The sequence below is a fragment of the Cryptomeria japonica genome, chromosome 8, assembly GCF_030272615.1.
Source record: "Cryptomeria japonica chromosome 8, Sugi_1.0, whole genome shotgun sequence".
NCBI classification, from domain to species: domain Eukaryota; kingdom Viridiplantae; phylum Streptophyta; class Pinopsida; order Cupressales; family Cupressaceae; genus Cryptomeria; species Cryptomeria japonica.
The window spans coordinates 532,114,244-532,186,332 of record NC_081412.1 but is presented as its reverse complement, the minus strand read 5'-3'; the positions used below and the strand labels follow the sequence as shown (position 1 = coordinate 532,186,332).

General features: G+C 37.8%; 1 protein-coding gene across 4 annotated transcripts; it reads right to left on the bottom strand.

The window, feature by feature from the left end:
* Positions 1-40,156: 40,156 nt before the first annotated feature.
* On the bottom strand, positions 40,157-49,828 carry LOC131063719 (palmitoyl-acyl carrier protein thioesterase, chloroplastic). 4 transcript variants are annotated; one of them, XM_057997618.2, is made up of 8 exons: positions 49,634-49,828; positions 48,944-49,103; positions 48,107-48,666; positions 47,746-47,879; positions 41,777-41,890; positions 41,488-41,659; positions 41,295-41,363; positions 40,157-40,917 (listed from the first exon to the last, which is right to left on the bottom strand). In XM_057997618.2, exons 2-8 carry the CDS (start codon positions 48,954-48,956, stop codon positions 40,627-40,629), a joined length of 1,353 nt encoding a protein of 450 aa, XP_057853601.2. In that variant the 5' UTR covers positions 48,957-49,103; positions 49,634-49,828; the 3' UTR covers positions 40,157-40,626. The 4 variants fall into 4 exon arrangements, with proteins under 4 accessions (XP_057853601.2, XP_057853600.2, XP_057853603.2 ...); XM_057997617.2 differs by lacking the exon at positions 49,634-49,828 and adding an exon at positions 49,328-49,606; XM_057997620.2 differs by lacking the exon at positions 49,634-49,828 and adding an exon at positions 49,328-49,606 and having other exon boundaries at positions 49,026-49,103.
* Between the last annotated feature and the right edge of the window lie 22,261 nt (positions 49,829-72,089).

Genomic DNA, 72,089 nt, shown 5'->3' with positions numbered 1-72,089 from the left:
TTGGAAGTACAAGTTGACAATCTAGGTGATGCAAGTGTTCCGGCAGATCAGACTACCTCTGTTCTGAGTATGCAGACAGATCAATCAAAGGATAATGCTCCAAAAAAGGTTACAGTTGAGGATACTATAGGGAATAAGGGTGAAAAGGATGCAGGGGAAGAAGATGTGGACATGGATAAGACTAAAATCCTCTAGTTAATAAAGATAATCCTCTGGTATCTAAGAAAAAAGCATATACAAAGAAGGTGGAGGTTAAATTTGAAGAAAAATCCAAAGCAAGAGACACTGCATAGGCAAAAAAGGGGAAACAGGTAATAGATGACCCTGAATTCATTCAAGGACCAATCAATCTTGCATCCTTGTCTCCCATCCAAAAGCTTCAACTTGCATCATTCACTCAAGAAAAGTCCATGAGGATCTTTTAAAATCTCATACCAAGGATAGTTTGTTGTTAACTATGGCATCCAGCATTTTGGAGAATCTCGTGCCATCATTTCAGAAAGATCCATCTCATACCCTAACTGGCCAATTAAAAAGTTTAATTAATTTTATAAATAAACATTTTGAATCTTTTGAGAAATCTTTCGAGGAGAAATCTCAAAATGATTTTAATGTCAAAAGGCTCTGCACCTTGAAGAAAATGATCACAAAAGATAGAGCCACATTAGGTGATTGTGTAAAGAGCATGCAAGATGCAATGTCCAAAGGTGGAAACTTGTATAAATCATGCCTATGCATAATCAAGTTCACTACGGATATTGAGAAAAAGTCTTAGGAATACAAGGATCAATTGGAAAGCATATCTAAGTCGGTTGATCCTTTGTCAAATTCATTGAGCCATCACGAAAATCGGGTAATTTCATTCCTTGAGAAGATTCAAAATCTCAGCTATGATCGAGAAAGGTTAATTGGCGGAGTTGGAGAACTTAGGAGCCATATTGTCCCTAAGTTGGATATAATGCTAAATGCTCTTCAAGATGCTTAGAATACTCTCAAGGCAGATGATCCAAATGATCTCAAGATAGAAGAAGCACAATATTATCTTTTTAGTGGGTTTATAACAGTTTTTGATAATCTACAAAAGGGTTGGGATAGTCACTTGGACTCTTTGAAGAATCTATATGCATATATTTTCAAGTTTTTGTGAAGTCTATATGTACATGTATATAGCATTTTTGGCCTCAATTCTTGATTTCCAGGACCCTACCTTTATCATTGATGTCAAAGGGCAAGAGTAGAGAAGTGAAAAATGTTGATCGTAGGGGGATTTCTTTGATTCTTTGGGATCCGATGATTAGATTTTTGGGTTGCAGTGTATTGTACTTTGGTTTTGGTCTGACACTTAGTCATTTTTCACTAAGTGTTGCCATCAATGCCAAAGGGGGAGATTGTTGGCAAGAGACACTACATGTATGTTGAGATGTTTTCATTGATGGCAAGTCATATAAGATTTGGCATCCACAGTTCATTTTTTCATCATTCAGGTAGATTGATTGAAGATTGATCAAGTATCTGTGTGGTCCGGTGAGAATAGTGTATCCGGCAGAGTGTATAGTTTTTTGGTTAGCAGATTATTTTGGTTGAGTATCTTGCTTTGCGGATCTAGGAGATGTATTGTGGATATGCAATTTACCTTATTCCATGTTTGTGGTCTCCAGTGATAATTTTTGTGTTGGTGCTAAGATCCGGTAGATTGGTTTTTGGCTAGAATAGTGGCTATCAGCAGTAACGTGTGGAAATTCAGTATGCAGATCGATTTTTGTGGTTGTTTGCATGTTCGAGGTAGTTGATCCGACATATGGGAAGCATATGGACATTTTATTTTGGTCGGCCTAGTTGTTTTTGGATCAGTTTGAGCTGACTTGGTTAACACATTTCATGTTGCATGTTATGTGGTTTTTGGGCCAACATGGAATTGACCTAAAATTGGTAATGTGGATATATAAGATGGATTGATTTGATCACTTTCCATATTTATGGTTATGTGGGATGTGTGTATGATCTATTGTGCACAGTTTCACATGTGCAAGGTAAAGAGTTGTGCTCCAGTGTGTTGCAGAATATCTGAACAGAGTAGTATTGCAGAACACAATAAGAATATGTGTTTTGTGCTTAACCGGAACTATAATTAGGCATTTTTTGATGCCATTAAATATTTCAAACTCTCTTGTATCTATTATAATCATTTTATAAGGCATTGAGCCTTCCAAGTTGTAGCCCTTATTGTAAACATTGAGCAGTGAACTTTAGGCAGTGTGCTTGAATGCATGTGCATTCCCCTATGTAATATTTTGTACTTTTAACAAAGTATATTAATATTGTGGGTTTGAATCCCACCGTGGTTTTTTTCCCTTAACCGGGTTTCCATGTAAAAATCTTGGTGTTATGGTGTTGATGATCTTTGCTTTGTGTTTTTGCACTTTACTTTTCTTCATAAGCTTCAAGTGGTTAAATAATCGGGTTAATCAAGTTAAAAATTGCATAACACTAAGTTACCCCCCCCCCCTCTAAGTATTCCTTTATTCCAAGAGGTTGGTGACATGATAATAGGATATCCACTAATTATCATGTGTTTAACATATTTGGTCGTACTATTAGTTAGATGAGAAAGAAATTGGTTGTTATTTTTAATTTAAATATTGAATGTGTACATGGTATCTACTCACATTTGTAAAGAAGTTATATGAATTTAGAGATTTGTTCAAGTGATGGTCTAATACGAGATTCAAAGAGGATTGATGAAGAGAGTTGAGTACAATTAATTTGTCCAAATAGTACATTTCATGCATGGATAAATCACATTGATGTACAATATTATTTTTTTGACGCATTGTGGAGGATAAGGAGGTTTTGATTAAGAAGGTGGACAATTCATTAAAAATTATAATTTCATTGATGAAGCTAATGAGCATAAAAGAGTGTAAGTGGTGCATATTCGCTCTAATAATTTCTACCCCTAGATGTTAAATTAAATGCATTTATTTTTGTTGGCATTTCATGAAGATTGCATTAATGAAGTATAAGTGTTGTCATTGATGTCAATTGCAACCGGTAATGGAGTTGTATTGCAACCAGTAGTGATGCAGTAATGCAATTGGTAGTTGAGCAATGAAGGGAACCAGTATTACTATTGAAGCAGAGAGATCAACCGGTAACCCTAACCTGTTGATATGTCAAACCCTAACCGATGGAGCTTGGTGAATCGGTTGTGTTGATCTATGATTGAATGGTGATTATGCCATGTATGCATGATGCACGTGATGAGTTTCAAAGTGGTTTTGGCATGTAGAGATAATTGTTTTATCTTGGGAATGAGCAAGTGCATAGCATGAAGTGGAAACCACGTGATGAGTTACAGGATCCAATGTGTGTTGATCTAGGAGCGGTTGAGGTTGTCTAGGACAATGTGCAGATGATTACTATGTAATCCAACGGTCATGTTTGAACTGATATGTTTGTAATCTCTATGAGATCTTAGGTTTTGTGATATGTTACCAACCTATTGTATTTCTTATAAGGTTTATGAGTTGTTTTGTAATAGTGTTGGCAATTTTGGTTGTGTGGTAGTCTGATTGTTGACAAACCAGAAGGAGTATCTGCAGAATGTGTGAAGGCAAATAAGAGCATAAAAGGATTTGATCAAGCAGAGTAGTGCTATTACCAAATCAGTAAGGACCATGTTGTTCTCTAACAATTACAACAGTTAAATCCCTTAACCAGGTAAGCTTTAACATGCTTGGTGCTTTCTAAATCCTCTAACCAAGTGATCCATTAGCTTGGATTTTAAATCCTCTATCGCTCGGTTACTCCTAACAGGGTATTGTAGTCAATCCCTTAACCAGGTGGTCCTTAACCGAATCTGTTCCTAATAGGACATTTTTGTAAAGTTTCTAACAAGGCTTGACTCCTAATAGGGTGAACTTCAGAAGAGTTCATAATACTTGTGGGTATTCATCCCCACTGTGATTTTTCCCATTTGGGTTTCCACGTCAAAAGTAATTGTGTCAAGTGGTGAATGGTTTTGTGGTTATGTTTTGATATGGTTAATATGTTTAACTGGTAAAGCCACTTCAACATGTTTAGATGACCGAAAGTGATCTGAAATGTGCTATTACTAATGCTAGTAAAGTGGTTTGATGTTCTGGTTAAATGATATGAGAGTTTCAGATCTGTTACATTGTTGTATTGGTATTCTAGTTAACCGGTAAACTTGACAGTGTAGTCGCAGTTTATAGTACAGTTTTTAAACCGGTTAGTTCAGTGATTGATTTATGAGTTGGGTTTGAGTTTGGTGAAAGTTTAGTTTATTTTCTATCTACTGATTCACCCCCCCCCTCTCAGTAGCAGATCCTTATTGATTCATCATATCATAAATTTTGTCTCTGATGAAATGTATAGAAAAAGAGGGATATTGTTTTATTAGATAAAGTGAGAAGGGCCCAAACCCATAAAAAATAACCATAGAGGAAAGAGGGAGAAGTCTCATGCTCGCAATGAGAATGGGAAAACTAAACAAAAACAATCAATGATTTTGATCAAAGCTTAGAACTAGTAGGAAACAAGGGTCTTAACCCTATATTAATGATTGCTCTTTCATGACATGAGAAAGAGGGTGAGAAGAGGTAGAAGAACCTTTCCTCCTAAGAACAATAGTCCAAGTAATACTATAATCCAAGATTAAACAAGAAGGGGAATCAAGAGGAGAACCCTCCATGAGAGGACCAACATTAGACACAGGGGGAACAGTAGGATAACCAAGTGAGAGGCAATCATCATTTAAAAGAGAAGGTTGTAACTGAGTAGAAGCAACTAATGAAATAGAAAGTGGACACGTTGTAGGAGCAACCCCAGTAGGAACCTCAAGAGGCAACAAAGACACACCAGAAGTGAAGTTCTCATCAAAATATTCAGAGGAGCCATCCATGATAAGATCAATTGTCAAGTGATCATTAGTAGCATTCTTCCATCAAGTAGCAAGATCTTTTTGATGCAATAGAGAGAAATCTGAATCCAAGTGACCAGTAGTGAAGCAGCGACGCCAATGGAAAGGGAGGCTGTCATAATCCAACAATTGAGTCTAAGGCATGTCCCATGTTAGAACTTGCAAAATTTTACTGAAATGCAATATAATATCCCCCTCTTGATAAACCCTAAACCCTAAGTCGTCAAATTTTGGTCTATTTTTTCATTAATCTATGCTCCTTATTCTAAAGTTGAAAGCCAATTTGTTGTAATGTTCACATTAGTCAAGTTTTTCCTTTTGTGTTATATTTTCATATTACCATTGGCTAAATGTTTTGTGATTAAATTTCACTTTTATATTTTTTTGACCCCTTAAGTTCACCCATGTCCTAAGTAAATAACTTGCTATGTATTGGCCACCACATATATAAGTGTTTTTATAAGTATGTGTCCATTGGTGTGACTATGTTAATATCGATGGGAGCCATTCTCACATCCCAATGACTCAACAATATTTTGACTGATGATGAGAGAGTGTGTCCTTCATCGGTAAAGCTAATCAATATTGTTGAGAGGGCTTTGTTCCTCTCAACGACCCAACAATAAAAGGATGGAAAGCATTAATTGTGGCACCATTTGGGAAAAAATTAGACTACGGTGACATGGCTTGCGAGTGTACTTATGAGATTTCCTAAGCCAAGTAGCAGTAACATTTTGGTGCATCGTTGGGGATTAAATTCAACTTTAATAATATAAAGATCATGGGAATAATGTGACACAATGTACCTAGTAGGATTACACATGGATACAGCGTAGTGTCTTTGGAGTCTTTTAAGCGTCATTGGGATTTATATCGAGGCTCACTAACCCAATGACAACGGTGTGCCAGAGGATGAATGCACTAAATCATAGTCTGGCTTAATATAACACTGTCATTGGGAACCATTTTGAAACTCAACGAGTCAATGACAATGTGTGCATCAAGGGGAAAGGCTTTTCGTTGGGTTCTCCCCTAGGCCCCTGACGATTCAATGATCTACTAAGCCAAAAGTGGTCCTATCAATGACGATATTCAAAACCCACCGATAGATGTTGATTTATTTTTATCGATGGTGGAGATTCAAAATAGCTAGCTACTCTATTGATGGTGATAGCACTCACATGAACAAGCATTGATGAGTAGAATTGTATGAGTTCGATTAGATTGTGCATTTAATTTTAGTTCACTTATATGCATTCATAAAAGTGATAGTGAATTGTAAAAGCATTCAAAGCATAGGAGAACAAGCTTTCAAACAGTTACAGAGGTAATCAAAGTGCAATTGAGGTAAGTATCTGAGTTTATACATGTGTTCTGTTGAAATCCCTGTCGAAGGAAAGTGATGAATTACTTCTAGGGTTTGGAATTTTCTCTTTACTACAGTGATTAAATTTGAAATACGAGAATTTGTGTTTAGTATTGTTGAAATTTGGTTGTTCTGAGAAAAACTAATCAAAATGGCTAGTTTCTCTGAAACTTCTACTCCACCAAAACCTAAGAGATAGAAGAAAGAATCTAGGGTTGCAAATCAATACTTGATTGATCAATTACCTAGTTCTCTTGTGCATCCAAGGCAAACCCACGAAATGAACCCTAATGCAGAGAGGTTAGAGGATCGATAAAGGGGTTTAAAGGATGTTTGGACTTCGTGTTGGAGATATGATATTTTCATATACCACTACAGAAAGATGTATCGGGATAGGCCGATTTCTAACCCTTGGAGGATGAATTTGGAAAAATTGATAGTCTCCAATGTATTTGTGAATGTAGAATTGATGAGGGCCCTGGCCAAAAATTACAACCCTAGCGTAAGGCAATTTACTTTGTAGAAGGGTCTGAGTTTGTTCCAATAACCAAGGATCGTATCTGCAAGGTGTTTGGCTTGGACATAAGTATATATTTGAGGCTTGATCTAGGAGTTGTTAGAAATGAATATAAAATGTTAGAAAATGATTATAAAAGGTGGAAGTTACCTTAACACAGTCCTAAAGATGATGAAAATTTAAGACCATTTTCTAATAATGAACAATTTCATGAGTATTTCAAATACACCTATTACTATTTGTGTCAAGTATTAGGTTTTGATTCCCACATTGGTGGGGATGTGATTCCTATGATATTAATTGCTAGCATTCAAAGTCATGATGCAAGGCCATATTACTATGCATAATTTTTTGGCTGAAGAAATCAATGGAAGTTTGAATTCTATTAAGAGAAGTAATGATGTCATTGTTTTTAAACATTATTCGATGTTGATGCATCTTATTCTATATGAAGATTAGAAGAAAGGAATATGAAATCCTCCATTGAGAATAAAGGACCTAGATGAACATGGAAACTTGCGCAATGTCCAAATGTAGATTACCATTTCAGATAGCAGATGTGATAGGTCACACTATCTGTATTTTGAACAATTCTTTGTAAAACAAGTGTACATGGAACTTGGCCATCCTTGGGAGTATAAGTTGTCACCTACAATTCAAAAAAAATTGAAACCCCAAGACGAGGAGACAAGGGAAAACATATACCATAACCAGATATATTGTATACTTTGAGGATTGTACTAAAATCAAGGTTTATAGTTTTGAAGGAGCCCCTTACTTGCTACCCAAGACAGATCATAGGGTTACTTAATTAGAAATTGTTAGACAAATGTTTGTATCTGATCACATGCATAATAAGTCTTTCAACAAGCAATCCTTTTTGCCAACTACACTAAATTTTGGAGATTTCAAGATCACTTATTTTGAGGGATATGCCCTTATTGACAAAAAAATTGAATATTATCAAATATCATTTGGTGAGCCATGACCATGAGGGATTTATCAACAGAATAAAGGCTACACAAAGATTGGGTAGCTACCATCACAAGTGCTTTATGTATGATGATTTAGTTAGAAATCAGGAAGAAAGCCATGTTGCCTGAAGGATAGATATGTGCAATAGAATTTTGGCATTAGAGGCATGGAGAATGAAGAGGGATCCTACATACCAAGGGGCCTTTGTTGATATAAAAGATCCTATGGAGAGAGTTGATATGCTACTCCAACATGAGTTAGATTTGATTTGTGGTGTGCCACCATATGTGTTCAAAGAGTAGGGGAATTTCCCTAAGGACATGATTTGAGACAAACGAAAGTGAAGTTCATTCCTCCTATAGGCCATATTTGCCCTCATCCCACTCTTAAAACTATTTTTTTAATTGGAATCTTAGAAGAGGAAGTAGAAAATGATGATGTGAGGTATGTTGAAATACCTATCATTCAAAGATATAATCCACCAGAAGATAAGGATATGATTGAAATATAATCATTAGATCAATTAACTAATGATGTGAGACATCTTTCTACCCGAAAGTTCATTTCTAATGATTCTTTTATTCATTCTAATGAGTTAATAACATTTCTCCTTGAGTTAAAGGGTGAACATATAAGGGCAAAGATAAAGAACATTATTTCAAATATGTTGCCTGAGCTCAACAAGCAATTATGGAGTGAAGTGGGTGAGGATTTGAAGACTATGACTACAGAAAAGGGGAGAATGTTGTTAGTAGAAGTTGGTTTAATGATCCTCCCAAGGTGGGATATGTCTTTTGTTGTGGTTTTTGATAACTTAAGGGCTAATCAGAATTTGAATGTGAAGATGAGCATTGAAGCGAATGATAATGTATACACAGGGTGAAGGTTAAACCCTGATGACATATCTCTAACATTTTGGGCATTATATCCACAAGGAAAAAGGCCACTAATAATTGAAGGCCCAAGAAAAATATCTGGACTACTTGTGGTGCATAGGCATGAAGACACTGATCTTGTTGAAGTAGCAGATTTAATAATTCATGCAGCCAAGTTAACTAAAGCTCATATACAGAAGTTGGTCAAGGAAAACAAAAGGTATATAAATGAAAATGAGCAACTAAGACATGAGAATGTGAGCTTGAGAGATAGAGTGGGATCAATGCCAAGCACTTCTCAGTGGGAAATTGAATATTTAGATAAAGAAAAGGAGTTGATCTAAGTCACTACTAAGTGAACCCATTGGAGAAAGGTGGTAGAGAGATCATGGGAAAAAAATCAATTAATAGTTGAATTGGAAATTGCTAAATATACTATAGTTTCAAGCCTTGTGAACAAAATATTTGAGAAGATGATAGCACTAGAAAATAAGTTTTGGGTCATATATGCTAGAAAATATTGATAGCAAGAGACATTGTTCCGGAAGTAACTTATGCTTAAGAATTGTTTAGGGGTTGTCATTGATGGCAACTCTGATCAGATACATCATCCGGTATATGCAAATTCACTTTACCAGAAGTTTTTCTTAAAGTCTGGAAGGTGGAACACAGTGTTCGGCAGAGTATGAGTACATTGAGAAGAACTCAATTTTGGGAGTACATTTTTGTTTGCAGTGGAAGAGGTAGTTGATTCGATGATTGGAATTTCTTAGTCCACAATCCTAGCTTTCGGTGTTGATTATAGTGCAAGTTTGATGATCTGGTATTCAGTATTTCGGGAAGAACAAGGTTATTTTCATGTAGCATGTTATGCGAAATCTATGGGATGATTTAGTTGATTGTTGTTGTGTTTGAGGTTGTTGTGCCGACTTATGTGAAGTGTATTATCAATTTGTTTTGGTCCGCATGTATATTTGTAATCGGATTGAGTCGACTCTTTGCTACACGTTTCATATTTTTGGAGACGACATATTGGAAACCTAATCAAGTGATGTGGATATATAAGACCAATCTATTTGATCATTTTAGATATAGATGTGAGTATGCGAAGATTGTGTGAGCGTTTGTGCACAGCTTCACGTGTGTTATCCTTAGATTGATGCTTCAATATATGACAGATCAAAGCAGTGGAAGAAGACTTCTTGTGCTTAACCAGAACTACGTTTTGGCATTTGTAGATGCTATTCATCAGTTCAAACAATCAATTATCATTTGTAGGACAGTGAGTCCTCTGGGGGTTGTAGCCCTCTATTTTAATTGAGCAGTGAACTCTAGGCAGTGTGCTTGAATGCATGTGGATTCTCCTTGTAATATTATTATACTCTTTATCACAGTATTATAATATTGTGGGTCTCAATCCCACCATGGTTTTCCCTTTCCGACTTTCCATGTAAAAATTTTGGTGTTATGGTTGTGTGCTTGTGTGTGTTGAGTTTCTACACTTTGCTTTTATTCATTTGCATCCGGTGGTTTAAGAATTAGTTAAAGAAAATTATAAATTGTTGAACACTGATTCAACCCCCCTCTCAGTGTTCATTGAATCCAACAATTGGTATCATAGCCGAGTTCCTCTGAGGAAGCCTAACAACTTGAGGAAGATCCAGGAGAAAGAACCAATGGACTCCACTTTGCAGAAACAACTTACTGTGGTACTTGAAGATCTAGATATAGAAAGAAATGAAGTAAATAGCCTGAGGAGAAATATAAGTGATGCTGAAGAATTCACTAAGTATTTGAAGTAGAAAGTAAACACATCCAGAGAAAGGAGAAAGGAGCTTATGGACAAACTCAAGGACAAAGAAAACCAAAGCATTAATGACCAAGCCTTAAAAGACAAGACAAATAAATGTGAAAAACTTGCTAGAGATAATGCAGTCTTGAAGAATACAATGCAGTCCATTGTGATGAAGCTGACAAATGAGATTGAAGACAGGAAGAAGAATAAGGAAACCTTGACTCGGTCACTAAAAGATAGATCTAATGAATGTTGCAGACTTAATCATGAAAATGACCTGTTGAATCTTGAATTGATACAATCCAGGAATAATGAGAAAGATCTTGAAAGAAAGATCATAATTTTGAGAGATGAACTTACCATTGTTAATTAGTACAAAGAAAAATTCAATGGTAGCTCAACTAAGCTAGTTGGTGTAGGAGCACCTAGTTTTTAATGCATTTTCAAAATTTTGGTGTGATAGTCTATATTTTGGATTAGTGTTTGAATAATGGACTACTTAGAGTTCCACATGTGTGTTTGATAGTCATTTGAAGGGTGATTGTCACCAAGGTTGTTTGCTTTCACAAATTTGGCCTATGAGCCCTTGTCAGCCTAAAATGGCATAAATTTGCATTCTAATGTAAAACGTCTTGTAAAGCCTCATTAGGAATTTAGGCATGTTATTTTAATGTTAGGGAGTCATCCTAGGAGGTTTAGTATGAGTATAAATGCATAAAAGGCAAAAATGCACATTTGAGCAAAAGTTGTCATTGTTGCTTGACAACTTTTTGCAACTTTTTGAGCAACTTTGCATTTTTGAGAAAATCAGTGGTTAGGCAACCGATGAAGAGTTGGTTATGACCAAAATGGCATATAAAATGCTCTGAGAATGATTGTACATAGTTTGGAACATCTTTGAGCGCGTTTGAATAGAATTTGAAGACAATTTCTAGATTTTACCTTGTATTTTCTCATTTTTTGGAGCAGCAGTCTGTACATAATGGATTGATCTTGCTACTGTTATTTCATGGTGGTCTTTTCTATGATATTGTATTGCTCGGGAGGTTTTTGAATATTTCCTTAGTGCAAGTTTGAGGTGTGTTTATAAATTGTCTCTTATTGTACTCCTCTCGGTCTAAGCAAGGGTTCAAGAGCCCAGTCATGGTTCCAACTTGAAATCCCTTAAGTTTTTCTCAATGACCCTTGGGATTAAAGTCATGGAACCCTTGTACAGTGTATATATGCTTTTTAATGTCCTGTAAGTTGTTGGGAAACAACTTTCCATCATTTCCTAGGCGAGCTTTGTCATAGCCCAATTAGGAAAATGATTGAAAATGTTGTATTTGCTTGCAGGGATGAGCAGTTGTGAGTGTGACAAGTGTTTGGCATGGAAGTGTGATGCAAGACAGAGTCTCGGTGAAGAGGTGGAGGTGTGACAGGGTGTAGAAGCCATCAAAAACTTTTGAAGAAGTCTGCTAACTCCTAAACCCTCAAAAGTGCCATTTTTGGGATCCATACCAGTACGAACGGACCAGACTGCCTACCCTAGTGGATTCTAAAGTTTGTCCAAAATGGTACTCGGATCATGAAAGGTATTGGAAGGTTCTTTGAGTTATTTTTTATTATTTTCCCAAAAACCGGCAAGGTAGGGCTAATTGGGGCTCTAAGCCTACTAGGCCTAGAAAATAGGAGAAAGAGGGAGCGATGGGAAAATGATGGAAAGCCAATTGAAGAACCACTTGAATGGAATGGAAACACCTAAAAAAAAACCCAAAACCCCTGCAAGTACATGTTGGAGGTTTGGATAGTTTAATGGTTGGATTTACCATAGTGAATCTCAACCATGCTTGAAGCAACTATTGAGCACAAATTGATAGGGAGCACTCCAAGAGAGTTTGACTGTTTGACTCGTCAATGGACAAGTGAAGAGTGATAGGAGCCAACTAAAACATCATTTAACTACCTATTGAGCAATGTGAAACTCTCTTTGAGAACCTCTCCCTATCAAAGTGGTATCAGAGCAAGCTAAGATTTGGGAAGAAGCCAGTTCATGTCAGAGACTGAGTCAGTAGGAGATAATAGCCTCAGGATGGTGACCAATGCAGAGTTAGCAAGAAGGTAGAAGATCAATAAGAAGTAAACAGACTCCTTGGGGTAAGACTGCAACAATTGAAGAGAAAACTAGATGTAGTTGAAGACAAGATTGAGAAAGTAACAATCCAAATCAATGAAGGGAAGGGTAAGGAAGTAGTAGAAGAGGATAGCACACCTGATCCAGATCCTATTCTACCTGAAGAACCTTTCCTTAGAGCCATCAAAGCCTTAGGAGGGAAGTCCCTAGAAGGAGTGCCATTTTTTTGCGGAAAAATGGAACCAGAAGTAGTCATGGAATGGATTGAAGGATTGGAGAATCACTTTGAATGTGATGGGATTAGTGAAGCACAAAAGGTGAAGGTAGCCGAATCTAGATTGAGAGGAGCAGCCTTGACTTGGTGGAAGTTCATCCAAGAGAAGAGACAAAAGGAGGGCAAGAACCCAATAGCTACTTGGAAAGGAATGCTATCCAAGGTGAAAGAAGTACATATCCCTAAAGACTATGAGATAAAATTACACAAGAGGAGACAAAAATTGAGACAAAGAGAACTAGATGTGAGCAGCTACACTGAGGAATTTCAGAAGTTGTATTTGAGATCTAAGGTAGTGGAAGATGAAAGAATCAAGGTAGTCAGGTACTTAAATGGCTTGAGATGGAATATACAAGAAGATTTGAGTTTGTTGTGTCCTACTACTATTCATAAGTGCTATCGATTGGCACTCAAGGTGGAAGAGAAGAGTAAAAAGAAACAAGAGCAAAACAACAGAGGTAGAGGTAGGGGAAGAGATGGCAGAGGTCATAGAGGTAGCTATGGTGGAAGAAGTGTAGACCAAAGATCCTAAGGGGAATCCAAGTTGGTAGAGAAAAGTGGGGATTCCAATAGAAAGAGAAGCTATAGAGGAAGGGGATCTAGCAACTCTAGTAGAGGAAGGTCTAGTGGATCAGGAAGAGGATCCTATTTCGCCACAATGAAGTGCTACAATTTCCATCAACTTGGACACCCCGCCTATAGATATCCTGAGAAACCTTCTTCATCCCAAGGAGGTGAGAGGAGAGTAAGTTATGTTCAAGAAGATGCAGCAAACATGAAGGCATCAGAAGTGAGTTTAGATTCTAAGGTTGGAGAGAATCTCATGGTGAGAAGAGTCTTGATCAAAGAACCGGTTAAGGAGGAACCTAACCAAAGAAGATCCTTGTTTAGGATAAAATGAAAGATTATGGGTAAAGTATTTAGAGTGGTGGTGGATTCAAGTTCCACTGATAACATAGTGTCAAAAGAAGCAGTAAGTAAGCTCAACCTACAAATAATCCCACATAGTGATCCTTATAGGTTTATTTGTCTCAACAAGGAGCAGCATGTTCTAGTGAATGAACAAACTTGGGTGGAGTTCACTATAGGAGGCTACAAGGACAAAATCTTGTGTGACATATTTCCAATGGATGCTTGCCACCTACTCTTAGGTAGGCCTTGCCAATTTGACAGGAAAGCAATACACCATGGGAAAAAGAATGCCTATACTTTTCAAAAAGATGGGATTACCTATAAAATTTAGTCCATAGGAGACCAAGAAGAGGGCAGATCAAAAGGTCCCAATGTGTTTTTGTTTGGTGAGAATGAGTTCATTAACACTCTCAAGGAAGGAGAAGGAGTGGGGTTTGCACTTGTAGTAAAACCAAAAGAAGAGAGCAAGGATAAGAAAGTATGCATTCCCAATGAAGTGCAACAGATTCTAAATCAGTTTAAGGACATTATCAGTGATGGAACACCTGCAACCTTGCCTCCTCAACGTGCCATAAGTCACCAAATTGACTTCATACCTAGAGCCGCATTGCCTAATAAGGCAACTTATAAAATGACAGCGGAGCAGAATAAAGAGGTAGCTAAGAAAATACAAGAACTCTTGGAAAATGGTATAATAAGGAAGAGCATCAGCCCATGTGTAGTTCCCACCATTTTGGCCCCAAAGAAGGGAGGTACTTGGAGACTTTGCATTAATTCTAGAGCTATCGACAGGATTACAATTAGGTATAGATTTCCCATTCCAAGAATTGAAGATTTGATGGATTGTTTAGGAGGTGTTGAATACTTCACCAAGATAGACCTCAAGAGTGGTTATAACCAAATTAGAATCAAAGAGGGAGATGAATGGAAGACACCATTCAAGACCACAGAAGCACTTTATGAATGGCTTGTTGTGCCATTTGGACTCACAAATGCCCCTAGCACATTCATGAGACTCATGAATGAAGTACTCAAGGATTATATTGGTAAATTTGTTGTTGTTTATTTAGATGACATATTGATTTTTAGAAAGTTTAAAGATGAACATCTTAAGCATAAGAAATAATGTGATGAGAAACTAACTATCAATTCGGAGAAATGTGAGTTCATGAAACAGGAGTTGATATATCTTGGGTTTGTAATCTCAATTGGTGATTTGAAGATGGATACCTCTAAGGTGGAAGCCATAATCAATTAGCCTACACCTAAGGCAACAAGTGAAGTGAGGAGTTTTAATGGCTTGGCACAATTTTATAGGAAGTTCATCAGAGGGTTTAGTGAGATATGTGCACCTATGCTTGACACAATCAATGGAGGTGTGAAGACTAAGTTTCAATGGACAAAAGAAGCACAAAGAGGATTTGATCTCTTAAAGACAAAGGTGGATACTCAACCCGTACTAGTTCTTCCAAGCTTTGACAAGCTCTTCACCATTGAATGTGATGCAAGCAATATAGCAGTTGGAGCAGTCTTAAGTCAAGACAATAGACTAGTTGCATTTTTCAGTGAGAAGCTCAATGATGCCAAGAAAAGGTATTCTTCTTATGATTTGGAATTATATGCACTTGTTCAATCGCTTAGGAAATGGAGGCATTATTTGTTGCCTAAGGAATTTGTGGTTTATACTGACAACCAAGCTCTTAGTTTCCTCAATTCACAAGAAAAGTTGAATCATAGGCATATCAAATGGGTAGAATATTTGCAGTCATATACTTTTACCATTAAACATAAGAAAGGTCAATGTAACAGAGTTGATGATGCATTAAGTAGAAGGTTGCTAACAGTGCAATAAGTGCAGCTCAAGAGCATTGGAGTGGATAGTTTCAAGGGGTTATACCAAGACGATGAAGACTTTGCTACCATCTACAAGGTTTGTCAAAAATTTAGAAATCATTTTAATGGTGAATATGCAGATTTTACCTTACAAGATGGTCTTTTGTTTAAAGGAGGACAACTTTGTGTACCTAGAGGGTCCATGAGAGAAAATTTGATGCAAGAGAAGCACAATGGTTTCTTAAGTGGACATTTTGGATTGAATGAGACATTGGAACTTGTCCAAAGATTCTACTATTGGCCAAAGATGCAAAGGGATATCAGGAAATATGTGGAGCAATGTGTGGTTTGTCAAAGAGCCAAGGGTACTTCTTCTAATGTTGGTCTTTATCAACCTCTACCTATCCCAAACCGGCCATGGGAGTGAGTAAGTATAGATTTTGTTGTTGGTTTGCCCAAGACCAAATCAAGATTTGATAGCATCTATGTTGTGGTAGATAGATTTAACAAAATGGCCCATTTTATTCCATGTAAGGTGACTCATGATGCTAGTCATATTTCTCACTTGTTTTTCAAGGAAGTCATTAGGATTCATGGCTTACCTATCAGTATAGTATCAGATAGAGATGCAAAACTTATTGGTCATTTTTGGAAGACTTTATGGCAAAGATTGGGTACTAACTTGTCTTTCAGTTCAGCCTACCATCCCCAAACAGATGGCCAAACAGAGGTGGTTAATAGAACACTTGGAAACCTTCTTAGGTGTTTGACAAAGGAGTATGGACAAGCTTGGGCTCGGATCATCCATCAAGCTGACTTTGCCTACAATGACAGTGTGAATAGATCAACCGGTAAGAGCCCTTTTGAGGTAGTTTATAGCCTTCATCCCAGAGGTTTTTTGGAGCTCAAAGATATTGGGAAGATGGTACAGAAGAGTTGACATGCTATGGACATGGCTCAATCCATGCAAGAGATTCATGAGAAGGTTAGGACATCCCTACTAGACACCTCTCAACGGATCAAAGATAAGTAGATGAAAAGAGAAAGGATATACAATTTTATGTTGGCGATTTGGTTATGGTTCATTTGAACAAAGCAAGGCTTCAGAAAGTTGTCCCTAGTAAACTTCATATGGGGAGGATTGGACCTTGTAAGGTCTTGGCCAAGTATGGAAACATTGCCTACAAACTTGACCTACCCAAAGACATGGCTTTATCTCCTATATTCAATGTTGCAGACTTGGTGCAGTATAAAGGCACACTTCCAGAGGAATGTAGCAGATTCTCATAGGTCTCTCAAGCACTTTTAGACCTGCCCTTGCCACCTGCAACCATGCCACAAACCGAGAAAGTATTGGATTCTAGGATTCTCAAGAAGACAAGGCACGCCGCTTATATGGAGAATTTGGTTAAATGGCAGCAACTTCCAGCATCTGAGGCTACTTGGGTACCTGAAGAAGACTTTTCTAATCTTGGAATTCCCCTTTCTTTGTTTCCTAAAGGAGTCACTTGACTTCTTTCTCATTGAGGGAGTATGGTGCGGGAGCACCTAGTTTTTAATGCATTTTCAAAATTTTGGTGTGATAGTCTATATTTTGGATTAGTGTTTGAATAATGGACTAATTAGAGGTCCACATGTGTGTTTGATAGTCATTTGAAGGGTGATTGTCACCAAGGTTGTTTTTTTTCACAAATTTGGCCTATGAGCCCTTGTAAGCCTAAAATGGCATAAATTTGCATTATGATGTAAAACGTCTTGTAAAGCCTCATTAGTAATTTAGTAATGTCATTTTAATGTTAGGGAGACATACTAGGAGGTTTAGTATGAGTATAAATGCATAAAAGGCAAAAATGCAAATTTGAGCAAAAGTTGTCATTGTTGCTTGACAACTTTTTGCAACTTTTTGAGCAACTTTGCATTTTTGAGCAAATCGGTGGTTAGGCAACTGATGAAGAGTTGGTTATGACCAAAATGGCATATAAAATGCTCTGAGAATTATTGTACACGGGTTGGAACATCTTTGAGCACATTTGAATAGAATTTGAAGACAATTTTTAGATTTTACCTTGTATTTTCTCATTTTTTGGAGCAGCAGTCTGTACATAATGGATTGATCTTGTTATTGTTATTTAATGGTGGTCTTGTCTATGATATTGTATTTATCAGGAGGTGTTTGAATCTTTCCTTAGTGCAAGTTTGAGGTGTGTTTATAAATTGTCTCTTATTGTACTGCTCTCAGTCTAAGCAAGGGTTCAAGAGCCCAGTAATGGTTCCAACTTGAAATCCCTTGAGTTTTGCTCAATGACCCTTGGGATTCAAGGCATGCAACCCTTGTACAGTGTATATATGCTTTGTAATGGCCTCGAAGTTGTTCGGAAGCAACTTGCCATCATTTCCTAGGCGGGCTATGTCATAGCCCAGTTAGGAAAATGATTGAAAATGTTGTATTTGCTTGCAGGGATGAGCAGTTGTGAGTGTGCCGAGTGTTTGGCATGGAAGTGTGATGTAGGAAAAATTCTTAGTGAAGAGTTGGAGATGTGACAGGGTGTAGAAGCCATCAAAAACTTTTGAAGAAGTCTGATAACTTCTAAACCCTCAAAAGTGACATTTTTGGGATCCGTACCAGTACGGAGAGACCAGACTACCTACCCTAGTGGATCCAAAAGTTTGTCCAAAATAGTACTCTAATCACCAAATGTGTTGTAAGGTTCTTTGATTGATTTTTGAGTATTTGCCAAAAAACCGGCAAGGTAGGGCTATTTGGGACTCTAGGGCTACTAGGCCTAGAAAATAGGAGAAAGAGGGAGCGATGGGAAAATGATGGAAAGCCAATTGAATAACCACTTGAATGAAATGGAAACATCTATAAAACACCCCTCAAAACCCCTGCAAGTAAATGTTGGAGGTTTGGATATTTTATTGGTTGGATTTACCATAGTGAATCTCAACCATGCTTCAAGCAACTATTGAGCACAAATTGATAGGGAGCACTCCAAGAGAGTTTGAGTGTTTGACTCATTAATGGACAAGTGAAGAGTGATAGGATCCCACTAAAACATCATTTAACTACCTATTGAGCAAGGTGAAAATCTTTTTGAGAACCTCTCCCTATCACTAGCTAAGTTGGATGAGATGTCGCAAAGTTAGAAGAATAAAAGTGATATGGGAGGACTTGGATTTGAGAAAGGAGAGAGCTTCAGATCTGGTCAAAGAAATCATCAAAAGAACAAGAGATCTCCAGTAAGGCAACCTAATGCTTATAAATTCAATGGTAAATGTTTTGTTTGCAATAAATTGGTCATATGGCAAGTCAATGCAGAAATAGGGCAAATCAGAATAATTCATCATTTTTCGGACAATGTTTCAATTGCAATAAATATGGTCATAAGTCAGTTAAATGCATAAGGTAAATAGGAGAAATGTAAGATGTTATACTTGTGGAATATTTGGACATATTGCTAACCAATGCATATCAAAGGGAAATCGAGGTAATTTCAGGCCTAATCATAGAAACAACATTGTTTTCTATGCTTGCAACAAATCTAATCATATTGCAAAATACTGTAGAAGCAAGAATGTGAACAAGAATGCTCTGGCAGACAAGAACAAGTTAGATGATAAGGGAAAATCAAAGGTTGTAGAAATTAGAGAGAAGTAAAAGAAGAAATGAGTCAAAAAGGGTGATTCAGATGCAGTAGATGAGTTTGCACTTGATTCCGGTGTTGGAACCTCATCCGGTAACAAAGACACTTGGCCTTAGGGGGAAGCCTTTCATGCAGATCATAAAAGCCCCCTGTCTGAGATTTGTAACTTTCTACGAGAGGTTGCAGACGGTTGAGAATGTTTGTGCAGTCAATCCTGAAGGATCTCCAGAAGATTTCATGTCCATTTAAGACTCCGTAAGAATAGTCATGAAATACAAAGCATCTGGTAGAGTTAGGGTTGAGCATTTATTATACCTAAAAGCTAGGTATACGGTGGATAAAAAGGCATCTTAACTCTCATTTCTCACATTGCATTCGAAGCAAAAGTGAAGGAGAGCTTGGTGAAAAGATTATGAAAACCCAAAGCTTTAAAAGAGTCAGCGAAGATTTCTTGCATCCGGTTGAAGGTTAAAAGGTACTTTTCAAAGTTTGATAACTTTCTGTGTTCATAACCTCGAATTTGACAATGGCATCATCTGGTGTGGTGACTCCATTAGTTATTGATGTTTTTGATAGGGCAAGACCTAAATTCAAGAAACACCCATATAAATTGATGGAAGATGATCTGCAAGGGGCATTTTTGACTGTTTCATATGGTGTTTTGCATGTTGAAGACATTAGGGCATATATTCATTGAAATTTTGAAGAGGTTGGGAATGCTGAAATACTAAATTTGTACACAATGCACATGGTAGATGGCATAGGAAATCTTAAACCTGAATTCAAATCACTCTAGGACAAGGGTTTCATTCAGTTCGTGAATTTTCTGGTCTTTGTCGAACCCGAATGGATTAGATTCATTCTGAACATAGTTCATGGCAAATTTGTGTGGCTTGATATACTGCACAAGATCATGAAGCAAGAAATCAAAGCAGTCACATGTTTGAATGCAACCAGTGTAGTTCCTGCCCTAAGGAATGTGAAGAATGCAATCGTGACGAAGGCAACCGATTTTGAACATGATGGAAGATCCATGACAATTAGTGATACTATTGAGCATGATGTTATATTTGCATCCATGGTGATGGGTTACAAGGTCTATCAGTCTAGCAGAGAAAACTTCATATCTGGTATGGCCATTTACGTTGCTTTTCAAATTCTTAAGGAAGATAAGTTATATGATCTATGCGAGGTGCTCCAGAATGAGCTCTTGAATAATTTGAAGAAGATTAAGTAGGACAAAAAGAATAATTCAAGTTTGGTGCCCCGATTATCTGCATGTACTTCCATTTCATGAATGAGGTCACTGGTGTAGGAAAAGTTCAATGGGCCTATGACAGGTCGGTGGCGGTGCAGATAAAGGAAACTCTAAGTGGATTGGGTGATGCACAAGCTCAGAGAGCTACTCTGTGGGGCTACTTTAAAACTTTTCAAGGCATGATGCATAGTAGGGAAAGGATCCCTAAGGATATTGTGGAGAAGTATGAAGACACCATATGCTTCAAGGTGGACACTGATCAATGTTTGATGGAGGATGTTGAACCCAGGATAGTTTGGATCATGCCCATGGGGTATGGGGTTAGTGGTGACATTGTTGATGCATATGCTCAACATTTTTTTAGCAAGTCGGTAGACACTAATGAGGAAAGGTTTGGAACATAAAAAGAGAAAAGATTGAGTCTGCATTCTTAGTTTACCAAACCTAGAATGCAAAGGAGAGTAAGGAAGGAAGTGGAACAGCTAGCAGGGGACATGGGAATTACAAAGGAGGCAGTTCGGAGAGCTCGGGAACATCCTAAAGGAAGAAGACATGGTGAAACCAAAGAAGACGAAACTGACATCTCCTTCCTTGAAGCCAAGGAAAACAAGGAAGCCAACACCTTCCTCTAGTGCTCAAAATCATGTCCCTCCACCTAAACCTTAATCAAAACCATCTGGTGGAGCTGAGAAGAGGAAGAAAGGGAAGCCTAAAAGAGTTTATGCAACAGCCACTTCAGATGAAGAGACTGAATCAGATGAAGCAGTGAGGGAAGTGAAAAAGAATGCTACTGCTGCTAGGGTTGTGAAGTTGCAATCCTTCGGTAGAAGTCAGTCAAGCAAGAAGCCAAGAGTTGATGCTGATCCATCTGGTATAACTCTCAAGCAATTTAAGGAAGCAATCACTGAACAAGGTAACCTTAAATTGCTTTCTCAATTTTATGACAGTTTGGATGAAAAAGGGAAAAGATCTCTAGAAGAAGCTACTATTGTATACTTGAATAAGTATAGCAGGGCGCTTATTGAGATAGCTTCTGAAATCACTAAGAGTCTGTATGATATTTTGGATATGAGAAAAGAAACTACAAGAATAGAAGAGGAAAGAATTAGGGAGTATGAACTAGTGCAACTCTGTCTGGTGATTGCTAAGACGGGAGTAGATAGAATTATTAAGAAAAATAAAGAAAGGTTTAGAAGTAAAACCCAAGTAAATAAAATAATGATTGGCAAACATGCAGAGGTTCATAAGGAGACACAAAAAAATTTGAGGGAAATAATAAAGAAATATGATTGTCATGTAGTTCCTAAAAGATCTCAGGGAAGTATTCATAAGTATGTTTCAGAAGTCTTTGGGTTGCCACCCAAAGGTGATGAACCAACAATTGCAAGACCAGTTGAACGGACAACTGAACAGGTTACTACAGATGATATTGATGGCAGTCAGCACATTGCAGACTCTGGTGTAGCAGTTCACGATTCTTCGGTAATAAATGTTTATTCATAGAAGAATGTTGAGGAGGCTGGTGATGATAAGGCAGAGGATACAAAGATAGGAGAGAAGGAGAAGGATGAAGGAAATATTGAACAGGTTCTCATGGCAAGAGACACTGTGGAATCTGACAAGGGCAAGCAGATAATAAGTGGCATTGATCTCATTCAAGGGCCTATCAATCTGAACTCATTATCCCCTATGCAAGCACTGAAGTTTGCAGCCTTAGCTCAAGCAAAAGCCAGTGAAGACTTGTTGAAGTCTCACTCTGAGAACAGCAAACTTATATCTCTGGCTATAGGTGTTCTTGAGAAAACTTTGCCTACCTTCAAGAAAGACACTCATGATTCTCCCTCTAGTAAGCTAAGAAGTATGTTTAAGGCAATAGATACTCATTTTGAATCTCTAGAGAAAGTGGCAAATGTAAAGATTTTGAACCATTTTAATGCTATGAGGTTAAGAATAGTTTTGAGAATGGTCGAAGGTGATAGGGTCATTTTGATAACCGATGTGAAGGGCATTCAAGAGGCATTGAACGAAGGCGGTAAAATCTATAAGTCATCTTTTATATTACCGAAATTCACTATAGAACTTGATAAGAAAATCAAAGAATGTGAAGGACAATTGGTCGGCATATCTTAGTCCTATTCACGCCAAGTCATTTTTGCAAGTAATTATGAGGCTCGGGTAATGTCTTTACTTGATAAAATAAAGAGCCTGAATCAAGAGAAGGATAGAGTTATCGATAGAGTGGGAAACGTGAGAAACTTGATCACTCCCCAGTTGGATACACTACTGAGTAGTCAACAAGATGCATTGAATGCACTAAATAAGAGTGTTCCTTTCAATCTCAAAGTAGTAGAAATGCTTGCCTATCCTTTTAGTGCTCTGATAAACTTTTTGGAGAACCTAAAGAAAGGTTGAAATGACCACTTGCAATCATTGAAGACCATTTTTGCAGACATATTCAATTTTTTGTAAAGTTGTTGTGCATACCCTTGTACATACAATTTTGAGCGGATACATGCCTTTGCCATTGATTTCAAAGGGGGAAAGAGAAGAGTGAAAAATGTTGTATATTCTCAAGGGGGGCCTGCTAGAATCTATTAGAATCGAAGATTTTAAATTTTGCAGTGTTTGACATTTTTGGTTTGACAAAGTCATTTTTCACTAAGTGTTGCCATCAATGCCAAAGGGGGAGATTGTTGGCAAGAGACATTGTTCCGGAACTAATCTATGCTTGAGAATTGTTTAGGGGTTTTATTGATGGCAACTCTGATCAGATACATCATCCAGTAACAAATTCACTTTATCAAAAGTTTTGCTTATGTCTGGAACGTGGAACACAGTGTTCGGCAGAGTATGAGTACATTGAGCAGAACTCAATTTTGGGTGCACATTTTTGTTTGCGGTGGAAGAGGTAGTTGATTCGATGATTGGAATTGCTTAGTCCGCAATCCTAGCTTTCGGTGTTGATTCTAGTGCAAGTTTGATGATCCAATTTTTGGTATTTTAGGAAGAACAGGGTTATTTTGATGTAGCGTGTTATGTGGAATCTCTGAGATGATTTTGTTGATTGGTGTCATGTTCGAGGTTGTTGTGCTGACTTATGTGAAGCATATTATCAATTTGTTTTGGTCCGCATGTATATTTGTAATCGTATTGAGTCGATTCTTTGTTACACGTTTCATATTTTTGGAGCCGACATGTCGGAAACCTAATCAAGTGATGTGGACATATAAGACCGATCTATTTGAGCATTTTAGATATAGATGTGAGTATGTGAAGATTGTGTGAGCATTTGTGCACAGTTTCACATGCACTATCCTTAGATTGATGCTCTGGTATATGACAAAGCATAGTAGAATAGAGCAGTGAGAGTACAGTAGAAGAAGACTTATTGTGCTTAACTAGAATTGCATTTTGGCATTTTTAGATGTTATTCATCAGTTCAGACAATCAGTTATCATTTGTAGGACAGTGAATCCTTCGGAGTTTGTAGCCCTCTATTGTAATTGAGCAGTGTGCTCTAAGCAATGTGTCTGAATGCATGTGCATTCCCCTTGTAATATTATTATATTATACTCCTGATCACAATATTATAATATTGTGGGTCTCAATCCCACCATGATTTTTCCCTTTTCGGCTTTCCACGTAAAAATTTCAGTGTTATGGTTTTGTGCTTGTGTGGGTTGAGTTTCTGTACTTTGCTTTTATTCATTTGCACCCAGTGGTTTAAGAATCAGCTAAAGAAAATTATAAATTGCAAAACACTAATTCGCTCCCCCTCTCAGTGTTCATTGATTCCAACAAATATAATGCCTTAAAGTACATAAAAAATTGAAGGAGAGACTCCAGTCTGTGAAAAATGAGTTAATAGGGGAAGGTGTTGAAGATATCTTAAAATCATTAAATGAATGGATGAAGAAGGATGAAGTGTATCATAAAGAGCTTGTTGAATACCTGAGCAAATATGATCTGATGCATGGTATAACTCCATCTTTCTTTAAGTAGGATGGAAATCTCAAGGAATAGGAGGAACGAAAGAATGAATTGACGTAGATGTTAGCCCAAGCATTGAATTTTATTAATGACGAAGATAAATTTATGGACAACACAGATATTCAATTGGAGAAAATATTTTCATTGGAGTATGGAATTTGGGACCTTAATGCTTCGGATGCTATGCACTACAATCAGGGATATATAGATCATTTATCCTAGTTGAACTTGTTCTTTGCCAGACCAACATGAGGAGAAAATGTAGTAGAATGTATTGCTCGATAGTCATAATGCCTTGCCAAACCCAAAGGTCAAAGGTATATATTGAGATATAAAGGAGAAGCGAGCAACATCTACGTGCATTTGTCACCATGAATATTTTTCATTATTGTTTGTTCGAATCATTTTCTATTTAATTTTAAAAGTTTTTTACTTATACAAACTAATGTTGACTCTTCAAAATTATTGATTTGGCACCCAAGAGTCACTTAGTTTATTTTTTATTAGATGGGGTAGTTAAACAGTTTTTGTAAACCAAGAGATGTGAACGGTCTAAAGTGCTCTTCATTTTCCATAAGAAGGAAATCAAGACCGTGTAGGAGGGGTTAGAAGTTAAGAGTTTTGGGGCTAGATAAACTGTGTAAAGTTCTTATATAACAATGGAGAATGAATTATAATGGTGTATTTTGAGAATGGTTTCAGTTGCTTGTTGATTTAATAAAAAAATATCATTTGGTCATCCACAAATTGTGCTTTTCCTTATCATATGAATTAGTATATCAAGGGTGTATTTGATTTGTCGATGTACTTTAATGCATCTATGTGATTTGTTTAATGGGTTTTCCCAAGTAGGAATTATATTCTATTGAATAGATCGTTGTGGTTTGGAGAAATCAATCTAGATTGAAAAGTAGGGCTTTGTGATAGAGCTGCTTGCACGTTTATGCAAGGCATAAACAACTAAGTGCCAAAAAAATTGAGTTATAGCCATTGGATGAACACAAATCAATTTTGAAATTGACTCTGTTGCCCTATGGTTAAGGCACCAATCATGGTTTTGCTCCAAGACAAATATTAAAATCAACAGGATATTTTATTTTTTTAGTTGTAGATTTTAGTTTTTCTATTTTTTTTCACCTCATGCCAGTGCATACTAGAAAACAAGAGGATATGGAGTAAGGATATTAATCAAATGAACTTCTAACGTTGTGTGAGGTTTTATCTGCAAAACATCATTAATAAATATTGAAAAATATTTGAATGAAGAAAATGATGGTTCACCCACCAATGTATTGTAGAGCCTAAAGAGTAGAGGATTTTAATCATTCTTATTAAATCCTATTCGTTTGCCAAATCTAGTATTAGACCTGAGCATAAGAAATTGTTAGAAAAATTACAAGTACAGAAAATTACAAAGAAGAACAAAAACAAAACACACAAATTTACGTGGAAAAACCTGGTAAAATGATACTAGGAAAAAACCTCTGGCAAATTTCTTTCGTATATTATTTCTCAGGAATTTTCATAGTTACAACAATCTCAAAAGATACATGAAAACATGACTTCAAGTAGCATATAACAATCAAGTTTCAGAGTCTTCATGGAAGACAACTTACTAAATTTAGTATGACTCACACAACTACATGTTTAACACATGTCAAAATTAGTATTTATAGTAAGTATTCTAAGAAAACTTGCTATTTATAGTAAGTCTCAAAAAAATTGGATCCATGATGACTAACCACAACTATATGAGATCAATTTGGAATTCACATTCCAATAGAATTGGAATATCTTTAGGGTTTAATAATTTGTTGATTTGGGAACCAACATCCCTAACTATCACAACCACACCTCCATGAAGAGGCTTGGATATTGTTAGGAATGTGTTATATATTTGCATTGTTTGGGCCCCTTTTCAAGCTTTAATCGATTTGTGATTTTATTCCCTTTGTTTTGTAATACTACTTATTAGCTCTACTTAAAGAGATGTACCTATAAAATAAATGCATGTCGATTAGAGTTATTAAGGGAAATGTGTGTCATTTTGTGTAGCAGGCTTAGAGAAAGTTTAAGTTGTCAAATAGACAATTAAAAGACGAAAATGAAGATCTCTTAGATCTCTTGTTAAGAGCAATAGATCTCTATGTCATATTATAATCTTGTTATTAACATTAGTACATTGGGTGTTCTTTGAAGGTTGGGTTTTTCCTAAAGGCTTTTTCCAAGGAGTATCTTGTGTTATTTGATAATTTTACTATATTAAATTTGTATAAAATAATTCTTACTTACATTGTTTCCCTCATAGGATTAGTGTGGATCTAATCTAGTTTTCTTTCATAGTATATTTTGAATCCAATTTCCCTATAAAAAGATATAGGAATCAAAAGATGTGTAGAATATAAGAGAATTGGTTATGGTTTCCTAGTATATTGTCTCTATTAGGCCCCTAATTCATTTGTTTCAACTTGTATATACCAACAAATAATAGATTGAAGTTTATTTTACCATAGATACAAAATTTATACAAAGATATTTAAAGTCTTAAAAGATAAATAAAGCTTAAGAGCTTCTACTAGTGTGTGTTTTTGCTTCATGTATGGAACATTTAGGAAAAGGTATCACCAAGAATGCTAAAGGAGAAGGGTAAGAATTTGTTGCTATTGTCCATGAACGAGTGGTCATAATGATAGTAAAGGATTTTAAAAGCTATAGGGGAAAAGAATTCGCAAGTCAAATAGCCAAAAATAATGGAAGAAATTATCCATAAGTCCTTCATGGGAATAATAGAAGAAAACCCTACACTTAGAGGGACAAGAATCTCAAACAGCTTATTTAATATTAAAAATATGTTTGTATGAACCAATTCAAATGAAGCATTTAGAAAATGCGGGAAAAAAAAATGGAGAGACACAACATCTATAACTGGTCTTTGAAATCCATAAATTGTCTTTGAGAATGTTATTTATGATCCCTAAGAATTGGTCTCATATGCTTTCTCGGATTTTCAAAGGGGGTGTAATATTGGTGAAAAAAATTATGGTTCTTATGCTTATGAGACTAATCCTCTTGTTCAAAATGAACATACTAAAGAATATGAAGTAGGATAATGAGGCTCCCACTTGTGATGGTAATTACCTGTTACTACTTATCAAATTGCCATTAGTTTTATATTCAAAGTCATACTATATATTCTAGTCGATTAGTATTACCGAATCATGCAGTCGGTACACACAGAGAAGTCGGTATGAACAATCTAATCGGTTACAGAAGAAAGAAGTCACAAAACGCAGTATTCACCGAGTTGTTTACCGAGTATTGTTTCATGGCTACCGAGCAGTAAAATTAACTCACCGAGTTGATATTCACTGAGTGAAACGTTTTACCAGATACATTGAACCTGGACATGCACATGAAAACGTGTTACAAGATCGAGGCACATCTAACCGTTTTTACATTGGAAATTGCACTAGAAGATTATGTTTGATTGCAAGGTCAATCTAACCAATGAAATATCTTGTTTAGTTATTTATTTGAGGAATCTTTTTGTAAGATCAAAGCAATGAATTAGATCACCGCTGTAAGAGATCTATTTATACAGCATGGGAAGAGAGAAATATGTGTGGATGAATATGTATGAATGCATGTGTGTGTATGCATAAAGGAAGATTGTTACAGAGACACAGAGAGGTCGCCGAGAAGGTTATCAGTGAACAGTCGAAGAACAAAGTAAACAGAAGGGTTTACCGAGTTACAATATGGGTTACCGAGGTATGCTACAAGCTAGGTAATCTTATTCTGAGCACTTAGAATTTTCTATAGCATTTCAGATGTAAAGTTGCAGATATTTGTAATGATTCTATTGTAATATTTTGAAGTTGTAAGAGATACCTTTAATAGGGTAAAAGACTCTAACCAAGTCTATAAATTGTAAATCCTTTAACCAGGTGCAGCATTTATATAGTGTTGTAAAATCCTTTAGTAAGGTAGATCTAACAGATCTTGTTACTCCTAACAGGGTAAGCTATCAGAAATAGCTAAATGTAGCTCTAACCGAGCAATCTTTATTATTGCAGTAGTGAAGTTGTGGGTGCCATCCCCACCACAATTTTTCTCTCTAACCAAGAGTTTCTGCGTGACCAAAATATATGTGTTATGGAGTGAATCATGTATGATTGTTATCTGTTTGTTTTAACTTTATTTTATGTTACTGCACTATTATGTTTATGCATAACAGTAAGGTTATTAGTGAAGAAAAGTTTTGGAGTACCGATTCACCCCTCCCCTCTCAGTACATTAGCTTTCCATATTGGGCCTAACAATTGGTATCAGAGCTTGAATCTTGGAAAAGGGTTTAACTACCTAAAGAGAAAGATCTTATCAATGGAAGGCTACAAACAATCTCGGAGGATTGTGTATCTACAAGAAGAGCTGGATAATGCAAATCAAGTGATTGCAGACATGCAGAGGCAAATGAAAAAATCTCTTAAAGTAAGGAGAAGATTATCTGATGACTTGCAGGATTCTCAAGAGCTAGTGGAACAAATCGAGACATCATCTGAGAACAGTATATCTGAAGAGACTGAAGAAATGATTGGAATGAAGAAATGATTGGAATGTTGAAAGAAAAGAACAAAGCATTGGCTGATCAACTAAAAGCAATGAAAAGAGAACATGAACAATTCAGTACACATATGACTGAAAATCTAGATGCATTAAGGATAGCTGAGGATAAAGCAAGAGATCTACAAAGGGAGAAACAACAACTTGAAGCTCTAGTATCTGATAAAGATGATGAAATCATAAGGTTAACTGGTATTCAACAAAATATGACAGATCAATTAGGTTATGCACATCATGAAGCAATTCTAAAGAATGATGAAAATCAATCATTGAAACTTGAAGTATCAAGGTTGACTGGTGAACTTGAAACAGAGAAGAAATCCAAAGAAACATTGGAGAAAAGTTATGAAGCATCAAAGATGTTGGATGAGCAACTGAATTCAAGAAGACCCTACAAAGATGGAGGACTCAGTTACAAAGGAAAAGAATCAACCGAGAAAGGAATTCATACTACCGAGAGAGGAGAATCATCAAAGCAAGCTGGAAACAGGAATAACATCAAAAGGAAGAAGCCTATTTGCTACTACTGTGGAAATCAAGGTCATACTGCCAACATATGCCAGATCAGAAAAGGTAAGCAATCGAATATCACTAAGCCCAATGGATATTGTTACAATTGCAATAAATATGGTCACACATCTAATCAATGTAGGACAAAGTCTGTTAACAACTATCAGAAGGCAAAATTCAAAGGGTTTTGTAGAAACTGCAATAAATATGGACATAGTACCGAGAAGTGTCGGTTTAAGCAAAAGAACTACATGCAGTATCCACACCGAGCAAACACTAGAGGTTACCGAACTCACACAGATCCTTACCGACAATATGTAGCAGTACCATGGGATTACAATACAAGGATATGGTGCGAATGTTGTGGAAGATATGGACATATTAGTGCCAACTGTTTTATAAGGTTTGGAATGAACAACCGAAGATCATGGAGAAATCTTGGTATGGCATGTTTTCATTGTCACAAAGTTGGACATTTGGCTAGAGATTGCAGAGATCAACCTAGAAGAGACACTGAAGAGATAAAAGAAAAATTCAAGATGATTTGGAAAAAGAAAAAAATTATGTCAGATGAAGAAAGCACCTTACCTACCGAGTTAGGTGAACCTATTTCAAATTAGTCAAGAAAAGGTATGAAGGGACTGCATTCTCTAAAGGTTAAATCATAACAGTTCCTATTCTATTATGTACAAAATTCAAAATCTGCATAGTTAAGATGCAATTAGTCAGTTTATATACTATACAGGAAACCTGTCAAGTCGGTGTATACAGGAAATCTGTCAAGTCAGTTAATAAAGGAAAGTTGGTTACTTGATTAAAACGAAAAATGGAGTAAATCGGTAAAAGGTGAACCGAGTGCATTTAATGTCTTGACCTAACTTGCACGGAGCCCGATGAGGTATTTTTGAGTACTTAAAAGTGTTTTCGCGGTCATTTTCATTCACCAAGTTTTCGAGAAGCAGAGCAGAGCAAATCAAAGCGATCAAACTTCACTCAGAATGAATTTTGAGGTATTTACATCAAATCTATTCATTGTTAAGCTGGTTTCCGATCTAGTCAAATTGCTATTGTCTACCGAGTGTGAAGCGTCAGTCGTTTGTAAACCCTAAGGATAATTTATCAAATCTTACCCGAAACCTACCATGGCGCCCAAGATCCAAGACCCCGTAGTTGTCCAAAATGTGGAGAAGCCCTCACTGAAATATTCTTTAACTCCCAAAGTTGCCTCTGAACCGGATGACAAAACTGCATTTTCACTCATCCCGGATCGTGTCTTGTTAGTAGAAGATGTTAGATTCTTCACCAAATGTCGTGTTGAGGAACTCGGTCATGTCGAGATTAGTGACACATTTGATGAACTTTGCACTGATGGCAAACTGGATAGCAAATTTGAGCATATCAAAATCAAGGGATTAACTGAAGCCCTGGTCTATCCTTGTGTGTTCAAACCCCAGTGGGTTAAGTTTGTCTTAAGCAGAGTACATGATGATTTCATGTGGCTACAGGAGCAACCGTTCAAGATCACTAAGGAAGTCATTCACCTGATCACCAGGTATCCCATCTATGATCATGCACGAGCACAGAAAATGATATCACAAAAGGAGCTAATCAGTCTAACTGGAGTAGAATCTGATTATCGAGGACTGAAATTGAATAATGTCACTGATGCAGAACTCTAGTTTGCAATAAGAGTAATTGGTTACTGTTTCTTCCAATTTGCAAGGGAAAACAGTGTACCATGTGCTGCAGTTGACTTGGCCTACAAAATAGTGAAGAAGGGAATGAAAGTAGACTTGTGTGAAGTACTACTGAAGAACTTGTTTGAGAACCTGAACACAATAAGGAAGCTGAAGAAGAACAACTCGGCAAATACACTAAAGTTCAGTTCACTACTTGTATGTATGTTTTTCTACTTTGAGAAGTTCTTTCCCTTAGTTGGTAAACTAGTATGGGAGCTACACCGACCTATCACCCATCAGATCAATGACTTCATCAAGAAGTTAGGAGATAACTTTAATGATATCATGGATGATTACTTCAACAAATTCCAAGAGAAAATGCACAATAGGTACAGGATTCCACCACAGCTGGTAGAAAAATACAAGGACAATATATGTTTTGAGGTCGACACTGATTATTGCTATGTAAATGTTGTTGAACCGAGGACTCAATCGTTGCAACCAATGGGTTATGAAATTGATTATGATATTACACAACAACAAATTGATGCCTATTTATCATTGCCAAGGCATGCAACCGAACTAAGGTATGGAACCTATGAAGAGGTGAAGGAGAAAGTAAAAATGAGCATTGTAGTACCTAAGGCTACAAGAAAAGCTACAAAAATGATAAAGGTTTTATCTAAGAAATTCGGAGAAGAATCCTCCTCTACACCTATCAAAGGCAATCTTACCATTACCGAAGAGGAATCAGAAGCACAAGAGGCAGCAATAACATTAAGCACAGAGTTGCCTAAGGGTAAAGTTCTGAAAAGAAAGAAACAGGACATCTCAAAGGCCCTACCAACCCCACCAACAAAGAGAACCAACACTAGAGCATCAGTTGCATCACCGAGTAAGAAGCAAAAGAGTGTTACTACACCAAAGGTAACCAAGACCTATAAGAAATCTACTCGGAGACTCATTTTGGCAAAAGAGTCGAGTGATACAGAGTCTAATGATGCAAATAAATTCCAGATTGTGAAAAGCAAAAAGGTAAATATTCACAGTGTTGAAAATTTTTGTGCCAATCTTAAAGAATACGGTGGATTTGCAGGATTTAGATATGTTAAGTATGAGTCTAGGAATAATGATGAGAAGCGACAAATTGAAGAAGTTGTCATTTGTACACTTCTGAAGTTTCGGCTAGCTCCATTAGAACTAGCAAAGTCACTTCCGAGTGAACTATACTTACATATTGATAACAGATGGAAATATGCAATGGACTTAGAGAGACAAATAAGAGAAAGAAGTCTAGTCCATCTATTTCCTGACATGTCCGCAGCAGAAATCAAGGAGCATTTGACCACATACAATTCTAAATTTCTTGTGAAACAGAGAGCCTTAAAATTGATGAATGGGCTATACATTGATGTGGAGAATGAGACAAAAGCCAAGTGTCAGGAGATCTTCAAACAAAAGGATGTCGGTGAACAATCTCAAATTGAAATTATTGATGTCACCGAGCAAGATCCAGATGTCACCGAGCAAGGTCCAGACCCGGTTGACACCATTCAAATTGATGAAGATGTAATGGAAGAAGCAGCACCGGAGCAGGAAATGATTGAAGGCACTACTTATGCAAAACTTGTCTCTAGTGAATCTGTCTTAGAACAAGTTCAGCCTTATCCACCGGTGAAGCCACCTGTCTCAACCGAAGCTCCCAAGGACACAGAGCAAGGCACCAAAGGTGCCAAATCTGAAGCTGCAGGAGATACAACCAAAGATCAGACGTCTCAAGCACAGACAAGCACTGCAAATGTTACAGCTGAGACCCCTAGCACCAAGCCACCCAAAGACACTACAACGGCTACAGGAACCGACCAAAGTGTTGCATCTACCGAGCAACCTACCGAGGGTCAGCAAGCCTCACAAGCACTTGTCTTAGTGCCACCGACCAAAGGAAAAGAAAGGAAGGTGAGAAAGCATAGTTTTAAATTCGACTTGTCTAAACTGATAGTGTTGCCCAATGTCGACATCTCCAAATTGAAAGGGAAAGCACTCACTGAATTCGGTGAATTATGCAAAGCAAAGGCCGAACAGGAGAAGCAACTGGCCATACAGAAGAAGAATAAAGTACTTCAGAAGGTTAGGACACTACTCACAGAAATGCTACCTTCAGCAACAGTGTCAACCGATGCAGCCATCCACATTCAATTGGATGAACTCCTCAATCAGATTGAAACATCTGGAGTTGATGCATTTGAGTACTTAAGCAAACTCAAGGATAAAGAGCTTACTGCTAAAATGATAGAGGAAGTACAGAAATCCATTGTTGTTGGCAAGGTAAAACTTGTCAAATTCATTGTTGAGTTGTCCCCTCAACTCAAGCATATTCTTTATTTATTCCAGAAACTATGTACATTTTCCTTATTCATTAAAGATGTCAAAAATAAAACTGATGCAATTGAGAAAGAGATCACCGATCTCTCAACTAAGTTGACCACCGAGCCTAATTCAGTTCAAAATTTTTATACAAAGCTTCAACAGCTCATGGCTCAACAGTTAGAGCTCAAGAATGAAGAGCATAAAATCAGGATGGACATAATGACCCTTCAGACATTATTCCTTCCTCATCTCTCATCAGTACAGGAACAGATCAACAGAGCTACACGCCTATCAACTACACAAGAGGGAAGCACTCTTGATGGCTTAATATCACTCTTAGCTTATATTCAAGCACAAAATTCATTAATGGAAAGTGTAAAAGATTCACTCTCAGTCGCCCTCACTGATGCCCGGACCAAGTATAAGTCTATTTTTGATCAGTTACCGCCTCCGGATGGAAATTAAGTTTTTAATGTTTGTCAAAAAGGGGGAGTAATATTATGATACTACATAGAGGAAAGTAATACCCAGCAAAGGGGGAGTAATACTATATTTGGAGAGTAATACAGTTTTGGTGATACAATTTTGGTAACACAGTTTTGAGTATTGTATACAAGGGGAGTATACCGAGCAGAATATACAGAGCATTCAGAGCACACAAGCACAGAACCGAACTGAACAAGCAAAATTCAGAGTTATGTACAGAATAATGATAAGGGGAGTATATCTGCATACTATTTCATTGACTATTGTATATATTGTCAAGTGTAGTCATTTTGCAAGTATATAGTTTTTGAGTTATGACTTTGAAAGTAGTTTTTGTCAAACATCTCAACTAATGTCAAAAGGGGAGATTGTTACTAATTATCAAATTGCCATTAGTTTTATATTCAAAGTCATACTATATATTCTAGTCGGTTAGTATTACCGAATCATGCAGTCGGTACACACAAAGAAGTCGATATGAACAGTCTAGTCGGTTACAGAAGAAAGCAGTCACAGAACGCAGTATTCACCGAGCTGTTTACCAAGTATTGTTTCATGGCTACCGAGCAGTAAAGTTAACTCACCGAGTTGATATTCACCGAGTGAAACGTTTTACTAGATACATTGAACCTGGACATGCACATGAAAACATGTTACAAGATCGAGGCACATCTAACCGTTTTTGCATTGGAAATTGCACTAGAAGATTATGTTTGATTGCAAGGTCAATCTAACCAGTGAAATATCTTGTTTAGTTATTCATTCGAGGAATCTTTTTGTAAGATCGAAGCAATGAATTAGATCACCGTTGTAAGAGATCTATTTATACAGCATGGGAAGAGAGAAATATGTGTGGATGAATATGTATGAATGCATGTGTGTGTATGCATAAAGGAAGATTGTTACAGAGACACAGAGAGGTCACCGAGAAGGTTATCAGTGAACAGTCGAAGAACAGAGTAAACAGAAGGGTTTACCGAGTTACAATATGGGTTACTGAGGTATGCTACAAGCTAGGTAATCTTATTCTGAGCACATAGAATCTGCTATAGCATTTCAGATGTAAAGTTGCAGATATTTGTAATGATTCTATTGTAATATTTTGAAGTTGTAAGAGATACCTTTAACAGGGTAAAAGACTCTAACCAAGTCTATAAATTGTAAATCCTTTAACCAGGTGCAGCATTTATATAGTGTTGTAAAATCCTTTAGTAAGGTAGATCTAATAGATCTTGTTACTCCTAACAGGGTAAGCTATCAGAAATAGCTAAATGTAGCTCTAACCGAGCAATCTTTATTATTCCAGTAGTGAAGTTGTGGGTGCCATCCCCACCATAGTTTTTCTCTCTAACCAAGAGTTTTTGTGTGACCAAAATACATGTGTTATGGAGTGAATCATGTATGATTGTTATCTGTTTGTTTTAACTTTATTTTATGTTACTGCACTATTATGTTTATGCATAACAGTAAGGTTATTAGTGAAGAAAAATTTTGGAGTACTGATTCGCCCCTCCCCTCTCAGTACATTAGCTTTCCATATTGGGCCTAACATTACCCAAAGGGGAGTATATCATTTAACCTCCAACTAGGAAATGGTCCCTAGACGGTGATGATTGGTAAAAGCTATAGTTTTGTACTTCATGGCATGTTTTATGAACAAGGACAATCTCCTAAATGTTGGAAAATGTAATAGATGGTTCACAACATAAAAAGGTAGGTTTTGGCAAGAGAGAGAAGACAAAAAGCTAGATGTTTTTTTCACTGGTGAAATCATGAGTGACGATAAATGATAAAAAATGAAATCACTGTAGCAATTTCAAAATCATCCAAGTGGAAATGAAATCACCAATTTATTTATTGAGAGTGAAAAAATTGTCATGTTTGTCTATGGCATCCAATGACATTCAATCCTCATATTTTCCTCTTTGTGGTATATTTTCCTAGTCTCTTGAGCTTCCTAATGTATTAAAAATATATTTAGAGTCGTTATGGGATATGTAGATTCATTAATGGTTGGCTATGCATTATTAAGGGTTATTGTTAGGAACTACACTAATTTCTTTAAGCTTGGAACTACGATAAAAACTAGAGGCAAGAAAAGTGGATTGATTATTTTTTGAGAGGTTGTTTTAACTTTTTTTATATAGTGACAAAACTATTTTTATAGGCATTAGAGTTGTCACCACTTGTATTTGCGTGTTTGGGGTATTAAGTGGGCTTTTGTTCACCTTTTAGCCAAACTTTCTACCTAAATTGGGTTTCTCTAGGGTATATGTGTCTCCTTGTGTTGTAGCTCCTTATTTTATTTGCATTCCTTGTTCATTGACACTTAACAATTCAAATTCTTAATGTTTTCTAAGAATTAAGATATAATTTCTTTGTTGACAACTATTGAAGGAATATATGTCTTAGTTTATTAATCAAATAATATTGCAATGGCTTCATTCCTTTTAGGAAGTGGTTATTATGTCTTACAATTTCATGCCCATAACACATTCAAGTGGAAAAAAGATATTATATTTACAAAGAGGCGTCACATCCCATGGGTGGAGAAGGGGCTTAAGAATCATAAAAGGAAAAAGAAATTTATGGATGGTAAAGCGAGGTTCTATTAAGCCTTTCTCACTCAATGGTGACAATGAAATGCGCATTGAAGATCTATGCAAAGAGATTGAATAGCTGCATTCCTAATCCCAATAAATAAAAGGAGGCCCCAAAGGGTGAGAAGAGTCTTCCAACTAAACCTCTATTTAAAGCAAAGGGTAGAATATTGAGATTCTTCCATTCAAAGGCAGTGTGGATGTGGAGAATCTTGACAATTGATTGGCTTAAATAGAGGTATATTTTAGCATGCATTCTCTTCTCTTAGAATTAAATATTTCCTTTTCTAGGTTAGGAATGGAAAAAGCATGCTCTAACTTGGTTTGAGACTCTCTTGTAATCTATAGCATTAAGAAAATAAGCTCCAATAAGTTTTGGGGAACAATAAAAAAATTAATTAACAATTTTATTGTATATGTCATAGAAAAATGTGGAATGGAAATTATTAAAACAAAAAGATGTTCAAAGTGTACAAGACCATAATAGTGAATCTTAGAGTTGTTTCAATAGAAAAGCATGTACAAGATGAAGTCATAATGAGTGCATAAGAGATCTTCGTAGCCATCTTTGCATACATATTTTGCTTCCTAAATTGGTGGATATAGATAAGCATGCACCCATTCTCATTAGTTGGAGGTAGATAGTCCTCTATAGCATGTATGGGGTTCAACCTACATGCTAATATCCTATTCTATGATATCATCCAAACCATTTGGACAATGGGCGTTTTCCCAACCTTTTCGAGAAAAAATTCTATATGAAAGTCGTTCCCCTTGGTTTGTTTAGTATTCCTGCCATATGTCTTTGATGAAAGATGTATTTTGTAGGTTATAATCTCTTTCATATTGGGATGTGAGCCTTAGCATTAAATTGACTAGTCCACAATTTGATTGGTTGAAGCCTTATACCTCCCTATGGACCTAGCCTTTGAATAGGTATTCGTAAGTGTTTGGATGTCAATGTTGTTTGGGAATGCATTGGGTTGGTGTTGCTCACATCCTATTTCTTTTGTTTGTGAGAGGACAAGATTGTGGACTTGTATCTAATATTCATTGAGGAAAATACGAGCTCTCATATGGTTGAAATGATGAGTTGTTCCTCAATGTATTTAAGTCTTCTTTTTGAGCCACCTTAAGTGATGGATTGGTGATGGTGTCATGTGTATCGTTGTGTAAGTCACTACAGCTTGTGTGTGTAATATGACATGTGAATGTGGCACTTGTAACATGTAAAAAAATTATCCTATTTATATCCATTTAATGTCTTGGATGAAAGCTTAGGGCATTCCGTTCAGTATCTCCGCTTGTAAGGACAAGGGAGTCAAAGTTCAGAACAAGAAAGTAAATTCCACTAGTACCAAGAAAATTTTACACTTCATTGTGACCATTATGGTAAGGATGGTCATAAAATTTATTTTCTTCCAACAAGGAACAATCCCTTTGAAGCAGAGAGGAGTGAAGCAATATGGGGGAGACAGGTCTTTCATGTCAGGACAAATGCGGACTTTGGTAAAGAAAGCCTTCAGCATATGTTCATTAAATATAACCTGACAAGTATTTGTTAACGATGGGAAGAATCATGATAACTCTAGCATGATCAGACTTCAACTCTTTGAAGTGACCCTTGAGAGGAACTCTCTTGCATTCGTGGGCCTTTTATGCATCTTTATTCGTCTCATGGCTTTGCCTTTAAGGCAGTGAGTGCCAAGGTGAATGAGAAATGGGTGGCATGACAGAGATGAGATTTAATAATCATGTAGATGCAGAGCAGAAAATAGGGTACATTTTGCCAAACGCATATCAAAACTGTGAGCTTTTCAATAAAAACATAGACCATAGACCAAAGGTTTATCAAGGCACTAAGTATAAAACAAAGCAACACCATAAATTTATCAGATGCAAATGCAGTTCAAGAGGGGTGATAGGTGAGAAAAACTCAGATCTGACAGGATCGGGTCATTAGAGTCCCACTGAGCTTGCCAAAATGTAATTGCAAAAATTTCAATACATGTTTAAAAAACTACACCAAAAGTGAGCAAAGATTCAATATAAGGGCTTTCCTTGACACGGAAGGAATCCAGATGCACAAACCCCAAGGATAACTCAATCGACCTGGACTTGAATAAAATGATACAAATTCGGTAAAAAAAAAAATTGACATCCAAATATGGAAATATCCCCAATCTAACTCATCTAACATTTTTCAAATTTTCAATTTCTAAAAGCAAGTTAGCGAATGCAACTTTAGGACTTCCCCATACTTTATGAACATTCAATTGGTGGCAATACAAATAACATTAGTACATCAACATTCGCAAACTTCAGGACTTCCCCATACTTATGAACATTCAATTGGTGGCAAAGAAAATAACATTAGTACATCAACATTCAAATGACACGATAACAAACAAAAGCCCTGTTAATACATAGTTGCAGTCAGGTAAAAAAAATGTATCATACAAAGTAGAGCCCAGTAGGATGTACAGAACCAACTGATCCATGTAATGGAATCCAGAGCGCATGCTAAGTATGAGGTTGGAAGGTTCATATGATTTAATGAAAGGATAAAAGCAACTCTTAACTGAAACACAAGTATCATGCAGATAGACCTAAGGCACAGTGAGGCTGCAACTCAGAGGTGAGCACAACAGCAAGGTCCAGAGCCTACATGATATCATTGTGGATAATCGAATAGCTCCCTGGTGAATATACAGTGTTAGTTGAGTAGATCAGATGAGCAAGTATGAGTGAATAGTAAATGGACCATGTCAATAGAAAACAGTTTATGAATGGTATCTATAATAAAATAGCTTCCCTCACGTATCTATAAAGTCTCTTGATCCACAACGTTAGCAAGTAGTAGCAACTAGTACGTAGATCACGTCAATTTAAAACCGTTCACAAATGGTGTGGTCTTATATGTGTCACTGTGGGAAGGTGAGTACAAATCAATTCATCATCAGTCCTTAAAAGGAGGGTCCAAGATTTGAAAATGCCAAAAAATGGCATCATGATTAAGCCCAACCCAAGACCCAGAGGAGAGAAACACCATGCAGTTCATTCTGCAGATTTCTGCGAGAGGCACAGTGAAAAAACAGGTTCTCAACTTTGGCCACGAGATAAGGTAAATAGGGGAAGAATGGGCAGACATACTACTAGAATGTCACTACCAACCTATTATCTATAATTTGTATGACTTACTAAAATACAGTATGCACTATAAAGCATTTAGGTTGACAATATTGTAGCAAGATGTGCTTCTGTAGCTCACAGACTTTTTGTAGTATTTAGCTCACATATATAAACATCTCTTTACACTCTCATTTCACACAAATCATAAACCTAAGAGTTCAAACTAGCACATAACTCTAAGAAAACCAATATTTCAAACGAATGATGAAATACAATAAAAAGATTTTATATTGAAGTTAATTCACAACTTCCATTTAGATAGTAGTAATATCCAATTCAGATTTGAACTGTTTTTCAAATTTACTGTCAACCTAAAGAAACAGTTCAAATCAGCATACAATATCTCCTTTCATGGAGTTCAATATTTTTACATGCACTCATCTTAGGGTGACCACAAATACAGAGCATCTGTCAAAATGAGGTACTGACTTTCCAAGAAGCCTACTGAAGAAAATCTACGAGCCTGGCATCTGGGAGATGCGAAACATGATTCAAAAGCCTAACAAAATGTTTGCTAGATCTGGCATTGTTTCATCCATCAAATCAAGAAGGCATCCTTGGTCCAGTTGCAGGACAAATAATTACTAGAAAGCAGCATCACAGAGAAGCATCAATAAAATCAAGATTGAAGAAAGCATCAATACGTATACATTATGTACACTGCATAATGTGCATTCAAAGGTTGTGAACGACCATCTTAGATCCCTTAGGCCTCCATTCTGTTCTTGCCTTCAGAATTTCCGACCCTTCATCTTGCAGTCGAAGCAAATGCATAAACTGCGGTGCAGGTGAGGATTTGCATGTGTCGGGGGGCTCTTCTGCATGCATAAATGATGCAGAACCCATCCCATCAACAACTTGTGGACTAGCTAATGATTGGAGTATATGCGACGGCCCACATTCACGCCTATACTCCAAAGTTATATTAGCAAGTTCATTGACCTCTAGAATGGACGTTGGCAGACTCTGCAAATAAAATCCAGCTACAATTTTATCAAAGTTGCTTTGAAAAATAAATGTAGTGCAAAGGTAAATTGTTTGTTTTTTTTTCTGATAAGCGATAACTATATAAGCAAAATAGGAAAAATATTATCAATTTGAAACATCCATATAACAAACTTAGGGCATGTCAGTTCCCCAAATCAATATGTTTAACTTCTAAAAAAAATCCAGTACTTACATTTGCAAAGAAGTTCAACAAATAAGTTCAACAAATAATTAGAACTTAGGGAATATGGATAAAAAGTTCAAACAAATGTTTAGTCACCTAACACAATGCATTTAATAGTCAATTTTTTCAGGAATCATTGACAACCGAGTGGCAAGTAATACTAAAAATTTACCTCCAAAATCCAGCCAATGTATTTCACATTGTTGACGTGTTGATTTACGTCCAAGTCACTCCAGCGTGGCTGTAAACAAAACCCAAAAAATGTGTCAAGAATCTGGAGGGTGCACATTTTAAAATTTGTAAGTTCTTTCCAGAATCTTAGTAGATTAAGCTTACTTATTTTAGTTCTCAGAATAACTACTTACAGTTAAATTTGAACATATATACTGTGCAGTGTCATCATCAAGCTTGTGCAGCTTTCGAGTATCTTCTGCCACAATAACTTGCCTGTCGGTGAAATAAGGCTCTATTTCTTCTCTCACGGCATCTGGAATCTTAGACAATTTTCTAGTCTTTCTATTCATCATTACCCAAGTACTGTGAAAGAAGATCAACGTTGGTTCAAAATGACAAATCATCAATCCACCAAAGCGTGTCCATGCTAACAAAAAGACCAACAAGAGGACAACATAAGAAGAAGTGTGTTAATTTCACCTGGTAGCTCTTGTAAGAACCTCATTTGTCTTTATATCACGAACAAGCCAATCACGCCGCATACCATTTTTACCCGATGCACCCACCCACGTATCTATCTCCACAACATCACCCCTGTAGAATGCAGATATTAGTCTTGACAACATCATACTTGTTTGTAAGCTTAACGTTGATCTTCAAAATAAAGCATGCCAAGATTCAAAACAAATTTAAGATGTCTAATACCCAAAAACAAAGCAATCTTAATCACAAACGGAAAACTAATAAACTCAAAAATGATTGGAGGTAAACTACATGATTCAATGTATCTCCACACAGGAATTTATTTTTACTAAATTCCACTTATCCATCCTGTAGTTATATAAAGCAATCTAAAAGTATTCCATGAATCCATAAATGAAAACTCCAAACAATGGAAAAATATTTACAAAATTGCCTAAATAACACACACCAAGATAAAAAACCATGGGCTGTCAGAGAACATTACATATTTTCAAACATTTAACCAAATTTGCAGACACAAGAAATCAAACTTATTTATCCTAAAGCTTCTAATGATATTACATAAAACTTTTCATAATTGCATCATAAAAATATTTTTTAGTATATACAGAATCAAGCTCTTCACAACTAAAAATCTATTAAAAGTTGACTCTGGAAGCTCCATTTACTTATGAATAGCAAAAGGTATCAAGCTAAGATTATCCCCCATTGATGATAATTATGAGACACGGGATGCTTTTTAAGGCATTACATGCACTGAAAACAATTTGTATTCTATTTTTCTAATGTTTAACTTTTTCAAAAAATTCCAAGTTTTTAGCCACTTAAACCTTTTTCAAAAATCTTCAAGCATGCAGTGTCATTGTCAAATTAGTGCTACTAGAATGAAAACAGCAAGTGCATCAAAGATCTGCCAAAACAAATTCATTTAGATGAATAGGACTACAAAATGCTCAATGTGACTGTTTTATATCATTTAGGAATCTGGCCTTAAACCAAATTTAGCTGAACTATTCAAGAGTCAAAATTCACGTTAACTGTTATTAAATTTTCAGGTCATAGTAAGCAGACTCTGCACTTATAAAATTAGCCCTAAATGCAAAGAAGCTTAAAACAAAAAACTCCAATCAAAACAGAAGATCTGAGTACACTACCACAAACACATACTACTGAAAATACAAACAAATACTCACAAATCTGAACTATCAGTACTGCATCTATCTTCCATTAAAACTGAAAGAATTACACTGGCCAACCTCAAAACTCAAATATACTCTCTCTATTTGTTTTGAGTGGTACTGGTGGGCTTTAGGTCTCTTTGATAGCATAAAAGAATGCTTGGGATTACAATGAAAAATCCCCATCTAGGTGTCTGGGCTAAAAAATAAACCTAAAACCGAAAGCAACTAAAGAAAAAGAGTGCCTTGTTCTAAAAAAAGAAGAGCAGCCAGCTCACAGAATTTAGAATCCACTCTAAAACTAACTGTTTTACCAGTTCGTTCAGAAAAGGGACCAGTTAAGGTCTGGACAGGGTGCAGATTGTGGGCCCTGGCTGCACCCACATACATCAGAAAGCAACTATAGAAAAAAGGAACCTTGTTCTAATACAAGAACAGCAGCAGCCAACTCAAAGAATTTAAAATGCAATCTAAAAATAACCACATGACCAGTTCATTTACGAAAAGGCCTGGCTTCAGGTCTGGGTTCACAGTCCATTCCACTTGGCTGTGGATGCAGACAAGGCAGATTTTGGACCCCAAATGTACCCAGGTGAATCAGGGGCCCAAAATCTGCGCCCAGAGCAAGCCTTAAGCCTTCTGTGGACTGCAGTGTTTTTTTCCTTTTAAATTGCTTCTTGGACTGACATTTTTTTGTTCATCTTCATTCTTCTTTTCTGGTGTCAATGAGGTGGAAATTCTGGTATTTTAGTGCTACATCTGAACTGGATAAACTTCAAATGAAACTGGGTCTTCTCACATTGGGATACCATATTGATTCTTTAGCATAATAAACCTGAAAATTGAAAAATAGTTTCTCAAAAATGGTGTCTAGATTGGTCCCACGCTCACATCAAACAGCACCAACCACAATGATATACTCCTATAATTAGAAAGTAAGATAACTGATCACAATTGGCACCCAACATTAGCAAAGAGATTGGCGTCTCAACTGGCATCTACTGGCACTCCCCATCAACAAGGCAGTTGAGGCATCAATCCCACCACCCACATCAAACAGCACCAATCACAATGCCATATTCCTATCATTAGCAAGTAAGATAACCAGAGTAGCCAGAAACTCCTTTGTCCCTCCCTAGGCACGTGTATGACCGTATCCTAAGTCACAAGGTTCGAATTCAACAGTCATGAAATTCGGATGAAATTCAACAAGGGAAAAAATAGAAAAAAAAAATCAGATTAAATTCGCCTTATATAATTTTGTTTATTTTTAAATATATGCAATACTTCTAATAAATTATAACTAATGTAACTAATATAGCTAATAATATAACTAATGCATTAAAAAATATAACTAATAATGTATATCGAATGCATTAAAAAATATACATAATAACTTATTACTGTATATTTTTGAATGCATTCAATATACCTTTTACCTGATTACTAATTTATTACAATAAAAAAATAAAACTACATCAGACAATATCGAATACTTAATTACTATTGCGTGTAATTTAAATTAACTAATAACTAAGAAAATTTACAACATTGAATACATTACTATTACTCAATATTGTTTACAACACTGGAGCAATGTCAAAATAACTAATAAAATTTGAGAGCTCGGGCGTCTATCTGAACACGGGAGCGATGGCAATGGCAGCGAAAGCAACTACGGCAGGTGGCAGCAATGGCAATGGCAGCGACGGTGACTACAGCAGGCGGCAGCAACGGTGACTAGGGCAGGCGGCAGCGATGGCAGCCACGGGAGTGAGTTGTGTGTTTAAAGAGGCCGTCTGCCCACTTTTTAGCAGAATTTTTTTATGGCCGAATTTGAACGATTTTTTTTATAAAAGTTTGAAATTCGATTAAATTCGAACCTCATCCATGAAAATTGCCGTAACCTGTGACTTAGCCCGTATCTGATACAGCCTAGATACACGTCAAATACTGTACCCACGCATGCCCAAAAAACCTCGATTTCCAACCATGCTAGATACTATGTAATTTGATTTTTTAAAAATTTGACGTAAATCTTCCTATTTTTAATTTTAAAAAACTTCATTGCATTTTTTTATTTTTTTTAAATGGTATAAACAGAACCTTCACTAAATGAGAAAGACAAATGAAATATTTTTCTATTTCAGTGAGACTCACTTGTTGGGTTAGTTTCCAATGCAACTCTACTATTTTTGCATATTGTAAAATGTTAAATCAACTTGTCATTATTTATGTAGCAATTATGTGTCTATATTGCCTTTGAAGTAATGAAAATCTCCTCGAATAACTTAGAAAATTGTGCTAAATATGTGTATGTTTTTTATGAATGACGTATCCAGCCATATCCATATTGGGGGTCTTAAAAAATGGCGGTATCTGTATCTGTATTTGTATCCGTATCCGTATCCGTGTCCATGCAACTTTGAAGATAACTGATCTCAATTGGCACTCAACATTGGCAAAGAGATTGGGGTCTCAACTGGCACTCCACATTAGCAAAGAGATTGGAGCCTCAACTGGCACTCCACATTAGCAAGGCAGTTGAGGCATCAACCAAATCCTATGATAAACATATCCGGATGTCATATGCAAGCACACAACTATGAACAGCATGGTTGGCATGCATATTAGATGACATCTTGATCTAATGCAAAAAGCATTTGAAGGATGCAAGATGGAACACGCTTCCTTTTTCTTTCGCGTATATTTTTTAATTTAAATATTAAACAACGAATATCAGGTTTGCAAAATTGACATCAAAGTACATGACAATATGCATGCTATACGGTTATCTGAACTTAACTCTTGTTTTTAGGCTAAAATATACATATATTTATGGTTTTTATATTTTTTTGTACAGATACCCAGAACATACCTGACCCCCAAGAAAAAGTTGCCATACCAGCATTCCAGAACCCCAACCGAAACCATTACGTTGGAAAAATAAGAAAAGCAAACACGCAAGAAAAATGCACCCAGAATTAAAATAAGAAAAGATAAAAAGCTCAGTGTTGCTCTGAATCTGTTGAAAGTGCCCTGCTAAGAAGAATAACTGCCAACGCTACTGCCCCACACTCTTGCTGCTTTTGACCGTGCCTTCAACCCACTTGCACATAAGCCAAGGCTGATGTTGGGTACACTTCATTGCTGAGGGGAAACTGTAGTGTACTGCTGCACTGATGAAGGAAGAAAACCTAAACATGTATTAAACTCTAATAACTGGAGCTAAGATATCATTTGATTTTAACACATAAATTGCCTTGGGTCCAAGATTCCACAATTTTCATGCGTATAAACTCATTAATCAAAGATTGTCTTGAAGATGTTCAAACGTTGAGACAACATAAAAGACTTAACGTACTGTTCTCAAAGATTATCTTGAAAAAGCTCAAACGTGAGAAACAACACAAATTATTTAATGCACCAACGCATGATGAATGCTGCCCCAAAAAGGCTAAGCAATTACGGTTGACAGACTGACAGGCAGCAGCTTGCAAACTATTAGATGAGAACCTATAGAACATGCAGGTTGACTAGATAGGATAAATTTAAAAAATCATTTGAGAAACTACTGAAATGCCCAAAAGGCAATGGTGATGACACAGAAAAAACCACTGAAATGCCTAAAGGTAAATGGTGATGACACAGAAAGGACAGAGATAAGGACAGAGAAAAGGAGAACTAACTGAGAAGAGTGAGGAAAAAATTATTCGCATCATCCTCCTCTGCTTTTCAGCTCTGAACCCAAGTAAATGAAATACTTTTTGCTCTAGCAACGTTGTGTCATTGGCATGTAAGTGTAGTGTTACCGTGAAAATCTGCAGAAGCATGCCACAAAGAATAATTATGGCGAAAAGGTTTACAAAACTCCAAGTCTCCTACCTTCAGGTCATTTGGGAAAAATCATTGAAAAGTATCAATCCTTAAGTTCAAAACAAACACAGGCTAAATTATAAGGTAAGAAGTCATGGTGATTGTGCGCTAACGATGGTCAATGATATTTTTGTAAATTGCTTGAGTAAAAAATGTAACAAGACCAAAGGGTTGCAACTCAATTGGTTGTGCACAATTGGTGAGGACGATGGTATGTGATAAAGCCATCCACCAAGGTGAAAACCCTTGTAGGCACATTCAGGACAGGTTCAACACTCGGTTGACTTTGACAGACAGGAGCCCCCTGCACATGCCTGCAGAGATGCCAGCATCTATGTCATCTGGCTGTTTCCATCAGATAAAAAAAAGGAAAAGTGTAACATGAAATCACACAACTCTAAGCAACCTTGTATCCAGTATCACATAATTCTCGTAAAAAATACATCACAAAGTGTTCAAACTTGACAAGTACAATAGCTATTTAACAGAATAATGCACACAATGTTTCCCATGAGTGGATAGGCAATTGTATTTAGCAAGGTGGCATCAAACAAAATTAGAAAGGAGAACCACAAATCATCAGAGAAGCCATTTGACTACTGGTGTAGTCCAGACTGTAGACTCGTAGAATAAATGAAAGAAGGTCACAACTGCTTAAAATTAAAAGCTACTTTTATTCTTTGATAGATGTTCAATCTGGCTAACAGCTTCCTTGTACTTGAGGCTAGTATTATTCTATGCGAGAAGTTTGTGCTGGTTAAAACTTGAAGAGAGTTTTCCGTATAGGGGATTAACCAAATTTTTTAACTTTCAAACATTAAGACCATGTAGTGATATTTACGTCAATGCTAACTGGCTTTACCAAGAATTGGCTTGTACAACAATCTAATAAAAGTCAACAGAAAATATTACCAGGAGGGATATCTTTCCACTTGAATTTGCATGCGAGCTACAACCCACATAAGATTTCTTCGACTCATCTCGACGGTAGCCCCAAACCCATCCCCTGCTAGCCCAGAAAGCCAAACATGATTCAGAGCTGTTTCCTGCATAGCAAAGGCAAATGGTCTTCAGAACTTGAATATTCAAATCAGAGTACCAGTAATCCAATTGTCTTAAAATCTTTGAACTCGTACTAAAAAGCCTTCAGAACTAGTTTCATCTCCTCTCAATACACCATCAAAACCTAAAAATATTAATCCTTTAAGGCCAACCATAAAACCTATCTTATTCCATTCAGAAGTACACTGTCGGTTACAAAGTCTCCACTTACTTGAAGATGGTTCATCAAAGTTTCAATAGAAGCCGTTTTATCTGCACCGACCTCATATGACCTTATTGCAAAATTCTGCCTGAACACAAAACTGTCTTCCACAAACCTCCCCAGCCTAAAAACATCACCAAACATGTCCGGTTTCCTCGGCTTCCAATCAAAATCTGTCCACTGTTTTTCAGCTGCCAAGATAATAGTAGCAATAGCTGCAAGAAGAACACTCCAATCTGGGAGCATATTGATCCTGCTTTTAGCAGGGCTTTCTTCTTCTACAAAATCCTTCAATCCGACATTATTCTTCATGTTTAAGCTATCAACAGCAGTGCCATTGACCTTGGTGCCATTGATCTTCACACCTGCATGAGCGTTTCCATTAACTTGAACTCCCTTGTAGGCGGAGGACGATTTCTTTGACTTGACATCAACACTCTCAGGAGCACCCACCTTCATTGTTGCATTCCCTGGAGAAGACGAAGAGATCTTGTTCTGTGTGTGCGGAGTTGCCGAACCCATCATCATTGCTGCTGCAGCAACAACCATTTTGGTTCCTTCACAGATAACTGCATGAACCCCAAAACAAAAAATTAGGGCGTTTTTCTTTTAAAAAAAATAGTGAAAATTTTAGACAAATCTACACCCCACGGATCAAGGTAAAAGAAGACCGATTTGGCAAGTGGGTGTCTTATGATTTACAAATAAACATCACAAGGTACAACCCCATCGACAAATATTGCATAGATAGAAGGCACGAGAATGATGGCGTTCAATAGCAAATCCATGGAAGAAAGGAAAAGAAAAAGGAAAACACCATGAAAACGTTGATAAAAAACCACATACAGATTATAGGCATCTGAAAATTCACACGAAAACGTTGTCCATACCATTCCGCATACCATACAGCACAGATAAAAAGCCCTACCTTAGAAGACGATCCAGATCCGTTGTGAACGTGTAGTTTTAAACCCTTAAATCAAACTTTGATGGAGCCCATTGTTCCCTGCCCGCAGCAAATTCAAAATTTAAATCAGTCTCTAAACAGTATGTGAAGGAACACCCACTTCGAAAAAAATATCAAATCAAGCTACATCCACATGGAAGGCTAATGAACTACAGGCCCAACACAAAGCTCAAACATAGTGACATTGTGTGTATATCTCATAAACCACGAGAAAAAATACTACAAGAAACAGCACTGGCTTGACAGAGAATGCAAAAGGTTACCTTGTTTAGGTTGACATAATTCGAATAGACCAAGAAAGAGCCTGACTTTACAGAGTAGAATATACTAGACAAACGTTCCCAGCTTAGACCGATCTGGCATCCCACATTCTATTGGAATAATATAATTAAGGAAAGAAAGTAGATTTACTGTAACCCTATTAAAGTTGCCAGCATCATAGCATTCTCATTACAACACACAATCCAACACCACACGCCATTTCTATTCCAAGTAGAAGAAAGTGCACATAACTTATTGTTTACAACACACGATCAAAGTAGCCCTTCAATGAGGACTTATAAACCCACCTCAGGTAGGCAATCAACGGTTGATGACAACATCCAGAGGAGGGAAAAAATTGAAATTAGGAGGCTGCCAATTGAATGTTGTAAAGAAACACAACAAAACAGTAATGGATGTTGATTTCCTGTTAGGTTTTCGGTTTAAAACGAGCCCATTTTACATCCTCGTTCATACATGGGTTCTAATATTAATCTACAATCTGATAACAATGGTCGTCAAAAGTCTTTGTAGTGGTAGGAAAAATTGCACGAGTATAGGAATCAATGTCTTTCAAGCATTTAGTTGCATGCAATTGTGTTGTTGAAAAGTTATGGAGCACCACCTTTCATCCACCTAATTCATTTCATTCATGGATTTGATGATGACCTTGGCAAAACGTGGTTTCATATATAAGAGGCCCTCCTTCCGACTTTTTCACCATTAATTGCTCCCAACGAACACCCACTATAGTTTAGTAACCTTGGTGAATGAATTCAATCACATGAAGTGTCTTTATCTTAAGTATTTTATTACGTTTTCATGATAAGTACCAAAGCAAGAAAAGCCTCGAAGTTTTAGTGGAAAATTGGAGGAGTACCTAGATGCTTTTTTCTAATCTTATTGTGGTTTAAACCAAATCAAAGTTATAGGTGCTTTATGACTTCACTTGTGATTTTTATAGCTTTTGTAGTCCTTTCTAATTAATGCCACCTCCTTTCCCACCTCCATATTGGTGAGCATTTTAAAAATCTATTTATTATGTCAACATAATTAGCTCTAACTATCTAGGTATCCATCTTTCAATGCTAGAGACCCTTATTATCTAGTGAGAAGAATAATGGAGGGTTTAAAATGTCTATTTTAATATCAGAATGTATTTTTTGAAAATAAAAATAGATTTTTTTGGGTGGGGATTAAAGATAGCGAGGTTATTAAGGGATCTCATTCTTATTCTTAGTTTTTTAAAGAAATTAAATATAGTATTTTAAGTTGTTAAATTTGATAACTCGTTATTATTATTATTAAATTTATGTGAAAAAAGATTGAAAAGTATTTTTAGTTTTAGAATGAGATTTTTTAAATGAAATTGTTGTAGAGGTTCTTGATCAAAGTAATTGATCTTTTATTAGAATGGTATAATACTAAAAAGTGCCTACTTTGCCCTTTCCCTCTTTTTTAGCACTCACCCTTAAAACTTTCATTTAATATGTGTTACATAAAGATTAGTACCTACCTTGTTTTAAATTTGGGTTGTTACTATAGAGAAAACAAATAATTGATGAGTTGTAGGAAGAGGATTGCAAAAGTGGCATTGTCAGAGACTAATTATTGTAGCTAATTGTTGGTATGCATCATTATAGAAGTATAGTTATGAATTCGAAAGATAGGTGATTTCAAAAAACGAAGTTGATTTTGATTGAAGGATAGGTCCTATATCACGTTACTATCATTGATCTTACAAATTGTTATGATGTATCTAAGACATTGTTCATTTGTGAGAATTGGTTGACACCTAGTTTGAGGTAAATGAAGTACATTTTGAATATATTTGGAGGTCATTTTTCTTTAATTGAATTAATAGACAAGGAAAAAGTTGCTTGAAATTATGTCTAATAGGTCTTAATTTTTATTTCAAAACTTACTCTAAAATGTAAGAGTGATTTAAAGATAGGTGATTAACACAATAAGTTGAAAAAGGAAACAATAGGAACTTATCTTCCATTACTCCTACTCAAACTAGAAAAACAAAAGGGTGTAATGAATGTCATAATAAAATAGAATATTTTATTTGAATATATTATATAATGTTCATCAACTATAAAGTTAGAGTGGAAGTAAATGCAAATTTGACGTTTCATTTGAATATTAACACAAACCTAGATGAGAACTTTTGTTGTATGAGGTTTAATTTTAGTTTTACAAGATGATTGAGTTTATACTTGTCTTAAAATGCAACACGATATGAGACAAGCCACCAATCTTGCATTTATAAACTTCATCATATTGATTTTAGTTTTTATGTACTTTATTTTTGTCCACGCCATGTTTTGAAGAAGCTAGCTCGCGCTTGCCACGTGTTGGCTCGGCGCTCATTCATAGTGCTCTCTTCTTTGCCTTGTTGGTTAGGTCACACGCTCCTGACGTGTGGCATTTTGGTTTGCGGTCTTTTGTGTTGAAAACCAGGAGAGACTGGGCCCACAATTTACAAAGTGGGATGTTGTGTTGCGTGGCAACTCCCAGGGAGGTCCCAAGGTTGCAGTTTGTAGAGCCCAGACCTCTCTCCCTCCTATTCCCACATGTCTTCCATAGTGGCAGCTTGAAGGGTTTCGCATTTTCAGTTGTAAGTGAACCGCCATGAGATCTTTTGATCTGAATAATCGTGCAACAAATGCAATTTCACTAGAAGCCGAGAGTAGTTTTCATTTGTAGGTTTTTGCATGTCGTCGCGTGCAGAGGAGCTACCAGTATATTGTTGGGAGACATTTTGTTTCTCCAATTCAAGGGTTGTTAGGCCCTGGTCTTTAAGAATGGTGAGTTTTGCCTGATAAAGAATTCAGAACTTATTTTTTGAAAGATATAGACTGATATTCTAGGAACTTAGCCTTTAATTTGTGTTTTGTATTTCTGAAGACAAGATAATCAAACTATGCATGCAACCTTTATGATTGTTGTTATTCAGTGTGCATTGATAGTTTTGTGTGCATCTTTGGAATTCTACTATAACTTTAGAAATATATGTTTAATACTTTATCGATTAAACTATGTTTTTGCACTTGTTATGTGTGGTGTTATTGCTTTATGTTAGAAGGATGTTTGGTTATATCTTGATCATTGTTTTGGGCATGTAGATTATTGAATGGGCCTCAAAATGACATGTATGTGAAGTTCTCTATGCTCCTTAATCTATGAAAATCAATTTAGCGCATCGCTTAAAAGTAGGTTTTACTTTTATGTTTCTTTCTTTCCCTTTTCTCCCCCAAACGAATGAAGAGTCAGCTTCTAAAATCCTAGAGGTCACTTAGTGGAAACGCGCAGGTCCCCCATCATTGAGTTTCCCATAAGGCTGTATTCCTGAAAGAAATTTTAGTGATCAACAGGTTTATTGTAAGTTTTACTCCGCAAATTATAAATATTTCATTTCCTATATTGTTACGGAGTGTATATTGTTGGCAATTGACACTCTATTGCTTAGGTTTCATTATGTTGTCATTGATGGCAACATGATTTTGGGTTCTAGCTTCATATGGTGTACTGGCAAGCACTTCACAGACTCTACACCGGCACCGACACCAGCACTGACAAGATAGAAGATTTCTTTAGTCACCGATAATGCAGGTCGACATGGTATAGTAAAGGATATTGGTATTGGAGGCCGACACATCTTGGATCCGGCATCGGCAACTTGGTTTAATGCTTATTCATTTATGTTATATGGCCGACATGTAATATGATTTTTTTTATATCCTTGTAAGCCGACATAAGGCATAAATTTGTATAGGGTATATAGGGGAGATTGATTAGATCACTTTTGATATGGATGGATAAGGTTATGGATTTAATGTAATGTGAAATATATCAGAGAGACGATGTATGTGAGGAATTCATTGTAAGGGTTATTCCAGTACTGAGGTTCAGGGTTTTAACCGGAACAAACAGCTTAAATCAGAACTGTATTCTGGCATAGGAGATGCTATATTAAGCAGTTCACACTTCTCCAAATTGTTGTCTGGATTGTTATGTAGTCAGCGAGGCTCCTATTGTGATGAGCAGTGTGCTCTAGGCTGTAAGCCTTCCTGCAAGTGTAGGCCCATCATATATTATAATATCTCTTCATATGGCTAGTGAATTGATATTGTGGGTCACAAATCTCACCATGGTTTTTCCTCATTGAGGTTTTCCACGTATAAATTTGTGTGTTATGTTTCTCATTTATGTGTTTGGCTTATTGGTTGCATTACTTCTTTCAATTCTGTTTATACCAGTATACCGATTGTTGTATGAATATTTTGTTAAGGCTAAAATCTTCTATTTCGGTATAACACTGATTCACACCCCCCCCCCTCTCAGTGTTATTGGTTTCCAAAAATTGGTATCAGAGCCTTGTGCCTCAAAGGAAGTTTAACAACTTGAGGAAGATCCTAAAACCAGAATCATTGAATATGGCTTTGGAGAAGCACCTTGAGATGGCACTTGAAGATTATGATGTTGAAAGATTAAAGAACTTAAAGCTACAAGATGATTTGAATTATGGTAAAGAATTTATTCTTGTCCTACAAGAGAGACTATCATCTGTTCAAGGTAAGAGGAAGGAACTTTTGCAAAATCGGGATGATGAAGAGAAAAATGCACTTAAGGAACAATGTCAGAAATTGAGTCAAGAGAACATGGTTATGAAGAATGAAATGCAAACTATGACTATGAGGTTGTCCAAGGATATTGAGGACAGAAAGAAAAAGGAAGAAAATCTTGTTGTATCCCTGAAGAATAAATTTGAAGAATGTGGTAGGTTGACTCATGAAAATGAGATATTAAGGTCTAATTTGGTACAATCTCAGAGCAATGAGCAAGAGCTTGAGAGACAAATGATAGTATTGAGAGATGACTTAACTGCTCCAAGTGAGTACAAAGAAAAATTCAAGATTAGCTCAGCACAGCTTGATGATTTACTGAAGAGACAGAGGCAGATTGGAGATTCCAATGGACTTGGATTTGAGCAAGGACAGAGTTCTGGTACTGCTAATGAAAATGAAAACCATAAAGCACCAGTAAGGCAATTCAATGTTTATAAATTCAATGGTAGATATTTTGTTTGCAATAAATTTGGTCACATGGCTAGGCAATGTAGAAACAGAGCAAATCAGAACCCTGATTCTGCTCCTGGTAAATGTTCTAAATGCAATAAAATTGGTCATAAGATAGAAGATTGTAGAATGAATGTAAAATGCTATGCTTGTGGAAAATTTGGACATATGGCTAATCAGTGCAGGTCAAGCAATTTCACCGGTTTTAGCAAGGCAATTCAAAAGAACAATGTTACATGTTATGCATGCAATGAAGTTGGACATATTGCTAAGTTTTGCAGAAGCATAAATCCACCGGTTGGCAATGGAAAATCAAATGATAAAGGCAAAGAGAAGGTTAATGAAATCCGGTAAGATCGTACTCAGAGATGGGTTAGGAAGACTGAAGAGCAATCATTAGATGGGAATGTCCCAGTTACCTATCTGGCAGAAGAGGTTGCTCCTGCACCGGCAGTGAGCTCATCCAATAACTAAGGCAGATGCCTTAAGGGTAGGAAAATTTCATGGAAGATAATGCATATACCCCTAGAAGAGATTCAGGAAGATGTTCATCTTCCAGATATTGGAGAGGATTATCCGACATTGATATATTCAAAGTGAGATCTGGTACCATTCACCGGCAGTCATTTATGTCAACAAAAAATTAGGGTTTTCTCGATGGATAAAAGGTCGATTACACTTCATTATTATTCACCCAGCATTCAAAATGATTTAAAAGTGATTCAAAGCAATCTAGTGCGATCAGAAGCTATTCAGACGCAATCAGATCACACCGGCATCTGGAAGGATTTGTTAGAGGTTTTCATTGGAAGCGTTCTAAAGGTATTCTTCTTGAATCATGGAATCGAGATCATCTTATGTTCATATTTTCATTGCAAATCCAACTGTAGTAGAAGTTAAGGACTGCCTCCAGCCAATTTTTAAACCGTATCCACATGTGGCTACCAAGGAAGATCCAGTCGGAGTGTTTTCTCGCATCTCGGAGGGAGTGGTATATGTGGAAGATGTTAGGGCCTATATTCATTGTCATATAAAGGACTTATGCACTTTGGAGATCAAGGGGATGTATATGAATGAGCTCATGGGAGAATCTGGTAAAATCAAACCGGCATATAAACACATCAAAGATATAGGGTTCACTAATATTTTGGATATTCTAGAGTTCGAGGATGAGATTATCAAATATGTATTGAGCAAAGTACATGGGGAATTCATATGGCTAGACTGACCCTACAAAATCACTGTAGCATCCTAAAATTGCGACACTTGCAATTTCGACTGCATTTTGGTCTTCACGATGGCGATGCAACACGCAACCTAAATGGAGACCCTGAAACTTGCTCACGACACTAAAAACTGCATTTTTCAAGCACCCTGGCCTGAACCTCCTTGCACCCTGCTGTCCCGGGAGGTGGGACCAGAGCGCCCAGCGCCCTGGTCCTTGGGTCCTATTTTGGGCCCGGTCTCCTAAGGGGCTCGGGTCTTTTTGTTTGCAATTTGGAAATTAACTTTCCCTGGTCGGCCTAAGGTCGGGAAAATCAGTCTATCAGCCCTAAATGACAAGTATATAAACTACATTTTTCTCTCTCATTGGGGATGAAGAGGATATGTGTACAAAAAGCGTGGAAACTATACTCAAGCATTCAAGCATTCAAGCATTCCTTCAAGCAATTGATCATTTCAAGTCTCCATTCAAGGCTAAGTGTTGCATTCAAGACAAGGATTCAACCATTGAAGAGGAGATCATATACTACATGCTACAACATACAACATACAACATACAACATCTAAACCTTCGCACATAAGGATACCAACATCCTTAGAACAAGGTATTAGTACTTGTTTTACAGTCATTTACATTTACAGCTCTTGCTCATTTCTTGGTTAATTCCAAAACCGGGGTTTGACCTAAAGGCAAACCCCTAATCCCTAACCCCCCAATCGTCTTCGCTTTTCTGTGTGTAGGTTGCAAGTACGCAGCTGAAATTGAAGATCTGGAATCCTTGTGCAGAGACGAACAGATCCCCCTTCGTTTCGCGGATTTTTCGGAGGACCGTGGTGCCGGGCGCCATCGTCCCGACAACTTTTGCTCAAATTTGCAGGACAGCGCCGTATCGACATTTTACTGCTAATTCCAGGTCCGCAGCTTCATCCTATAACCCGAACTCAATTTATAAGCGAATCTTTATGACTTTCTATGCATGCTTAGCTTAATTTCCTTAACAACATTCTTTACAAAAGAGGGTAGCTTTGCTTTCCTAACCCTTGAAATTCATTTAGCATCCAATCTTACATTGTGTGGGATTGGATCTTATGAGTTTCAACCCCTCTTTTGAATGTAAAGTCTCTCCCCTAAGTGAAAAACCATCGAATCCTAGCGAACCTCCCTTCTCTCTCCTCGGAGTTGGAAGAGGGGAGAACAACTAGGGTTCGACCGCGATTTTTCTGCTTTACAATCACTAAGGAAACCATTCGAGCAATTACCGGTTTGTCATCGGTAGGGCAACATCTGGATAAGGAAGTATCAAATGACTTTGTAAGGAAGATCACCGGTGCTACATCAGACAAGAGATCAATGAAGGTGAGCACCATCACCGACACCGACATCAAGTTTGGAAGCACACTCATAGGCTACAAGGTAACTCAGTCTAACTGACTGAATTCAGTTTCAAGTTCATGTATTTTGGTCGCTTATAAGATGATGAGAGAAAATATCAAGTTAGATCTTTGTAACTGGATGCTTGAGGAGTTATTGATCAATTTAGGGAAGATTAAAGGTGAGAAGAAGGGCACCTTCTGGTATGAAAATCTATTAGTATGCTCAATGTTATACTTTTTGAATGATACCCCCGGTTCTGGAAGAAAGCAATAGGCTTTTGACATCCCAGTAGAAAGACAGCTTAAGCAATCAATTGTTGCATTGGGAAGTCTTAGAAATGACAAGGTATGGGGTTACTTCAAGGATTTTCATAAATCTATGAGGTCTAGAATAAGGACACTTGAGCAAATAGTAGAGAAATACTCTACTGACATTTTCTTCATGGTCAAGAAGGATGTGACTCTCATGAAGGTAGTCAAGCCCCGAAAGATTTGGATAGAGGAAATGGGATATGAGGTGGATGCATTAATTCTTGATGCATATGCAAAAATTATGATAGATGCAGAGATAGATGAAGCAGAAAAACCTTGTGGAACAACATAGCAAAAGACTCTTGAGGTTGAAACTGAGTTCAACCGAAAGAAGAGGGAAAAACAAGAAGGTAAGGCAAGCAAGTTTGTACAGGAAGTTTCAAAGGACATTAAGGCACTCATTGATGTTGTCCCGGAGAAAGGGAGAAAGAGGAAGGATCCGGTAGTTCACATTGAACCTGTGACTGCAGATTTTGAGACTGGTGATGAGACACCATTAGCATTCAAAAGGGTTGTGAGGAAGAAACCGGAAGAAACTAAAGTGGAAGCTAAGAAACAACCGGTTAGGAAGGTCACCATCAAATTACTAGCACAAAAGCAGGCACCCAAGGCTACACCATTAGCTGCATCTGGTACTACCAGAAGGAGGAAGAAGAGTGACATTGATTTGGCACTAGAGACTGGTAATGTAACAATTATTCCGCCTAAGACTTGTGCTAAAATTGTAGATGAAATAACTAAGGATGGGATGCTGAAAAATGTTAAGTCTTATTATGATACATTTGAAGATGATGAATAGAGAGAGGTAGAGGAAGCAATTCTTCTTTATTTAGATATCTATAAGAAAACATTAATTGAAATAGAAAATCAAATACCGACAGAGCTATACAACATGTTAGATGCTAGAAGGTTATCTGCAATGCAAGAAGATAAACACATTAAGATGCAAGAGCTTTTAGCTATATGTGTTGTTATAACTCCAGATGAGATGGATAAGACAATTGAGGCTTCAGATAGGAAGGTTTTTAACAGCAAACATATAATAACTAGCCTAATGTTAGGAAGGATGAATGAGATAATAAGGGAAATACAGAAGGGTTGGATAAAATTTTGGGGAGAGCATAGAGGATTCTTCACTTCACCAGAGACAAAGACTGATACTGTAGATACATTGTTTGAAGGGAAAGGTAAAGGAATTATGGGTACTCCACTCTCATTTTTGAAGAATATCAAGATAGTGGAAATTGAGCCACCGGTTAACACAAATGCATAGACAAATATAGAGACACCGGTTAATATAGAGAAAATTGTACAAGTTACTAACATTGAGGACACTTGTCCTCTGGATACTAATGTACAGGTTGAGGATATTTTTCCTATGGAGGAACTGACAGTTGCACGGACTACACCAAGTGGTGAAGCCACCGATGCAAGTGAGGAGGTAATAAAGGATAAATCACCAAAGAAAACAAGGGAATCTGGTAGGAAACCAGTTGCTGGAACATCATTATTGACAATTGACACTTCTCTAGTGGAAAAGAAAAACATCACAGAGATGAGTCCCACAGAACTAATGATGATGGTTGCTCAGAAACTGATGAAGGAGGGAACCATAGATAAAGGGATTATAGATCAATCCATAACTGTTTTGCACAGATTGGTCCCGGAATGTAAGATTGAGAATGAAGCGATCCCTTCTAGCAAGCTTAAGCTAATAACATAACACATCTCTAAATATTTTCAATCATTACAACATATCTCTAACTAGCCAACACTTGAAAAATTCACTTTGGCTAAGAGAGCCACTTTTGATCAGATCGTTGACAGAGAGAAGAAAAAGATTGAGGAAAAGTTAATATTAATAGAAAAATCTTTGAAACAAGGTACTAACATATTCAAGTAATGTTGCAATACAGAGATTCTTACAACAAAAGTGGATGAAAAGATAAAAGAGGTACAAGATAAGATTGCTGGTATTGCTAACTCTTTTGATGGACTAACTTCACTGACCACATCTATTGATGGACAAAATTTGACCTTGGAGAATCAAATTTCTGCTCTTGAAAAGGAAAGAGATAAGATCATTCGGAGAGCCCGAAATCTTAGAGGTTTGGTGATTCCAAGATTGGATTAACTTGGTGTACATAAGAGGGAATGCATGGATATGCTTGGTAAGCTCACACTGGCAGAAGTTAATGAGAAAGAATCACTTGCATATTTACTGAGTGGACTTGTATCTATTTCCAACACATTCAAAACCGATTGGGATACTTATGTGGAGTTATTAGAGAAATCTTACTTGGAAATATTGAAATTGGTCAAGCTCCGGTAAGACATTTTTGGAGGTATTTAGTGTACAGTTATCATTCTTTGACATTATTTTTACAGATTTTTGGGCATTGATGTCAAAGGGGGAGTAGTATACATGTGAAAAAGAATGAAGGGTTGCATACATTAGGGGGAGTTTACAAAGTTTTTGGAGTATTGGAGCATTTTGCATATTCAGCTTAGGGGGAGCAGGGTAGGATGAAACCAATAGTTGAAACCATGACCATTTTTCACATGAGTGTTGCCATCAATGCCAAAGGGGGAGATTGTTGGTAATTGACACTCTATTGGTTAGGTTTCATTGTGTTGTCATTGATGGCAACATGATTTTGGGTTTTGTCTTCATATGGTGTACCGACAGACACTTCACAGACTCTACACCAACACCGACAAGATAGAAGATTTCTTTAGTCACCAGCAATGCAGGACGACATAGTATAGTAAAGGATATCGGTATTGGAGGCCGACACATCTTGGGTTTGGCATCGACAACTTGGTTTAAAGCCTATTCATTTATGTTATCCGACATGTAATATGATATTTTATATATCCTTGTAAGCCGACATAAGGCATAAATTTGTATAGGGTATATAGGGGAGATTGATTAGATCACTTTTGATATGGATGGATAAGGTTATGGATGTAATGTGATGTGAAATATATCAGAGAGACTATGTATGTGAGGAATTCATTGTAAGGGTTATTCTGGTACTGAGGTTTAGGGTTTTAATCAGAACAGATAGAGCTTAAACCAGAACTGTATTCTGGCATAGGAGATGCTATATTAAGCAGTTGACACTTCTCCAGATTGTTGTCTGGATTGTTATGTAGTCAGTGAGGCTCCTATTGTGATGAGCAATGTGCTCTAGGTTGTAAGCCTTCCTGCAAGTGTAGGCCCATCATATATTGTAATATCTCTTCATATGGCCAGTGAATTGATATTGTGGGTCACAAATCCCACCGTGGCTTTTCCTCATTGAGGTTTTCCACGTATAAATCTGTGTGTTATGTTTCTCATTTATGTATTTGGCTTATTGGTTGCATTACTTTTTCAATCTATTTATACCGGTATACCGATTGACGTATGTGAAGAGGTGAAAATGAAGCAAGGTGGATTGGATTGTTAATATGCAAATCAAACACTAAAAACATAAGAAGATGAAGCATAAACCAAATCACATAAAAAACATGAAGACAATGTTTATACCTTGCTATTTTACCTTCTCCTTCGAATGAAGCTTGACGAAGTGAAGGTGCCCTTGGATGATGCTCCACTTGATGTGCTCCTCTTGCTTGCTTGATGTGGATGGCTCTCCAATGTTATGCACAAATGAGATGGATCTTGAGGGATGTGGGGATGAGATGATCAAGTATGGATGGGAGATGATTTTGACATGATAAGGGTGCTAAGATGATTATCCTACGCTCAAAAGGGCAACATAAGATTACAATGTTTATACCTTGCTATTTTACGTTCTCCTTCAGATGAAGCTTGATGAAGTAAAGACACCCTTGGATGATGCTCCACTTGATGTTCTCCTCTTGCTTGCTTGATGTGGATGGCTCTCCAATGTTGTGCACAAATGAGATGGATTTTGAGGGATGTGGGGATGAGATGATCAAGTATGGATGGGAGATGATTTTGACATGATAAGGGTGCTAAGATGATTTTCCTAGGCTAAAAAGGGCAACATAAGAATGAAGGGATGGAGTCCTCAATTTATAAGAAGAGGAGAGGAAAAATGGATGGCTAGGATGGATCCAAGATGAAGGGCTAGGATTGCTTGTGAGCTCACACAAGGCCCAAGAGAGGGTGTGGAGACCAAGAGCTATGCCTTAAAGGCATTTCTTGTCTCCACACACCTCAAGGTGCATTGGGAAGACTTCCCAAGGTGCCTTGAGAAGAGCAAGGTGCATTGGGAAGACTTCCCAATGTGCCTTGAGAGGAGCAAGGGATGTGACATTCCTTGAAGAATGGAGAGGAGGAATTTAAAATTCTCCAAAAAGGGATGATCATGGGGATTGGAGGAATAAGAAGGAATTAAAAATTCCTTGGGAGAGGAGATGTCTAGAGGAATGTGAGATTTTGAAAATCTTATATTCACCTAGGAAAAGAGCATTAAAAGCTAGTGGTTGGATGGAAGGGACAAGGAGTTGACTTTGTGGCTAATCATCATGATTAGCCACTAGCAACTCATTAGGAGGGGCTTAGAGGAAGAATTGGGTGGGATAGGATTTGTAGGAGGATTTGACTAGGAGAGAGAATGAGTGGGGGAATTAAAAATTAGAAGAATAATGTTAAGTGGGTTTAGGGAGTTTCTAGAAGACTTTATTAGGTTAATGATAAATTAGGAAGATGATTTGGAGGAGTCATGTGGGTTAACTAATTAATTGAAATTAATTAGCTAAGAGGAAGATTTGTGAGGATTCAACTTTTAGAAGAATAAAGAAAGGGATTGATTTATTAAATAAATCAGTCACATACTATAGTGACAATATTAATAATAATTAATTAATATTGAGGAGAGTTTGAATTAACATAATTAAATTAATTAACTATGTTGGGAATTAAAAATAATAAAAATAATTATTTTTAAGTGTCTATATTTTGCCCCTCTTTTATGCAGCGGCAAATTTGGCGATGTGTAGAAGATAAAAGAAGAAAAGGATGCCCCAGCGTAAAGCATGGGAGGTTATGCCCCCTCAAGATTTTTTTCAGAAAAAAGATGAAAAATTCTCAAAAATCGGGGAAGAAGAATCAGAGTGGAAGGGATAAACGAGGAGGAGATATGAAGCAGTCGTGAAGAATTTGGAAAGAAAAATAGGAGATGCGAGACCGCGGAGGAAAATGAGCCCTCACGGAGGCCCATATAAGCCACAACGGGCCCAATGAGGGGTCATTGTTACACACAAGCCTTGGAGCTACTCAGAGCGAAGAAGAAGAGAAGGAGAGATGGATCGCATTCCAGTTCGTGATCATCGCGCTGAGAGGATCTGACGATTCGACTGACTGATGAGATATGGACCACCAGTGAGTAGGTCTATCCCTCTTTTGAAATTTTTGATTTTAGGTAAATTTTAAGGTTAGAAACAGGGGTTAAGATTAGGCGAGGTGCTCGCGCTAATCGTTGTTTCAATGCGCGTGCCCCTAGGCCAGTGGGCGCTCGCCAGGAGGTCGAGTAGAATAGGAGTTTTGGTAGGGGAATGGGGGAAATAGCGCGGCCGCTCGCGCTAGTGCAAGCGGTTGTGCTTTGACGCGGGCATTCGCGCTTCAGCGTGGGCGCCCAAGGAATTACGCGAGTGCTCGCATTGACGGGCCCCGAAGGGGGGTTAATAGAGGGTAGGATTCCTCTATTGGCGCGAGTGCCTGCAAAATGGCGCGAGCATCATAGTTTTGGTGCAAGTGCCTAGTAAATCAACGCGTGTGCCTGGGATGGGTGGAAATACAATTTTGGCTTAGAATTTTAGAATGGGGGGAAGGGTATGGTTGGTTTCAGAGGTCAGGAGGGGGTTTTGAGATGTGAAAGTAATGATTCGGTCTAATGGATGCAAGTGGAGGGGACCACTGGCTTCGAGAGAGCATTGGCCTGCAACGATGAGCCTGTACCATGAGCTAGGTCGCGATGAGCTGGGATTGCATTATGTAGGCAGATGGCCTAGGATACGGGCGCATACTACTATGATGACTGCGCTAGTGGAGAGGTGGGATAATCGGTATAACACCTTTTGTTTGCCAACTGGAGAGGCGACAATGACCTTGTTAGATGTTTGGAGGATCTTGAAGATCCTCGTTCGTGGCCTGATCCCCAAGTATCAGTTGGATGCAGCTGATTTTTATCTGAGGGAGGTGTGCGAGTATGAGACACCACCGATGCTAGATAGGAGCAGGATGCACTTGGGCCGAGTGATGGGTATTCGACAGATTCCTCGATTGGTTTTGGTGATTTGCGGCTTCTTGAGTGGGCGGATCATACCAGATTTAGGCGGACACGAATTTCTGCTGGGGTGGAGCAGATGCATTTATTTCATGGTTCATGATGGCACCCAGTACGCGTGGGGGTCAGCGATGCTACCCTAGTTGTATCATGACATGCATCTGGTGGTTTACAGGGACTATGTCAGTTTATTTGTGGGGGTTACACCGTTACACATTTGGGCGTGGGAGCATATTGCAGTGACTTGGCCATTGGGGGTTCAGGATAGGCGGCCACAACAACCGTTTGTGGACAAGTACAGGGGACTGCTTCACTACACACAGACAACGTCCGTGTGGTTTTGGAGGAGGATCCTAGATGAGCTGATGCAGTTCACCTGGAGGCCATTTTTGGGATGTGAGCGGTGGAGGGATGACTAGCAGTTGCACTAAGAAGGAGTGGAGATGTGGATTTTTGGGAGATTTGTGTATATCATGGCATACTATGCTCCATTCAGGGTGGGCCGACAACTTGGGCAGGTACAGGATATAGTGGGGGATATTCCAGTGTATTTTCAGATCACACGGGAGATGAGGTATTAGGGGCCTACAATGAGTCCCTTGGATGGTCGGACGAGCTTCCAGACAGCATTTCATGTAGTCTGGGATGAGCGGATGGGGGCAGGGGAGGATCCAAGCATGATAGGTGGATACAAGAGTTGGTGGGAGGGGCACTTGCCAGTGCGGCTTACCTTTACTGGGGTTTTGGATGATGAGGAGTTGGAGCCGAGGGTTGATCAGGTGGTGGGTGGGGAGGATGATGGCCTAGGAGAGAGAGTTGTAGTTCGTGCAGGGCATGGTGTGGGCGGACAGTAAAGGAGAGTCTGGGTTGTGTGGCAGAGGGATCCAGAGGAGGAGGAGGGAGATGGAGAGAATGCCCCAGTGGGAGAGGTTGCAGAGGCCGTAGTTGGTGAGAGAGAGGAGGCTGTAGTTGATGAGGGAGGGGAGGTGGTTCCTATGGATATCCCTGAGACACAAGCGAAGGAGAGGGGATGAGTGTCGCAGGCTGAGTTTGACCGTGTTTAGCAGGAGCAGGATACTTATAGAGTGAGGCTCCATTCAGTCGAGGACGAGCTACAGGTAGAGAGGGCTTAAAGGGAGAGCATGGGGGCAAAGGTGGAGCGGTTGACACGGGAGATATCCGATCTAGCAGAGAGTCTCCATACTGTCAGGACAGAGGTAGATGCCTTGAGAGCGGAGGGGGAGGAGGCAAAGAGGATGTTGGAGGAGGCTCGAACAAGTATAGCTATCATAGGGCTCCAGGATTCTCTTCGTCAGTAGGATGCTAAGTTAGAGGGGTTACAGGCCAGAATGCAGAGGGCGGAGGCAGAGGCGACACAGCTGCAGGGGGAGAGGGATGTAGCCCGACAGGCATTGGTTCCAACAGGATTGGTGCAGATATTTTCTGATAGTCTGCAGCAGCGAGAGAGGACAAAGAGGTCAGCCTGAGAGGCACAGTATTATAAGGGGCTATATCACGGAGTAGTGCCTACAGGACAACGAGCAGCCTCGTACACTAAGAGTGTGCGGTCTCACAAGACCCATAGTCAGCGACCGACTTAGAGTCAGCAAACAGGAGAATCAATGGGTTTTCGACCACCAGCAGGGGGGAAAGAGGATCAAGTGGGGGAGGCACAATAGAGTGGGGTGGAGAGACAGGAGGGGAGAGCTAGCTCCTTGTATTGCTTGTGTATTGTATTTTTGACCCTTCGGGGTGATCATTGTATCATGACAAACATGTTTTCCTCTTTATATATATATATATATATATATATATATGATTTGATTGGTGACAAATGATGTGTAGCGTTTATTGTGATGGATTATTTTTGTTTTTCTTATGATGTCATATATGGATGTAATCATGGATGTGTTATGTTGACTTATTTGTGATGCAGAGTGGATGCTTATACATGTATATTTATGATGTGTTGTTGACATGGTTGTTTGGATGCAGGATGAGTGATTTTTATGTTTTTATGTATAAATGCACATGTGTGATGGATTTGTAGATGTGAAATGATTTATGATGCGATCTAAATGTAATGTTATATGGATGAATAAGTATCTTTCATTTATGTGATGCAACCTAAGTGCAACTTTATATGCTAAATGTTTTGTGGAAAATGACTATCTAAGTAATGCAATCTTATATGTTGTGAATAAATATTACAAAGAGGAAATATGCCAATAACAACACAATGATCTTAGATAGAAGAATATGGAATAGATGGGAAATGGGGGAAATTGAGAACTCCATGGGATTATTGAGTGTAGGATTTTATGGAATGATGGTGAGATTTTGTGCACAACAAATGTGAAGAGCCAACCTAGTTTGATATCCCTTGGTGACTTGTACCACTGATTATAGAAATCAGGATGCCATGAGAAACCCAAGGCATGGATTGACTCTCAGATAAATGGGAATTCCTCACACACAACTATGGAAGTGTTAAGAAACACTGATACAGAGTTGTGGGTATGTGCAAGGAAACCCTCAAACACACCAATAACTCTTGTACACGAAAGGGTAGGTGTTGACGAACACTAATACCAGATCGTTGGTTTATACAAGAGAAATCCAAAACATGCCCTGCTGTGAAAATATGGTGCATGATACTCATTGGATCATCCAAAGGATCACCTTCAGGAGTAGCCAACTGATAAGCTCCTGATCCATATTTTGTTGTGATTACATATGGTCCAAGCCAATTAGGCTCGAACTTGCCTTTCTTTTCTCTTTATTGTAGATTTTTGTAATTCTTCATGAGGACAAGATCACCAATCTGGAATTCTTGGGTTCTGACTTTTTTATGATAACTCATGGGCAGACGGTTTTGATATACCTAGAGATGATTCAAGGCCTTGAGGCGCCTTTCATCTAACAATTCTAGCTCTTGTAAGCGGGCAATTCTGTATTCCTCATCTGGTAAGATATTTTGCAGTGATACCCTTAGAGAGGGGATCTCGATCTCAAGGGGAAGGATGAATTTGAAGCCGAAGACCAAGGAATAAGGGGTGGCGCCTGTGGGTGTGCAAATGGAGGTGCGCTAGACCCACAAACCAGGATGAAGTTGTAGGTGCCAATCACGACCAACTTCATCGATTGTCTTTTTGAGGATTTTTATTAGGGTCTTATTAGAAGCCTCAGCTTGACCATTGCCTTGGGGGTAATATGGAGTGGAAAAATGATGCTGGATGTCGAATTTTTGGCAGAGTTCTTTGACATCCTAGTTTTTAAACTGTCAGCCATTATTTGTAATGATAACTTTTGGGATGCCATATCAGCAGATTAGGTAGTTCAGGATGAATTTGGATATTTGCTTGCTAGTGGTAAAAGTGAGAGGGATGGCCTCTACCCACTTAGTGAAATACTCGGTGGCGGTGATAATGAATTTATGTTCTTTGGAAGATGGAGAGTGAATTTTCCCAATGAGATTGAGCCCCCACTGTGAGAAGGGCCATGGTGTAATAAATGGCTGTAATTCTTGTGACGGTGCATGAATCTTGTCACCATGTTGCTGGCAAGGGATGTATTTCTTTACATAATTATATGCATCTACTCCCATTTTAGGCCAATAGTACCATGTTCTCAAAAGTTTTTTAGCCAATGTGAGTCCACTTGAGTGTGCCCCACAAATACCCTCGTGTACTTCGTGTAATGCCCATTCTGCCTCTTGTTTATCTAAACACCTTAGGAGGGAACCATCAAAATGCCTTCTGAATAGGGTGTCTCCAAGGATGGTGTAACGAGCACATCGGTGAATGAATGTTTGTTGTTGGGTTTTAGTGAGATGTGGGGTAATGGTGTTGTCTTTGAGGAAAGTGAAGGTTTCTTGGTACCAAGGGGACTCGGGACCAATGAGAACACACACCATTTCAGACTCTGGTAGGTCATACGCCAGTATAAATAATTGCTCAACCAAGAACTCGCACTTCTAACTGTGTGCGAGCATTTGAAGGAGGGAGCCAATGGTGGCTATTGCATCTACAGCCATGTTGTTTGTTCGTGGGATTTGATCAAACTTGATTGCCGTGAAATGTTGCTTAAGATCTTCAACCATGGTACAGTAGGGAAGGAGTTTATCATCTTTTGTCTGATACTCATCATTGACTTGTTTTATGACGAGCTGAGAATCGACATAGACTTGTAACTCCTTTATTTTCCAGTGGATGGCCAAGCGCAAACCTGTGATGAGTGCCTTGTATTCTGCTATGTTGTTGGTACACGTGAAGGCTATCTTGTATGATTTTGGGATGCAATCTCCTTGAGGTGTGACCAATAATATTCTTGCCCCTGATCCATTTTGGGTGTAGGAGCCATCAAAGTACAATCGCCATGTGGAGGATGTGTTAACAGTCATAATGAACTCATCTGGTAATTTTGTGAGAAGAGGATGGTCCCCTGGAAGTGGAGCTTCAACCAACTGATCTGCAATGACTTGTCCCTTGATTGCCTTCATGTCCATGTATTCAATGTCGAACTCGCTTAAGAGCATGACCCATTTAGTAGTTCTACCAGTGAGAGCTGCTTTTGACAAGAGATATTTAAGTGGATCAATTTTAGCAATTAGTTTTGTTTTGTTGTTTAGCATATAGTGTCAGAGTTTCTGTGTGCTAAACACCAATGCCAAGCATGCTCTTTCAATGGGGGTATAATTGAGTTCATACCCTACCAATGTTCGATTGATGTAGTAAATGGCATGTTCCTTCCCTTGGTCATCTGTCTATGCCAATAATGCCCCCAATGCCACTGAAGTAGCACATATATACAAAATAAGGGGTTTTCCAAGAGTAGGTGACATCAACACTAGAGGTGATGCTAGATATTCTTTTAGTTTCTCAAAGGCCTTTTGGCATAAGCAATCCCATTAAATTTTGTGTCCTTGCACAAGAGGTGTGCAAATGGATGGCACTTATCTGCTAGTTGTGAAATAAAGCGTCTAACATATTGTAGTTTCCCCTAGAGACTGCACAGTTGTCTAAGAGTTTTCGGTGGAGGCATTTCCATGATAGCTTTTACTTTTGCAGGATTGACCTCAATGCCTCTGTGGGAAACAATGAATCCTAATAATTTTCCTGATGTGACTCCAAACACACACTTTTTGGGATTTAGGCGTAGTTTGTATTTTTCTAATCTTTTGAAGATTTGCTTTAGAATAGGGATGTGTTTTTGGCTTGTCTTGGATTTGCCTAGGAGGTCATCCACATAGTCCTCCATAATTTGGTGTAAGAGGTCATGAAAAATTATTGTCATGGCGTGTTGGTGTGTAGCTCCAGAATTTTTAAGGCCAAAAGGCATGACCTGATAACAGAAAGTACCCCATGGTGTTGTGAATGCAGTCTTATGTTGATCCTCATCTGCTATTCTGATTTGGTTGTATCCGAAAAACCCATCCATAAGCGATAGCATTTCATGTCCTATTGTAAGGTCGATAATCATGTCTATATTAGGGAGCAGGAAATCATCTTTAGGACAAGCTCTATTTAAATCTCGGAAATCTATGCAGATGCGGATGCCTCCGACGAGTTTGCCAACAGGTACAATGTTGGAGACCCATTCAGCGTAGTCTATTAGTTTGATGAATTCTACATCTAACATCTTTTGGAGTTCCGCCTTAACTAGGAGAGAAATATGCGGGTGCATTTTGCGCATTTTTTGTTTTATAGGTTTTGCATCCTGGCGGACAACAAGATTGTGAACCACCAAGGCAGAATCCAACCCTGGCATATCGACATAAGACCATGCAAAATTGACTTTTACCTCTATAAGAAAGTTGATGAAATATTGTTTCTCTTTTTCTGTGAGGGACTTAGCAATGAGCACATTTTGTGGGATGACTTCGGTACCTATGTTGATGCTATCTGTTTCTTCTATCAGCAAATTTGATATGTCTTGTGGAAGGTAAACAATGGTAGGGAGGTCAAGTCCCTCATCATCAAGTGCCTTTTCCAAGTTTTCACTTTCGGATACGCCCTTTGTTTTTATTTTTTGCTCATTCAAAGGTATCTCAGAGAGATTTTCACCTAGGGAATCATGTTTTTTGCTTTGGTTATCTTTTTTGCGGCTAAGGGCATTGACCTGACTACCAAAGTATCCCTTTTCGTGCAGTTGAATGCCCTTGACTTTGCTACAATTTTTTAGATTTCGCATCGTCAGGAGAGTAATGAGAGCATTATCATCGGCGCAGATGTCTAATGTGGGTTTGTCTCATTGGCCCCAGTCTATGAGTTCAGGATGGACAAGATGTAGCTCATGTGAGGTGGAAGGGGGTATGGGGGAAATGGTATTGACATGAGTGTCAAAGAAGATATCATTTTTCGTATTCATAAGGCATTTCATGGAACTCCTCTTCATCAATGCTTTCGATATCCAAAGGACTAGGAGGGGCACCAACGATAGTAATCTTAGGCATCGGGGTGTACCCCAAGACTCTATTGTATTTGTAGGAGATAGTATTTATGGGTGCTTTTCTTCCTTTCTTCTCTGGTCCCAGGCCATGTCCTTTGTAACCCATTTTTTCAGCTATGACTGATGCTTTTGGATACATCTTTTTGGATATTTTTGTTGGATCTTCATCCTCTTCCTGGTACAACCATGAAGAGACATCTGCTTTGAGGCTCTCCTCATCAAGCGGGCCCCATTGCTGGAAGGTGGTGTTTTGGAATTGCATGACTGGTTTTGGGTCCTTTTTTAGCTCTTTTAGTTTGCCAAATGACTTAGGAGAGAGAGGGAGGTTGCCTATTAATAAGACGTCTTCCAATTTGTATTCTCCACATCCATTGTCCAAGATCTTGATTTGATTATCCAGTTGGGATGAAGTGGAGGTAACATTTGATGTGTTAGAGGGAGGCATTGGCGAGGCTCTATTTAGTGGGTAATGATATAGATGCTTCCCCTCTAATAGTTTGCAATATTGAAAAGGTTGGGGATCACCTTTGATAGTGATCTCTCTTCCATTATAGGGGAATTTGATGCATTGGTGATAGGTGGAGGGCATGACCTGCAAGGACTGAATCCATGGCCACCCGAGGAGAATATTATAGGGGAGATCAAGATCTAGTACTTGGCATGGGGTTTCAATTGTAATAGGGCCCACTTGAAGAGGTAAGGCGATCATGCCCTTCGAAACTCTTTCTGCATCATCATATTCTTTTACGGTGATCCTTCCTGACATGTCTACCAAGTCCTCAGAAAGTCCCAATTGTTTTATTAATTTGTATATACATAGATTAAGTCCAGATCCACCATCTATCAAAATACGTTTAACCTTGTGTTTTTGGATAAGGGCTTCAATGTGCAAAGGTTTGTTGTGATCTTCATCTGCAGGAGCATCTTTGGAGGTAAACACAAGGTGCTGCTAGGCAGCAAGGTTTCCAATAAGAGCTAGAATTGAGTAGCATTGATGTTATCAGGAACACGGGACTCAAGGAGGGCTTGTTCCAAAATTTCCTTATGTACAGGAGAAGTCTTGAGAAGTTTGAGAATGGAAATCTGTGCAGGGGTCTTCCCAAGTTGGTCCAAGAGGTCATATCGGCGGGTGGAAGACATGGATGGGGGGTTTGGTGGGGGAGGAACTCCTTGGATAGTGACTTTGCCTCAGCATGTGGTTATATTACAATCATTTTGGGAGGTGGAAGGCATGGCACCTTGAATGACTATCCTAGCTGGATTTGGTCTGCTTTGGGGAGGGGGGGTTAACTCCTTGGACAGTTATGACGTTAACATGGTTGTCTACGGGCTCAATGCGACCCACTAAAGAGTCAAAGCCAGTTATGTGATTGGTATAGTCATAACCCACTGCGTTAGATGATGAGCATTTTCCTTTATCGTGCTTCGGGAAGGGTTCCTGGTACATTTTAAGTTTGTCATTGTTATTACCAGGTTTTGCATTTGCTACTTCAATCTCACCCCTGTCAATGAGATCTTGTATGTAGATTTTGAGCTTCATGTACTTTCGTGTGTCATGTCCCTTGATACGATGATATTCACAATACTCATTCTCATTATACCATCTAGGTTTGGGTTGGTTGGGGTCAAATGGGTGAGTGATCGAAAAAACCACTGCACTTGCTTGGATTGAAACACCATTTCAATAGGCTCAGCAAGAGGAGTGAAGTCTCTTGGAGCTCTGTTATTTGATCGGGGTGGTCGTCCCTGGACTGAGACATTGTTGTGAGGTTTTTGGGATTGATTTTGGTTGTTTTGGTTGTTGAATTGATGATTATTGGTGGTGGATTTTGAGGGAGCAGCCACGGTTTGGACCCACTTTGCATCAGTTACACCATCGTTGACCACATTTTTGTTTTTAGACCAAAATTTAGCTTGTCGTTATGATAAGAGGAAGAACTTTGTGTCAATTTTTGGTAATGTTTCAAGGTTCCTTCCTCCAACAAGACACGTTCGAGGGCAAGGCCCTTATCGGTCAATTTTTGGAATGATTTGATACATTGGGATGTCAAGGGTCT

Excerpts from the sequence above, each read along its gene's own strand:
- LOC131063719 (XM_057997618.2), bottom strand. Across the intron at positions 47,880-48,106 it reads CTTTGATGAACCATCTTCAA|GAAACAGCTCTGAATCATGT; the intron begins GTAAGTGGAGAC and ends TTTGCTATGCAG. Across the intron at positions 41,891-47,745 it reads GTGGAAAGATATCCCTCCTG|GGGTGATGTTGTGGAGATAG; the intron begins GTAATATTTTCT and ends TGCATTCTACAG.